General features: G+C 40.7%; 1 protein-coding gene across 1 annotated transcript; it reads right to left on the bottom strand.

Annotated features, from left to right (window-relative positions):
- Window positions 1–6,479: 6,479 nt before the first annotated feature.
- Window positions 6,480–47,249, bottom strand: LOC309857117 (inter-alpha-trypsin inhibitor heavy chain H5-like). The gene is made up of 7 exons (XM_082749983.1): window positions 47,115–47,249; window positions 38,211–38,255; window positions 26,264–26,427; window positions 25,214–25,315; window positions 21,613–21,863; window positions 7,311–7,480; window positions 6,480–6,683 (listed from the first exon to the last, which is right to left on the bottom strand). Exons 1-7 carry the CDS (start codon window positions 47,202–47,204, stop codon window positions 6,495–6,497), a joined length of 1,011 nt encoding a protein of 336 aa, XP_082606109.1. The 5' UTR covers window positions 47,205–47,249; the 3' UTR covers window positions 6,480–6,494.
- Window positions 47,250–72,089: the final 24,840 nt, after the last annotated feature.

Below are 72,089 nucleotides of genomic sequence, written 5' to 3' on the forward strand. Positions count from 1 at the left end.
AAGTCTGTAACGGCGCTGAATCCAGGCTGACCATTGTCCTGCTATTTGGGTTGTGCACGTGAACTTTCTCTTCACGGGTCAGTGTTTTCCTCCACCGTGTGCTAATGCTGGCTGACGAGCTGCTTAGCCAGGGACAGAGACAGACGTGCATGTGAGCAAGCTTGCGGTGAGGCTGTGAATTCTTTAAAAGGCCCCAATCCACGCTTAATGACCAATTCAAGAAGAGCTATGGGGCCTCCACATGCTTTATCTCGTCACACCTCTCATGACTTTCAGGGAGCAGCTGGGTTTTGTGGAACTTAGGACTGTCCTTCAAAGGACTGGTCTTTCAGATAAAAAAAAAAAAGTGAGTTGAATGGAGTCTTACAATATTAATTTACAATAAATTTTACAAAATTTTAAATTTTATTGTAAATTTATAATTTACAATAGAAATTGTCATTTTTATTTAAAAATTGAAAACTATCTCCCTTACCCTAATCATTGCCACCTGGATAGTGGGTTAGACATTTTTTAAAAGAAGTCTTAGAAAAGTATGATTGAAGCTCCCAGTAATTAAAGATGTGAGCGAGAGCACCTGGTTTCTCGGTGCAAGACCGATGTCTTCAAGGCTGAAGGCCGCCAAGTAAACAGCCGTTTGATTGAAGTTGGCATTTAACGTCTCGGACTCTCATTTTTTCTCTTATGAAATAAATAAGCCAAATCGGCTGGTATTTAAGACTTTCCTAGATTCTTGTCGTATTTCTAGAAAATAAACAATAACGTGGTCTGAATTTTTATGACCAGCTCATTCAGTCTGGGGTTGCTAATGTTTGAGTCACCTTAATAAGTGTGAAAGATGTGAATTTAAACCCCCTGCCCCTCCCCCGCCGAGCCAAATGATAGTCCTATTTTTCAACGTGAGTAGAAGCCTTTTGGAACTCATCATTTCCACATGTGACCGCATCTCCCCCTCTTTCCTGGGGGCCTGTGAAGGTGATGGTAAAGGCCAAGCAAAGCTCAAATTTCGTACGAGGACTGACAATGCGAGCTGTATGATTCGGCGGTTTGCTGCCGGAGGGGAGGTCCCCGCACCCACAGACTGTAGGGTAGGAGTATCAGAGCGAACAGAAGCACTTGACCAGTGCACCCCTGTCGTCCGGGGAGGTGTGTGCACTGGGTCACTGCAGATGGTGCCTGCGTGATGCGTGCTGGGACCTCCAGCCCCCTCCCCATGCCACCTCTGGACCTTAGTGGCCAAGTGGATATTCCTAGAGCAGGAGAGTACAGAAATTTGTCTCTGGACTGGAATCGGGAGGGACTGGGCAGCTTCGGGGAAACTCCAGGAGCTACTGAGTCCGCTCACATGCCTCGGCCCCACCGGGAAGCCCAGAGATCAGCAATCGGCATCCCACGTACTCAGAACTTTAATCAACCCTTGATAGCGAGCGGACAGCCAAGGAGAACCAGACACGAAAAGAGAGTTTGCGAACATGAGAGACTAAGATTAAGTGAAACCGGGAAAGAAACACCACAGGAAACAGAAAATGGAGAAGAGAACTCTGATTTTTATGTTTAGAGAAATGAGTTGAACAAGATGTTGTAAGATGAAGACAAGGTCAGAGCATAAGAAACATCTCTTGGAAATTTAAACTGTGATAGGGAAAATAAATCCCATATAAAAGTTGGAAGATCTAGACTGTGCATTTCTCACATGACACAGGAAAAAGAGAAAGAGCAGAAACTTTGTGAGAACCAGAGGGAGAGCTCGTGGTCTGAGACTTGACGGGTGGGGATTCCAGCAAGAGGACCCAAGGATAGGGACAGAGGGGAGACTACGGAGTGTGGGGTGAGATCTGAGAATCCGGAACTTGAGTTTCCAGCCTGAAAGGGCTCGTGGGGGCTCCATGTGGGGAAAGAAAAAGAAATCCAGTAATTGTCAATAATTGTACAATCTGAGAACGCCAACGTTGAGTTGACTATTCTTCTAGGGAGAGCATAGTATTGGAGAAATAGGAAGCACCACAGAACTGGTAGCTGAAAATTAATTCTCGATGGTATAACTGAGCCACGCAGCACTAAAAGTTTTTGCCCACTTAACTCCCACTGAATCATGAGAGAGGGAGATGGTATTTCAAGGTTGCAAAGACTTAACAATTTTCTTTCTATTCACTTTTAGTGCAGAAGAAAAGACTGCAGTCTTTCTTTCAGAAATAATAGTTATTAATCCAAGAAAAACTCGGAAAGGTGGCTCTCACCTTTCCGAGACGGTCGCATGAGCCATTCCCAGGAGGAGAGCAGAGTGGCAGGGCACGACTGCGGAGAAAATAGAGCATCTTGGTCAAACCAAGTAAGGTAAATACAGAGGGAATCGAGATAAAAGTAGTCTTTCCCCGTGACAGTATCTGCAGCGTGGGTGGCGGGGGAGAGAGTAGAGGGTTGGTGCTGGCAGTGATACGCCTTGTAGAAGTCAAGGAGGACTAACAGCTGAACCCTGAAATCTCAGCAATTCAGCACAGTTGAATTTACGTCTCGTTCGGATTCCTCCGCCCGTACGACACTTCTCTGGGGAAGCTCCCCTCAGGGTGGTGCATCTCTACCGATTCAATATGGCGCCCTGCCACCTTGATGGGGAAGGAAGAAAGAGCCGGAGAGGCACGGGGCTTTACCTCCTTAGACCAGAAGCTGCGGCATGGCTCCAATTAGCCGCAGGGCAGTGAGCCGTGTGAATTTTGCGTGCTCAAGAAGGCAGGCAAGACCCGGGCGGGTGGTGTTGCTAGTCTCTAGTCTTTTGACATCATGGAGTTTTAGCAACACAAATGGGCTGTTCTGATGAAAATAACAATAAAATAGACTCTAATAAAAACAAGCTCATGGATGGCAGATCCATGATAGACTGTTAAAGGAAATTAAGACACTGGAGTAGAGAGCAAGTCACAGTCATGCCATCCCCAGTCCCCCCCATGTCCCGGCCACGGCATGTCAGGGTGCCTGGAGCGCGGCCCGAGCCCAGTGTGTCAGTGCTGAGCCCTGAGCATGGCTTGGAGTCTCAGCAGATAGAAAAGCACATTCAGAGATCATGTGTCTTTCAGGGTGAGAAGTGAGCCTGAAAAGAAAATAAACCACCCGACCCCTTTCTTTGACTATCATGTTCCAAAATATTAGTGACGGTCATCGTCAAGCCTCCTCATGGTTGTCCCTACAGATGGCATGACCACAGCTCCCGCGGGACCGAGACCCCCCACCCTGTCACGCCAGGCAACCTCCGATCTGCAGGGACCAATGCTCCAAAGTCACCACCTTCGCTTCATGAAAGAGGGTGGCTCGCACGCCCCTTTCAGCCTCCTCTGACGTCCCGGGAGATACGTCTCTATGCACACTGAACTTTTCATCTGCGAAGTTTAGCTGGCGTTTCGGGGGCAGAGTATAACGTCAGTCTGGCCCGTCTTGTGCAGTTCTTCAAATCTGTTTACATTCTTCTTCCTTTCTCGTGCTGACTTACTATCTGCAGATCGGCCTGGTGAGCTCTTTTGGGGCAGGGGACGGGCGCCCTCTCTCCCCAGCACACTGCTCTCGGCTCCCCTGCAGGCTGGTCTGTGCCTGTCCCCTGAAACTCTCGTCAGGAGGAGATGCCCAAACTCAATGTTTTGGGGACAGAGGCATGCGGTCCACCAGCAGGCATGGGGATGGCAGCACTGCAGCTGGCCGACTGTCCCTCGCCCCTGCAAACGGTTCCTGCAGGTCCTAAGTGCCCCGAAGGCTCTGTTACCCCCATGGCTTATTCTTGCTTTACTCTGCTTGTCAGGATGTTTACACCTCCCTGAGCTGAAGAGAGCCAAGACAGGTCTTGATGTAATATTATTAAGTACTTTTAAGTACTTTGAGCAATATTGGTCAAGTGAGGCTTTCTTTCGAGGATGCTAGCTGTTGCGTGCTGAATTTTAAAGAGCACAAATGTTTCTTACGCAAAGATTGGCTGTGGCCATCAAGGTGTCCAACAAGGCAACGACGCGGGTGTGGCTGATTATCAGTTAGGGACTTAATTAGGAATTCGTCTTTAGGAAGTATCCTGACATCCAGTCATCAGCTCCCATGACGACATTCGCTATTACTACTATCAGCATTTTGGGGATCTGCTGTCACGTTTAAGATCGCCTATTATAAGAGAAGTTGATTTTACACTTGGAGACCTTGATAAATGGTGTGTAAACCAAGTTCCTGTCAATTCGCTCATTTTAAATACGCACGGGCACCGCCCTATTTGAAGCCCATGGTTTTCTGTAGAGAACGGCCGTACGACCTGACCTTAGTGACAGTTTTGTGTGGCTCAGAGACGTCCACGTGGGAAGACTGGACCAGCTACTGCTCTTTACCTCTGATTTATTTTGGCTGATTTAAATTAGCTGTGAAAAGATAATTTGTGAACTGTAAGATAGGTTTGGAATGAAGTACGGAAAGGCAAAATTTGGAATTAATAGAAGAGAGCAAGGGAAACAAGATACAGAGGAAGTTTTCCAACACTGGAATCTCATAAGGAAAAGTGAGCCAAAGTGATTTCAGAAATAATGGCTGAGGATTTTCCCATGAATCCATAAATTCATGAAGTCCTAGGAACCTCAGGCAGAAAAAAAAAAAAAATAAGACATCCACATCTGAGACCATCATATTAAAACTACAGAAAACTTAAGAAGAAAATCTTAAAAGCAGCCAACAATAAAAGATTACCTTTAGAGGAACAACAGTTAATATAATTACTGACTTATCAACGGCAACAATGGAAGCCCGGAGACAAAGGGATCTATCTTCAAAGGAAAGAAAAAATACTATCACTGCAAAATTCTATTCCCAGTAAAAATATCCTGCAAGAATGAGAAAGAAATAGGGGCGCCTGGGTGGCTCAGTGGGTTAAGCCACTGCCTTTGGCTCAGGTCATGATCTCAGGGTCCTGGGATCGAGTCCCGCATCAGGCTCTCTGCTCAGCAGGGAGCCTGCTTCCTCCTCTCTCTCTCTGCCTGCCTCTCTGCCTACTTGTGATCTCTCTCTGTCAAATAAATAAATAAATTCTTAAAAAAAAAAGAATGAGAAAGAAATAAAGCATCTTTAGACAAACAGAAACTAAAAGAATTCTTTACTAGCAGATCCACATCTAAGAAGATACCGAAGGGTATTCTTTAGGCAAAAGAAAAGTAATCCCAGATGGAAGGTCCGAGATGCAAGAAGAAAGGAAAGGAACCAAAGTGGAGAAGTCAGCAGGAAGGATTCTGTACAAGGACGTGCTGTGGAAGAGCTACATGGATTTGGCTGACAGGGCGAAGATATCTTGCCCCAATACAAGTCAGAAAACATATCTGGCAATCTTCTGAAAGAAAATAGTTAATTCTATTTTTGCACAGAATATATTTTTTACTATTTTGGGGAAGAGGAAAATAAGATGCCATGAAGAAAAAAATCAACAGATTCTACATGATCTTTTCAATGCAAATGGCCAAAGCTACTTACAAAGTAGTAGCTGAGAAAATATTTACAATAGTTTATAGCTAAGATCAGGTTTAACTACATGTGGAATGTGATGTAGGGGCGGAAAGACATAGGGTAGAGGGTTCTTTTGAGGTATGGGGTATTATTAAACCACATACTTATTAGTAATTGATAAAAATAGATAATTAAGAAAGAAAAGCAAGAGAACTAAGTGTTTGATGAATACAGAGTTATAATTTGGTCTGACAGTCAATAGCTTTTTCTGTTTTGTGTTATGTGAGATGAAACTATATTAAAAAAGCAAAGTTGTGATATTTATGATACCAGAGTAAGATAAGGAATAGCTCTTTCCAGTGGCTTGCTAAAAAAGTTTTAATAGGGGTACCTGGATGGCTCAGTCAGTTAAGTGTCTGCCTTCAGCTCAGGTCATGATCTTGGGGTCCCGGGATTGTGTCCCACATTGGACTCTGTTCAGCGGTGATTCTGTTTCTCCCTCTCCCTCTTACCTCTTAACCTCTCTCTTTCTCACTTGCTCTCTCACTCTCTTGAATATATAAATAAAATCTTTTTAAAATTTTTAATACTTGTATTTTCAGTATAGACTATATTTCAATATTTCAGCATAGACTATATATCCCCTAATGCTCCTCCTATCCCTAGAATTTTAACATTTATCCTAAATGCAGCAAGAATATCCTGAATTATTGAGATAGAAGTTCTCTGTCCTAAGGGTAGACCAACAGGGCTGTCAATGACTCTGTTCCATTGATCTGAAAGGTCATCATTACAGAACAGAATTATTCCATCAACAGTAGTGCTGCTGACTGTCCCTCTCAGTGTATTCCTGCCTCACATTATCTACTCTGCCAGCTCCCTTTATTTCCAAGCGCTCCTATAGCATTCCCCTCTGCTCTCGTAAAACCACCATCCTGAAATGATAGCTTATGTCAATGGCTGAACTGGATTATCCGCTCTGGAAGGTTCTGTGTAAGCAGAACAGCTGGGTGGTAAAGCGGACATTTGGCATCAACTGAATTTTATTCCCACGGTGCATCATGGTTCCAGACAAAAGTGAGAAAGCACAAAATTGATAGTTGGCCTTCACTCACCTGCCGGAGTTTGGTTCCTACCATAGAGGCACTGCTGTCGAGCACAAATACCACATTCTTGGGCAAAGGGGGTAGGTCTCTGGGGGCAAAGTAGTGCACAAAGTAGCCATTTAGAACCTGGTGGAGGGAAGAGAAAGTAAAAATGGTAGTGCCTGGAATAGGCAGAAAAACTACCCAAGATGGACAGTCTGTACAACTTCCACAATTCAGAGCACGAAGCACATGAAACAGATTTCATAAAGATAAAGTCATCCCTTTAAAATCTATCGCCTATGCTGACTAATTCGATTTTAATTATCCACCCGCTATGGCCCTTGTCACTTGGAATTCCTGCTTCCTTCAATATGTGGTTTTAACAAGTTGAGATGTCAAAGCCGTCTACATTCTGGGTGCATGCTAATGCATTTTAATATTCCCACCCTGTCTCTGGAGCAATAAAACCTAAAGGGAAATGAGCCATGGACCAGGCTTTCTTAATTAAAATTGAAGATGAACTAAAACTCTAACTTCCATCTAAAACACTGCAGGGAAAATTACATTACAGATTTCATTTGCTCTCCAGATTACTGAAGCAGGAAATAGGAAGGGAACACCCTAGTCCCCTTGGAGACATATTTTAAGTTAAAATAAATTTCTAGGAACCAGAATGTTCTCCCTCCCTCAGATAAGAACTGGAATCCCTCATTCTGAGTCTAACTAAAAGTATCAAGCAACTGACACAAAGTGGCAAAACAAGCCCATTACCTGGATGTCCCCAATGCTCTGCTCCCTGTTGACGTCGTATCTAATGATGAAATCTCCCAAAACGCCATTCTGAGCAATCCGGGCTTGCTGGACCACACTAGGCTTAAAAGTCACTTTGGCAAAGGTGTCATTTCGGTTGATAACAGTAGAAGGAGGTGGCCCAGAATCATCTGCAAGCAAGATATAAACAGAATTCATATCGATATTTTCTGGAAAAGAAGCAGGGATGTTTTGCATGGACATGGGGCTAGACTTGACTTTACTGCAGGTTTATACGCCGTATGAACTTCACAGACTTCACACTGATAGTACATCCCAGCACATGAGATGTTACAGATTTCACCTTTATACCTTCTTTTTCACCGTTCATGTAACCTTTTTAAACACACAGAAGTAGAGAGAATAGTAAAATGAACCCCCATGTGCATTTCACTCAACTGAACGATTATCAACCTCTTACAATCTTCTGTATCTTTTTTTTTTTAATCCCCTCATGGTATCTTGCTAGAGTGTTTGAGAACAAATCCCTGACCTCGTATTTCATCCGTAGATACTTCGGTAGGTATCTCCAACTGTAAGAACTTTTTTCCACATAAGCACAAAACCATCATCACAAGTTACAAAACCAAGGCTTGGTGCCATCTTATCCCCGAATATACTGAGTCTGCATTGAAATTCCCCCAGTTCTTTAGAATGTGTCTCAATATGACTGATTCCTTCAAATCCAGATCAAAAAAGACCACACAGCACAGCAGGTTTATGTTTCTTAAATCTCTTTTAATCTACAGGTGTTTCTTCTAATGTTACATAAACATGTTGTAAAACTGGTTATTTGTCCTATGGAATTTCTTACATGCTGTATTTTTTTTTACTGTTTTGTCTTATCTTTTAACTTGCTCCTCAATTCCCCTGGTTTCCATCCTTGGCTCAAACTGTAACATCTGGGGGAACTAGAAAAAAAATAGCGATATCCAGGCAAGAGCTCATTTAATTGGTCTGGGGGAGAACCTGGGCATCAAAGCTTTAAAAATCCCCCATGTGAGTCTAATGTGCAGTCGATGTTGGGAAACACATCTCCATCTTCTCTACTTCCCTGTGTTCTGGTAGGAAAGTTAGACACTTGCTTAGACACAGGTCCATACCACTGACAAGAACACTTCACAGGTGATGAATGATGCTGACTGCTTACCACTTTTCCACGTCAGAAGCACACAGTGTCTACTTGTCTTTTTTCAGCTATACTAAAAAAAAAGATGGCGGGCTCCCATGTTGCCAATCCGATCACCCGTTATAAAGCTCCTCATTGATCTTTCACTTCATTGTTTCACCAGACATTGATGATGTTTGTGTGGATCTACTAATTCATTAGAGTTGGGAAAGTACGGTGTCTAATTCTTGCCACCCATTTCCTGTGGGAATCTTCCAGAAGAAACACCTCCCATCACCAAGCATTTGGTTGCCCCAGCATCCTGTTTGTCCAGAAAGATTATGGCTCTTTAAACAAACAAACAAACAATTAAACTGCTCCCAAAGTTTCTCCCAGCATAAATCCTCAAATGCAAATTAGAATTACAGAAAGATAAATCCATAAATGGATTTTACATGACTTAAGAAAAACTAGTGGGATGAAAGATTCAGTGCAGCATAGCCCATGTTTTACTCCTGACCTTCATTTCCTGTTAGAATAGAGACTACTACTACATACCTCACAGACTACCCACCTTTACAAATCTAAATACCACCATGTCTACATACTCAACAACAGAAATTCAAATTCAAATTTAGCTCTGCATGCACCAAGAAGAATATAAAAATAGAATGGAGGATACATAAATATCAGTATATGTGGAAACTTTATCCAGATACTTAATCAAAGCCAGGCTTAAAACTGCTGCAAAGCATCTGATCATTTTTTTAAATCTCTTCAAGTTGACACCATACAAAGAGTGAGCTGACCAACAATCTTCCATACCTAATTAGCAAAATAAAATAGGAAACAAGGCATAATTTGCCTGTGGTAATTTGTACGTAAGAATAAACTTTATCTCGCTAAGGGTTTATTAGACATTAAAATCAAAGGAAGTTTAAACATTTCCTTCAACAGAACAGACAATTATTTTTCAAAGACAATTTAGGTGTAACCTTAACAGGAACCACAGGGCAGAGCTGATTCTATTATTTTCACCCATGGAGGGCAGAGGTTTCAGGAGTGAAGAGAAAGCCAGCAATTAGGAAATCTTATTTTTACTGAAGACAGTTGTATGAAGATAACATGCTTCCAACAGATCTGCCCATCTGAAGAAGGACCTGGAAAATCTCAATGGCACAATGACAAATGCCGCCCTCCAGCTCACCAGCATGGTCGACTGCGCCGAAGAACCACTACAGAGAGGAACGGTGAAAGGCTGAAAATGGAAAAGTCTTTGAAATAGAAGGACCATGTGTGCTCTTCAGGGTCAACCTCTCCTTGGTGATTACTGGTAAACATGGCTGAGAACTTGGAATCATGAATGAACAGAAGGACTTAAGTTCAATACTGTGTCAACCACTCGTTACCTGTGAGACTTTGGGCAAGTTATCAAGCTTTGGTTATCTCATCTGCAAAATGGGCTAATGGTCTACCAAACTCGTGCTATTGAAAAGACTAAGTGATGTCATGGACCAAAGTCCTTCCTTAGTCCCACACCTTTATCCCCACCTTTATCCCTAGATACACTGTGCCTTTTTTAATACATACACGTGTATTCAAAGCTTAAATATAAGTTAGACACAGGAAGTGATTAACAATCCTAATAATAAAATACAATGATCAGAACATACTGCAGTAGGAGTCACATGAATGTGGTCTCTCTCTCTCTCGAACCATCTTCCTGTGCGTCCTCACCCTTCTTGGGATAAATGGCTCCGTGCCAGATGAAGCAAGTTAAAGGAGTTAGGCACTAATGTGAAGCTACAACTGCCTTCAGAGCAGGCAACATCTGCTTCCAGGACTGTGGGTGACCGGGGATAATGGTGACTGAGGGACATGAGACCATATAGGTAAGGGGGAATGACTGTACTTAGGCCATTCTGATTCATGCCAGTGGATGTTCCTATAAACCTTGAAAATATACAAAATAGTAAAAGGGCCAGGAAATCAAATATAAGACAATACAACGGATTGAAATTGGGATACTACGTACAGTGAAAAGGAAAGAATTCCTCCTATTTATACGGCGTCTCGCAGTCCTTTTGAGCGGGCACAAAGATACAGAAGAGAATACTCTCTATGCTTCCATTTACATACAGCTCACGAGCAAGCACGACTGGTCCACGGGACGCAGAATAATGGTGAAGAATGGTAGCCACCGCTAGCAGGGTGAGTACCTACGGGGAAACAGTATGGGAGTCCTTTGGGTTTGTGAAAATACTCTTTATCTTGGCCTGGAATTAGTTGTCTGGGTGTACACACAGGTGAAAATTCATCAAGCTGTAAAAATGAGATTTATACACTTTATTCACATGTACCCCAATTTTTAAAAAAATCTAAACTTGCTGGGATCTGGATGGAGAACAGAGTGAGCAGGCATCCCCTAGCATGTAATGGACATTATTTGCCAGAGAGAGCCTATCTATTCTTTTCCTTAGGATTAGTCTCTTAGTGTGGGCATTTATATGGGGATTAGGTGTATTCAGAGTAATTCCAGCTGGCAGAATTAGGACCGGGGTAAGGTTACTGGGAAGCACTCTTTGTTCAGCCTCAGTAAGCTCTAGGAAAGATGTCCTATGGGCACAGGTGGCAGTCACAACCAATTTCACTGGTAGTGTTCACGCAAACCCTGGATGCTTCGATCACCTGTGGGAGTGGAGCAGAGCACCCTTGTGCCATGGTCTGGGACCTGCATCCCAGATGTCCTGTGGTCACATGCAACAGCAGCATCTGCAAACTTGATAGAAACACAAATTCTTGGGCCCACTCACAAACTCTGGAAGGGGGGACCCAGAAAGCTATATTTTAATAAGTCTTGCATAGCACTAGGTTATCTCCAACTTTCAAAGTCTACCTTAGATTGACCCTCTTCATACTGTCAGCATGTACCTACTCTTCCTTGTTCCAGATCTCTCTCATTGAAATGCTCTTTACGACGCCCCTGAATTAATACCATTCATGGTTGAGTGAAAGCACCGAGGATTAAAAAGTATAATTTCTCTCTTCATAATTCATTTGACTGGGCTCTTTGATATAAGCCATGAGAAAGATAGTGTATTATTATTTTGGTTTCCTGTTGACCTCTGATGTTTGCTAGTTCATGATGAAAATTCATGAGACTCCTCTAAATGGACTTATTTTCTAAGCCCAAAGAGTGGGTTGATTCCCACTTTGGTTAAACAGCAAGAAGCCTAACTCCTGGGCTCACTTCCACCCATTAAGTATCAGACTGTCAATGTGACCCAATGAATTTTCCACTGACTATTAAAAAAAAAAAAAAAGTTTGCTGGGAAAAATTCCAGAGCAATAACTCTAGAAAATAAAATCCTCTTTTTGCTAGAGAAGGGAAAAAAACCTTTTCGTCTACGAGGTTAATCTAGGCTGCCCCAGAGTTGCTGACCAACATCCCAAACCAGAATAATACTGTTTAGTTTTTCCTTATGTGAGTCGTGGCTCATACAGCTGACAGCCACAAAACAGCTCATGGGCACAATGGACTTGATTCGCAGGCCCTCCACTGTCCCGGCATGGGTTCTGAACACAATGAAGAGGGCAAGCAAAGAGGCTGGGAGCAGACCAAAGAGTGAGACTCTGACCTACTTTTCTAATGAGAGCACACATGTCTCTTCCTGCTCTTGGCTTTCTCTCGTCCCTGCCCGCTTGGTTAGGGAAAAAAGTGCAGTGCCGTGATTGCTCTGAATTGGAGGCGCGAATCTCATGTTATCTCCCCGTTTTGATGCAAACATCCACGCTCTTGTTCAAAATGACCTTCTGCGGTCCACCAGGGCCTCAAGTGCGTCCTTGGGAAGGTTCGCTAACCGCTCCTTCTCCACCCGCTCTTCCCTGCTCCTCAGGTCACCAGCATCCTCCGGATACACTCTCCCTGTCTAGAATCCGGTATTCTTGAACAAGAAGATACAAGCTATTTTAGAAGGTGCATAATACCAAAGAAAGTGGGCTCTAAGATTTGGCAGACTCAAAATGACTAACTTAGTATCTCTGAGCCTCAGTTCCACATCCATTCAAGTGGAGTAAATCCACGTCAGAGAATCACTGTCCGAGCGAAGTGAGATCACATACATAAGGCATTGAACATGGTACGGGCACGTGGAAAGTGCTCAAGACTTATAACCCCCCACCTCTGTTCCTTCTGAAGGAGCTTCTTACTCTCTTTGCCTTGGGTGAAGCGCAACTCATGAGGGAAAAAAACACTCTCTGATAACATACAGTTTACATTTTTGCCCTAACAGTTTTCTCCATACAACTGAGAGCTTAGTGAAAACAAAATAATCATTATTTGGAGGAAAAAAGGATAAATCATAATAAACATTCATAACAGGGAGTTCAAGAATATTTATAGCAAGAACAATCTTTTTTTTTTTTTTAAGTATCATGGAGTTGGTAGCTTCCCAAGAGGCCCCTGAAATTATACACAGAATTTCACATAAAAGTATACATGTGTGTATTTTTCCTGGACAGAGGGCCCATGCCTTTCCTTAGACTCTCCAAGGAGTCTACATAAGGTTACGAAGCATGCACACAAATGCTATTAAATATTCTTCCCACTGATTCTGTCTCGTAATGACAAAGTTCTTCATGTATTTTAGAGAACATGTAGGTCCTTAGTTTTGTCCCGGAACATGGGTGTTATTCGCAAATAAACATTCTTCTCCTAGACAACCACATGGGGATAAAAGGAAGTCAATTGCTATGCAATGTGTCTAAAGGTGAAAAGATTTAGAAGCAAAGAACCACAGTCAAGGGCATCATCTGGAAGCTATGCCCTTTGGGGTCAACCGACTCCTTCCTGTCTCCTTCCTGTGGACCCTGGGTTTGCCGACCGTCAGAGGAAGGAGGCCAACACCTGGTGCTTTTACAAAAGGGTTTCCAAACAAACTCTGCCTTCTCATTTCCCTTGGAAAATGGTCTAAACTGTCCACGTTTGTTTATGTAACCTGCTCGCCTGGACCCCAGTGGGGAGATTTCTTCAATATGGGACAGTCAAAAGTATTGTGAATAACGGGGCAACTACCCTTTGAGGGTAGCAATACGGACAAAATCCTGCTGCTCCCCCTGCTTATGTGCTCTCTCTCTCTCAAATAAATAAATAAAATCTTTAAAGAGAGAGAGAGAGAATAAATCTTAAAATTTCTCATCACAACAACAAAAAAATCTCCATAACTGTGTGGTGATGAATGTTAACTAGATTTAGTACAGTGATCATTCTATAGCATATTTAAATATAGAATCATCACTCTGTACAACTGAAACTAAGATAATGCTGTGCATGAATCACATGTCAATAAAAAATGTATACTGGCGAGGTCTCAGGGGAAAACGTGGTAAATTTGGGCAATAAAGATGAGAAGGAATTCGGTTAAATACCTTCATAAGCTCCCGGGTATCCTTTTCTTATGGGAAAGGTGTTTTATCCCCTAGATAATAGGTGTTTGAAATCTTTTTGGAAAAGAGCATCATATAGATAGGATGGCAACAACTTAGCAGAGAATACTAATGCAGATTGACCGCTGAAAGGGTTCCGATTCAACTCTGTCACTTTATAAAGTAGTACTTGTCCAAATTTCTTAGAAAGTTTGCCTTCTTCACTAGTTACTCACTGCTCTTTCTTACCAAAATACTACCTTCCTAAGCCTCAGCTTTCCCTGTGTGACTGACGTTCCAGAGAAACTACACACAAACCAAGTCAACTCTCACACATTCTACACACAGTTACGCCCTAAAAGCATGTGCTATATCCCTTCCTGGTATCATTTTGAGTCTACAGAAAACCTTAAATACTACCTCTTTAAGTATCTGAGACTGAACCAAAGGGAAACCTACCAAAAATGGTGCCAGAGAAGCAGAGGAGTCTAAAATCAAGAGATTTCTGTTACATGCCTCCACACTGGCCACCTACACAAAGTTGGAACATGGCTCAGTCACTGGGAAAATCTTCACAGCATTTCACAGATTCAACCAGACAGAGGATTTTCCTTTATCATTCAAAACTGCCAACTCTACATACCCACCAGGATGACTACTATCAATAAGAGAGAAAATAACTAGTGTTGGAGAGGATGTGGGAAAACTGGAGCTCTTGGGCCCTGTGAGTGGGATTGTAAAATGGCACAGCAGTATGGAAGACAGTATGGAGGTTCCTCCACAAATTAAAAACAGAACTAACAGATGATACAGTAATTCCACTTTGGGGTATATGCCCAATAAAATTGAAATCAGGATCTCAAAGATCATGTACACCAAGTTTATTATAAGCAGCACTATTCACAGTAGCAAAGAGTGGAAGAAACTCAAGTGTCCTTCAAGGAACGTGGTCTATGCATACAACAGACTATTTTTTAGCCATGGAAAGGAAGGAAGTTCAGCCACAATATGGCTGACCCTGGGAGGCATTACCCTAAGTGAAATAAGCCAGTCACAAAAAGACAAATACTGTGTGATTCCACTTACATGAGGTACCTAGAGTAGTCAAACTCACCGAGACAGGAAGGGAATTGGTAGTTATGAGGGGCTGAGGGGTGGGGTGGGGGTGAATGGTAACAGGGAGCTGTTGTTGAATGAATACAGAATTTCAGTTTAGAAAGTTGAAAAAGTTCTGGAGATTGGTTGCCCAACAATGAAAATAAATTCAGCACTATTCAGCTGTACTTAGAGCTGGTTAATTAAGATGGTTAAGTTAACGTTATGTGCTTTTTACCACAATTAGACTTCTTTAATTCTTAAGAATTGCTGACTAGAAGTTCTCCAAGGGAGTGACAATGTCTTAGACACTATTAGGTTCCAGGCATTTAGCACAGCTGCGAGGAATGTGGAGAGAACTCAAGACAAGTTTGTTGAACGGTTAGCATGGAGATGACTCAACACATTGGCCCAAAGTTGGGCATATGAAGGGGGGAGCCTTTCAAGAGAATCCATCTTGAGAGTGTTTTGGTGGCCATGGCAGGTGCTCTCAGTAACCAATGTCACGTGCCATGGGCACATCTCTGGCTTCAGCCACAGCTATGGTGGACAGTGCCACATGCCCGACAAAAATCCACCTCATACACCAAACAGGCAACAGGAAAAGGGAAGAGACAAAGTGCAGTCTCCCCAAGAAGAGTGGGTTGCTCACCAACGTCCAGTTAAAGAGAGAAGGCCACCCTCCTGGGTCTCTCGGAGCCATCCTGCTCACAGCTGGTCCTGACTGAACTACAACCCATGTCAGAACGAACAACATGGTTCTCATATCAGCATTAAAAACAAAACAAAACAAAACCAACTATGGAGCCAAATGATTCATACCTGAATAATTTCTGCACTGAACAATGCTGGAAACCCTCACATAACAACCAGATTATTATTTCCTGGCAAATGCACAGAGGCCAAACAGGGCCATTCCCTTCCAGCTACAGAGTGGAGACTGGATCTAGGGGAAGAATACAGAGCAGCAGGGAGCTGGGACCAGGGGTGAACCATCAGAAACAATGCAGTCCTTCAATAGAAGCTGCCAGATTCAGCAAATAAAAACACAGGATGCCCAGTTAAATCTGAATTTCAGATAAACAACAAAAGATTATTTTTAGTGTTAATACGTCCCAGAGATTGCACAGGATATAAATGTCTATCTGAAATTCAAGCTTAACTGAGCATCCTATATTTTATCTGGTAACTCAGGAAAAGGAGATCTATGTATTTGTACCCAGTCTTCTGGAAACAAATTCTGCCTCTTAATCCCCCCTTCACAACAAAATAAAAGCTATACCCAAGATCTGGCAAAATTAACCAACTTATACCAGAGAAGTGTTGAAAACCTAGTTGCATGCTTTTATTTTTTCAAGTCCTTTGCCCATGTCTTAATTGGACTGTTTATCTTTTCTTGGTTGAGTTGTAAGAATTCTTTATATATTCTGGACACCAGATGCTATGACATAGGATTTGCAAATATTTTCCCCATTCTGTAGGTTGTCTTTTTAGAATGTATTTTAAGAGCACAAACTGATTCTCTTTAGCTGTCTTCAGTGTTCTTTAGTATGGGACCCCCTCAAAGATGAACCAGATACTGGGAGAAAATGAAGACAGTTATGATGGTCTCCTAGCCCCTGAAAGTAAAATTTCCTTTTAATGTCAGATTAGGGTGATTTCACATGAGTCCATTGGTTTTGACAAAGATGAGGAGTTGAGATCATTTAGGAACTCCAGCTGGGAAACTTGGAAACAGAGTGAGCAGCCCAGGACTAGAGTTTTAGGGAATGAAGAGGTAGGAATGGAGTCAAGTAACACTTGAAAACAAGAAGACAATCCTCTGGTTTCCATCCCTGGGGACTCTAATTTAACTGGCATAGCTAATAGATCTCCAAAAGCTCCCCGGCTGATCGTAACATGCACTGATGATCAGGACCCTCTGAGCCAAAGGAGCTATATGCAACTGGCACGTAAAGGTGGACAGTAAGCCAGGCTCCGAAAGGTAGGAGCCTCTGCTCTCACTGTGGTCTGGGGAAAAGTGGGGAAGAGCAGAAGAGGTCCAGAAAGTCATGGTGGGAATCAAGGGAAACAGAGAAGCTTTTCTGACCCCAAAAATGCCCTGAATGATTGTATTTATCTTTTCCAAGAGAAGATGGGATACCTTATTTAAGGAGCTCAAGACTATACTAGAAAGACTGCGCCAACCCCACGGGGATGGCCTGTTGGCACTTTTCCATTTCACATTCCATCTATGTTGATGAACAGAAGAAGCTGCATACGGGAAGAGGTTATTTTCCACCAACTGTGTGAGTAATTCTATGTTGGCCTGTATCCAATAGTAAAAACATGTAGGTAGAAAAGAAGAACGATACACATTTAACAAGGATCGAAAGCATTCTGTAGGTTCAGATATTGACATAGTTTTGAATGCCCCTAAAGTCTGCTAGAGAGTTCAAAGTAAGGGTTCCTAACCTTTGTAGGGCATCAGAATCACCTGGAGTGCTTTAAAAAATACAGCTCTCTAAAGAGACACAGCACATGGATTAGTCGCTGCCTGGGGCTGGGGTGGGTACAGGGAGCAACTGCAGAGATACAAGGATCTTTTGGAGTGATAGAAACGTTCTAAAACTGGATTGTGGTGATGGTTGCACAACTCTGCAAATTGACTAAAAATCAACGAATTATACACTTAAAACGAACAAATTTTATCCTGTATAAACTAAACCTCAATAAAACTATTTTAAAAACTGAAGAATATAAAGGGGAAACTATGAAAGCCATAGAACCATACCTATTTAGTGGGAGAGAAATATGCAGCATTATTCTTTAGCTTTACAACTACATGAACATGTCAAAAGCACTCATATATTTTTTGGTTTCTCGTATAAATTTGTAAGAGTATCACACCCAAAAATATAGCTTCCTAGGCCTTACCTTGAGAAATTCCCATTCATGTGTTTGAGGTTGGACTCAGGTATCTGTATCTTTTCTTAAACCACTCCAGGTGACTAAAGGGTATAACCAGGTTTGAGTGTCACTGATGTAAAGCAAAAGGGGAAAAAACAGGCAAGGCACCTTATTTCTTTATCTCACTCGATTCTACTCTCAGCTGTCAGGTTTCTTATCATAAATAAACATTTTCTGCCAAAAACAAATTGGAATCATGGAGAGCGCAGTGATTTAGGTGCCCTGGAACAACAAGAAGTTCAAGATTTTGACACAGAATGTGAAACAACCAGCCTTGAACCAGCCGCATGCATGGAGTAGCTATCTTGGCACACACCTTCAGAAGCCCACACATCCCATGATGTTCCAGGAAAGTCTTGGTTTCAGAGACTCTGTCCCACTGAGCTCACAAATCACCAAAATATTTTAGGAAGGAGAGGAACTGAGAGTGGGCAGGCATAAGAGAGAAGAAGTCTTGTGTTTCACTAGACACCAATTTATAGTTTTTTAGATTTTGAACCATGTACCTGGGTTAAATGTTTTAATAATCCAGTAAGTATAAAACTTTGGCTTCCAAATTACATCTCACAGAAGTAGCTTGTACACTGAGTAGGAGCTCATGAATTTACAGCGTGATGGCTCTGGCCCTGATCCTGATATGCCAGATAACTAAACTGTTAAAGGCACGTTCTATTGCTTTGAGCATTTCTTTTCATTCTTACACAACTAGGGAGAGATGTAGAATGTGATCTCACACCCTTAGGATTTTATAATCTTCTATGTACTCAGTTCAGTGGGTGAGGGAATGAATTTAGAGTCAAACAGCTTTATGCTCAGATTCTGTTTCTAACAATAATTAAATATGAGTCCTTGTTCTTGTACTTAAACTCTGTAAACCTTAGCTTGTTCACAAATAAAATGGGGATAAAAAGTATAACCCAAGAGGGCTATTATAAAGACTGAATAAGATATAATACAGCAAGTACTGAGTCCAGTACCAAGCACACAGTAATCCTAATCCAGAAGTGCATCCCTAAGGATGCAACGGGTCCAGTGGTCAAAGATTTGCTTTGAGAAATTCCAGAAGTCTGATCGCTCAGTGGTAGCCAGATCTAGGAGAGGAATGTACTGGCATGGGTCCACATTCACACAATTACAGCTCATGTTCTGGTGCAAGCCCAATTCTAGTTTGATCTCTACCCTGGATTTCTTTTGGTAGCACGCAATACTGTCCAGACAGAAATCACAACAACCTGTGCCTCTCCGTCCTGGGGCTGCCATTTTGCAGGGACAGTTAAAAGCTGAGTGCTGAAGGACAAGAAGGAGCAGCCAACAGGGAACCAGTCCACTGCACCTGGCTTGGATACATACTTGTGAAATCTCCATGCTTTGGAAGGCAGTATATCCGCTTTGGTACAAAAAGCTAGGAAAACAACTTTCTTAAAAATAAACAGATTCCCAAGGGATCAATGGTCTGGAAAAATTCCTCTGAGATTCTCACAGGCCCAGGATATAAACAGTAAGCAACTTTTCGGCTAACAATCGCTAATTCACAGGGCCTCCAAATATAACACATGCCCATACACCACAACTCATACACATCCCTGAAGAGTTGCAGTGGTTCTGAAAATGAGGCAAAGCACACACATTTCATTACTACAGCAGGACCACCTGAGTAGTCTCCCACCGCTGAGTCCTCCACACGTGGCTGAGCCCCGGGCCCTGTCCCAGACACGTGGGCCACAGCAACCCTGCCCTCTCAGAGATCCCAAGAACTCACAGAGAATCTTCTTCCTCCTAAAAACAGCCCTCTTGCACATGGCTGAACATAGGAGAATTTCCCTATAGATTATGATTAGGAAGAAATGGAATTTTAAAACATCTTTCATTATTAGTTTGGGTGCATTTCTTTTTCTTCCCTGATGTGCAAGCATGAAATTAGCTATCTACTGTTTGAAAGGCATTGTGCAAAATACTGTAAGGAAACAAAGTAACCGGACAAAGAACTGCCTTCCCAACCCTTATGCTCTAATAGGGGAGATAAGATTGCACAGAAAAAGTCAATTCAAGGTGATAATGGTAATAATAATAATAATAATAATCATACTTCGTTATTAAGTCCTTACTCTGGGCCGGGCACTTTACATGCACACACACTTCCCAATAACCTTGTGAAAGAGTTGCTGTCCCTGCTTTACAGGGCAAACAGAGTCTTCCAAGACCTAGAAAATTTTTGTCAGGGTTCTAGTTAACAGCTGAACTAAAAGTCCATTAACCACACACATGGTGGCCTCTAGGACATAAGAATGGTGTATTATATTTCACACCGTTTCTCAAAGTCAGATACCTCGACAATATTTGTAATTTTTCAATGTAATCTAGATTAAGAGTATCCTACTCAGCCTTGGGAATGGACACATAACGAAAGACCTGAGTCCCCCACAGAACCAGGACACTCTCCAGTGTCTGAGACAAAACTCGCTGTCCCACAGACAGTCACGAAGGGAACTTAGCAGAGGCAAGAGTAAAGCGCATCATCTGCACAGTCCATTCTTCCGCACACCAGCCCTGGGTCTTGACTATTTTCACATTATATGAAATAACAACATTCTCCCCCTCCCCCTTCAAGCCGTGTTCTACTCTCCTCTCAATCTCATTCCGAAATATTCTTGGCCAAGCAGCTTTCTTTCTCCTTGTGCCCACGGGGGCTGAGTTCAGATTCTGCCTATTCACTTACTGCTCAGCCGTTCCCAGACCTCAATGTCACAGATACCCGTAATCAAGAGATTCTTATCCTGGTGCAACTTTCTGACGCATCGGTCTCGTTATTGGATTTGACATGAAGCCTGACTGGTTTACTTATACTTAGGATAAGGCCCAACACCCATGAACATTTCATATAAACCATCAGTTGAAATTAATATAGTAATTAAGATTACATTGTATGGAATTTATCATTATCATTTCAACAAATGGAGTACAATTTTAAAAACCAGAATTTGGGAAGAACCTAAATGGTGGTCCTGGTAACGAACCAAAACGTTCCTGCACTCAAACAAATGTAGAATACACAGTTGTCACTGTTTAATTTAAGAATGAGTCTCATACATCATTGAAATGTGTATGTTAGTGTTTTAAAAATTCTTCTAGTTAACAACTGAAATAAATTCTTAGAAATTAGAAATTAGATTCTTAGAAAAATAACCCTGTAATCCCTCACTCCCTAGTATAAAAGTATTATTTTATAGAACTTTCTAGACATCTGTCAACTTCACATTTAACGAACTTAACATACTTAACATTACAGAGTGTGTACAAGTGTTCTCTTTCCCCCCATCCCATGTTGCGTTGTTTCCAGAACCATATTTTACTAACCATGTTTGTTTCCCTGCATATTTAGGATGACAGCAAGTTTTTGCTAGTGCAAATGTTACCAAACTGGGTTGCACGTATAACATTCCCAATATTTTAGATGCCTCACCTGGATTAGATGCTCAGAAAAGAGATTACTCTGTCAGATGATTTAAACACCTTTAAATCTCCAGATGGGACCAGCTTATAAAGGCATTGCCTTTGTTGTGTTGCTATCTTTCAGATTCTCGCAAATTCTCAGAGGCTTTGTTGCAGGGCGGCCATCTGTTTTATAGATTCCTCTAAAGCCAGCGCCCTGCTCTGAGTCAGCACAGGAGATCCGGCCATCGCACTCACCTTCCCCTCTCCCGCTGCCCTTTTGCCTGCTGTGCTGTAAGGGCAGCACCTCTAGTGACTCGATGCCGGACCTCTCCAGAATGTTCACTTCCACCGTCAGCCTCCCCACCAGTTGCTGGGGACGCACGCTGATGACGTGCTCGTACTTCCCCAGCCGCCGCTGCAAGAGCTCTTCGTAACTGAGGAGGAAGGCCGCTTTGTCTTTGCTGGGAATCACGACAGAGGCTCTGAACATATCAGTCCCCTTCTCCCTATAAGGAAAATAAAAGGGAACACAGGGTCGGTCAGAGAAAGCCAGGTTCCCTCAAATGCCCTCAGGGTCTTGGCCATTCTCTCAAGAGAATCCCTAGAAGAAAAACTAGTGTCGGGAAGAGAACCAAAGGCCTGCACTAAAGGAAGGTTACAAAGTTTCAAAGAATACTGAAGAGTACAGAATTCACCTGTTCTTTCCTACCTCTCCTGTAGTCAGGCTTGAGGGAGCCAAGGGGGAAAGGGAATACTGAAATAGGTGAACATCTGGAAAAGAGATTTTGGGGACTGGGGGTCTGGGTGGCTCAGTGGGTTAAAGCCTCTGCCTTCGGCTCAGGTCATGATCCCAGGGTCCTGGGATCGAGCCCCACATCGGGCTCTCCACTCCTTGGAGAGCCTTCTTTCTCCTCTCTCTCTTTGCCTGCCTCTCTGCCTACTTGTGATCTCTCTGTCAAATAAATAAATAAAATCTTTAAAAAAAGAGAGAGAGAGAGTTTTGGGGTCAAGATATGAATTGCATTCTTCTTTTTACAAGAATGGTCAAGTGAGCCTGACATCTGATGTCATTTTAAAATAGCTAAAACCTTAGGTTTTTATAGGTGGTAAAGTTTGGTAGATATGGCTAGGGATAAGGACGAAGAATAAAGGATTGCAAAGCATATACAAATATAAGCCATTCCAAACATTTTCAGGGCTTGGAATGAAGGTTCTCTGATTCAAGATGGCAGACTGACCATAAAAGGAAAGGGATAGTAAAGGATTAAACCCAGGCAATGAGTGGTAGGGGCAACCATCAGTGCATACAGCACTTCAAAACATTTTTGGAAGATGGGGAATAGAGCAAGAACTCTACAGCTCAGACTATGGATCAAGATACAGAACATCAGAGAGATGGAAATCTCGGGCTCAGCATAAGATGTGAGTGGGAAGGGCACCAAACACAGGAAGGAGACCTCCAACTCCATATATGAATGAGTGACTAAGATGACAGACTTCCTACACTCCTCTTTCCCAGTGCTAAAAAGAGACACAACTATTAAGATGGAAAAGCTTCACTGATGGAAAAGCTTCATTCGCTGGGAAGAATGACTGAAGAAAGACTGACACTTGAACCCATTATTGTAAATTCTCAAAACATCAGATAGAGGACACACAGAAAAAGAGTGGTATTAGAAGACATTAGATGTACCACTAGCAACACTGGATATTATGACACTAGGGGCAATGTCTTCAAAGTTGAGATGAAAAATTATTCTCAATCTTAAACTCGATGTGCTGTCAAAATATTAATCAAGGTCTCAGAAAATTTGCCTCTCATACATCCATTCTGGGGAAGTTACTTCAGAATATACTCCAGCAAAGTTAAAGTGAAAAAAGAAAGAGGAAGATATGGAATATAAGGAATAGTAAAAGCAACCCAGAAGAAAATGAAAAGAAGTCCCAGGGTAAACATTGATGACAAGGCTGCAAAGTAATGACAGTAATCTACGGACCTGGAGACACCATTCTTCCATAACTGACAGCTCCGAAATCAGGATGTGCCTCCCAATCAATGATGCCTTCTAACTGCTGTTGGCAATAACATGGATGTCGCTGCTTATAGATCTGTCATAGTAATTCATTTAGTCACCATTTCAAAAGAGTTATGTGTCTTGCTAGATGTTAATAGTGACAAATTAAGGTTTTTTTTTAAAGATTTTATTTATTTATTTGACAGACAGAGATCACAAGTAGGCAGAGAGGCAGGCAGAGAGAGAGGAGGAAGCAGGCTCCCCGCTGAGCAGAGAGCCCGATGTGGGGCTCGATCGCAGGACCCTGAGATCATGACCTGAGCTGAAGGCAAAGACTTAACCCACTGAGCCACCCAGGAGCCCTGACAAATTAAGGTTCACCTCATTAGAAAAAAGAAAGATAACTAAAAAGTCCAGAAAAAACAAATGCATATGTTGTGATCCAACTAAACTAAACTGTGGCATAATTATGAATGACTTATGAATTGTAATGAAACATAATCCTCATAAGATTCATCTAATAAAGACCACTTAGGACCCACCTGCCGTCCAGCAAAGCTGGGTTTCAATAAACTGCTGCAGTAAGGGAATTTACACACCAAAGGCATCATGGAGAGAGAATCTGGCCAAACAAAGGTGTATAGGATTGGGAGAAAAATGGAGTGCAGATAAAGTTAAATGAAGCAATGATTGGAGGCTCGAAACAAAGCAGGGCTGTGTATAAAATGGTTAGTATCACCCTGGACTGAGAAACAAAGTCAAGGTTCTGTCCTTAGGAACTACAAAGTTAAGATAAATGTCAACTTTTTTGGCCAACAATGCCTTATCTGAAGCTGTAGACCTTGGCTGCTTTTTGTATCAAAGTAAACCTATGACTCACATCTTCCAGGCAAGAATGAGATATTCCGTTCTTGTGAATAAGATTTCCAACAGCAAAGTTTTTGACAGTCTATGATTTTAAATAACAAACTTTCTCAAAACTACATCCTTTTATTAACGAACAAAAACAGGTTCACATGTTCACACCAACTTATCTGGATAACAGAATCATTTTTCTTCAAAGGAAACATCACTTTACTTCAAATGGGCTGACAGAGAGGGAAATAGAATCTTAGTATACCAAGTGGCTCTGCAGTTAATGACTTTCATGTAATCATTAAAACTCAAATACTAGTCATTGGTTTTCAATGTTTAGATTCAAGTTATAGACAAAACAAAGAAAATATACACCATTAGAGACTAAAATTTAAATGTTGGTAATTCTGACAGTGCAAAAGTAAATGATCATGTAGAAAAAGATGGGTACTGGAAATGGAAAAGGAAACGTAGGGTTTCAGTGAAGGAGTGGAAATTTAAGATAGGTCTAGTCTAAGATGGTGTAACACGGCTTACACGGATGAAAGAAGAGAAAAGAATGTGAAAATGTGGAACGCGGAGGGAAGGTGGGAGTGTCCTACGTATGCTAAATCCTCTTCCTTCCTGGCAGAAAATCAACAGATAATGTCTGATGTTTATTAAGAATTTTTTTAAAAAACTAGACTACCTTAAGCTTTAGAGTTAGGGAAGTTGCTACAAAAAGAAATTACAAAAAATATTAGAAGTGGATATTTCTAGGAAGTGAGATCTGGGGATTCAGAGTGATAAAATGTTCCTTTTCACGATAAACCTTTTCCTGCTATATTGTTAACTGTATATATTTAATTATCGACTCTATGGTAATAATAAGAAGCAGATAAATCCTTGAAGGAAGGGAAGAAAAGAAAAAAAAAAGTTGGCAAAGGAGTAAGAAATGAGGCCCTTTGCTCAAGTGGATTTTAATTCCTTAACTCAGTGGCACTTACCCATTATCTTCTGATGTTTTATTCCTTTTCTCTTTCACCTTATCACCATTTTTCTTTTCTCTCCCTGTGATTTCTCCCTGATACACCTTGTCTCCTATGAGCCTGAAACACAAGAGACAGCTATGTTACCAACTTGCAGTTCCAAGACAAATTCAAATGTGGATCTCATAACCATGACAACCCTAGAAAATATTTTTATGTGACTCTTGGAGGTCCAGAAAGAAGGCATTCCAGACCAAGGCACTACCCTTGAATCATTCATTTCATTCTAGGGCAATTTTAAAACAGGTCCAAATAGTCGGGCTTGACCTCCTGTGGAGGACATCAGATCTGTTCGAATCTCCATGAAGATTCACCAGCTTGAATCTTGCCCAGACCCCAAATGAAACCCCCAAATCCACCCTTCTTTGCACGTCTTTGCCTCCTAGTTCAGAAGAAAAGGAGAAATAGTTTATTTTGTATATCATATGGATCATGCTATCTCATCATTCAGACCTCAACTTAAACACTGCCCCTTCTGAACTACCTCCCTGATTTCTCCCCGTCTAGACAAGCTCCTCTCGGTGCTACTTGCCATCTTTAAGCATTCGCTACCGTCTGAAATTATCTCATCTATTGATTTGTTTACTTACTTATCATTTTTCCCCACTGCAATTTCTGTAGCTGAGCAACACTGTCTTTTTCACAGAAATACACTGATCACTTGGAAGAGCTCCTGGCTCAGAGCGGGCACTCATTTGTCGGAGGGAAGAAGAGAAAGCGGAAAAGAAGAGGAATGGGAGATGGGAAGAGGACAGAAACAGAACCAAGGAAGAGACTGTGGAAAGGAAGGAAGAAGGAAGAAGGGATGACGGGGAGAGAGAAAGGGAAGAAGGTAGGTAGAGAAGGAAGGAGAAAGGGAACGAGGGAGTCGACCCTCTGAGCCCCACGCCATCTGCTGGGAGAAATTCTCACGCCCCCAGGCCCTGGAGCTCACGTCCTCTCGGGCTCACCCTGGCTACCCCACACGGACTTCGCCATTCCAGGGTCTCTGACCAGAGTGTCGCTTACATAGTGAAGTTGGTGATGAAAGCTGCGGCTGGAATCTGCAACTGAAATTCAATTTCCTGGTCCTCGGAAGCTCTATTCAGCATTCTACAGGACACGGTAGTGAAGGCATAACGAGAAATAATGGTAGACTTCACTGAGAATTCCGTCATCAGGGGTTTGGTTTTCTGTTGGAATTAAAGCACGCGGTATTTTCAGTGACATGGGAACGTGCAAATCAATCATTCTGGGGTAGGGGTGAAGCTCTGTTTTCATCAGAGAAATCATCTTCAACTTGGCAGCCTTTGGCATATGATTCTTTTCTTCTTTGTCTTGCCCTCGCTTTCTGCCTCACCACTCTCCCCACTCATAAAACAACTATGGTTGGACAACCAGCTCATGAGAGAGAAGCATATCTTCTAACTTAACTTAAACAAAGGGACACGGTGAAGATTTCCTATTTAACAGAGAATACACACTGTTGAAGTAGTTTAATGAAGTATTGGAATTTTAGAAGTCAAGTATGTGAAGTATGTAATGCTTTTCTGTTATAAAATTTTAGATCACATTTACAGGATCATAAAATTGATGAACACATCAGGGCACACCTATTTCCAAATCAAATTCAATACCCACTTAGAGAAGCTAGATTCCAGAGCTTTCCCACGGAGACCACAATCACATTATTGGAAAGTGGGAATCGATACTGAGCTCAAGACAGTATTGGGGGTATTAGAAGCCAGAAAAAGGAAAGTGTATGCTAATTAAATTTATCCCAAAGCCTCTGACAAGAGCAGTCGCTACATGGAGCAGATTAAAAGCAGGTTAAAAGTTTTCAGTGTATTTCTAGCCTTCACAACAGCACTCCATCCGAGGGCACTGAAAGCAGATGCTGAAGAAGGAAGGAAGCATTAATGAGTAAAGCAACCACAGCAGTTCTCTAACTCCAAGAACTGGCTGAACAAGTTACAGGCACAGACTGAACATTTGTGACCCTCATCCTCTCCCCCCCCAACACCACCAACAAATTCATGTGGTAAAGTCCTAACCGCCCCCCACCATGTGACGGTACTTGGGGATGGGCCTTTGGCGGTTGAGTAGGGTTTGATGAGGTCACGAGGGTCTTCCTGATGGGGTGAGTGTCCCACCAGAGGAGACACGAAAGAGCTTGCTCTCGTTCTCCACGAGGACATGGAGAAAAGGTCACACAAGTGAGAATGTGGCCTTCTATAAAAGCTAGGAAGAGTCTGCACCAGAAAATGAACCCTGCCAGATACTGATCTTGGACTTTGCAGTTTCCAGAACAGTGAGAAAATAAATTTCTGCTGTTTATGTCTATGTTATTTTATTATGGCAGCCCGAGCAGATTAAGACGAGGCATTATCTCTTTATGGACACCGACACACATTCAGGGTACATGTTCTTTATTCCCATTTCAAACATGAGAAGAAGTCAAGCTTGTAAGTTTACATCTTGGCCCATTAACAGTGATGGAGAAGAGATTGAACTCGATCCCACCTGTCCCAGAGCCCACACTCACCACCATGGGGCTAGTTGTCTCGGCGGATCCGTCTTTCTATCTCTGGGTCCTCAAACCCCCGCACAGTCTTCAGCACTCTACAGGCTCTCAATAAATTCTGAAAAGAGCCACGTTACTCCAATAGGATTCTACTGTCCCTATGGGACGTGCCCTACCTAGTCAACATTTCTCTTGACTTGCGTCTGCTCTCTGAATTTCTTTCCAGCCCTAAGCTAGTTTTCAAAATAAATATAAGATGATGCCCTGCTGGTATCAAGGCATATTGCTTCTGTGACACCCAGAGGGACTCTAACACCCCATTCTAAAAGTTTCATAGTGTGTCATTCTATTTAAACGTATTTAAATGTTGGAGTCAAACCATACCACCTTTCACAGCAAACCACTGAAACTGGACAGATACTTTATACAACATGTTAGAGAGGTAGGGTTGAGTCCCCTACAGTACAAAGCACATCTGAGAACACACGTGAACAGACTCAAGATGGGAAACTGCACAGAGCAAGACCAGAATGGGCCAGCACTGGACACAGAGGTCAAGGGATTATTCATCTTTGTGGCTGAACTTTTGGTCTTGGTGACTCGAAAGGATAAAAACAAAAGGCAACAGGCTCAGGAAAAATGTTAAGAGAATGTGTATCTTTCTTGGAAAGTTGGAGAAAGACAAGCACAAAGTTTCCGTAAAGTGGTGATCAAGTAGGACAAAAAAAATCTAAACATATTTGAAAGATTTCTTCACCCGCGAGAGGAAAAGAGGTTCTCCAATTTGGTCTGAGAAGGAATTACATCAAAGCAGCGGTTCTCAGGAGTGGTCCCAAGACTGGCAACATGAGCATCACCTGGAAATCTGTTAAAAATGCAGAATTTCAAACTCCCTCCCAGACTTGCAGAATGAGAAACGCAGGGAGTGGGGCCAGAAATCTGTATTTTAATAAGAGATCCTGATGCTCAAGTCTGAGAACCACTGTTTTAAAGTAACACAAGGAGGTGGACCTCTTCATATTTCTCCATCTCTAAGTTAAGAGGGCTTGAATCAATCAATAAAATTATGTCTGCCTTTAGATCCAAGAATCTAAGGTAAAGCCTAAAGTAAGGAATGAAATGGGCTTTTAGGAAACTATTCTGGAATTTAGAAATTGATTGTAAATAGTCTCCACACAAATCTAGTCTCCTTGGGACAATATCTGTCTCTCCAGAAGTGACTCAGATTAAAAAGAGATTCTAGACGTGGATTAACCAAAGCCTTCTGTTAAATGATCTCATTAAAAATATATATATAACATTTCAGGGTGCCTGGGTAGCTCAGTTGGTTAAGCGTCTGACTCTTGATTTCAGCTCGGGTCATGACCTAAGTCCAATTTGTGGGATCGAGCCCCTCATCAGGCTCTGTGTTGAGCTTGGAGCCTATTTAAGATTCTCTCTCTCTCCCTCTGCCACACCCCCTACTTGGGCACATGCTCAAGCTTTCTCTAACATAAATAAATAAACCTTTAATATATATAGATTTTTTAAACACACACACATTCCAGTAAAGACCATGAAGATAAGGTTGGGGAAGGTGGTAATGATAATGACCTTAAGAGCACAATAACCCACTGGGGATTTTTAAATTAAAATTTGTGTCTCCTCATCTTTCCCAAATGGAACCTTGAGATAAATTAAAGCATAAATTGAGATGCAGTGTTTTACTTTTACTCATGTTTCCCTGGAAGCAGGTTTTCTTCCTAAATTATCCATGTTTCAACATATTCTCTTATCTCCAATATCCTTATATTCTTAAATATGTGAATTTGTGAAGGGTTTCAATACCACAGCACACAACTCTAATTTCTATAGATGCACTGGGTAAAAAGGAGCCAATGCTAAAAAAGAAAGAAAGAAAGATCTCTTGAACTGAGAAAATTGTGAATTACCACCCACCACTTTATTTAAAATGTAAGCCAATTTTTAAAAAATATCAAGTAACATATGCACATGGTAAAAACTTCAAATTACACGAAAACCAAAGGAAACACAATGGTCTCCCTCCTGCCCTAGATCAACAGCTCTGTTTCCCAGAGGCAATACTTAAACTAACAGGTTTTGGTATTATCCTCCCATAAATACGTGCTGTGTTGATTTGCTCTAATTTCATCTAATGATACAGTGCGTCATCCTTTTGTATCTGTGCACATCCCAATCACCTCATGCTGCATAACCACTCTAAAACTGAGTGCTTTAACAACAGCAATCATGGTGTTTTTCTCTTGTGGCTTCTGTGGTCAGGAATTCTAGAAAGACTTGACTTGGGAGGGGGTGTGCAGTCAGAAGGTGGCTGAGCTGGAAGACTGAGCTGCTGAGGCATCTCAACGCTGGCTGACATTTCTCTATCTCTTGTTGTCCCAGGACCCCTCTACATGGTCCTTCCACATGGTCAAGGTCAGGTGAACTCACAGCATGGACTACCTCACACATTAGTCCGACTGATGACTGGAGGCTAGAGGCTCCATGTGTGCACATTTCCCAAAACATCGAGGCGGAAGCTCTATCCCCTTTCATGCCCTAACCTTGAAAGTCACATGGCATCATTTCCACCATACTCTCCTGGGCAGGAGAGTCACAAAAGTACATTCGATTTCAAAGGCAGAGGGTCCAAACCCTACCTCAATGGAAGGAGTGTTATATCAAAGTGCCACTATCTTCGAAAAATGCAATCTGCCACTGTACAAACAAATCCCTCTCATTCTTCTTTTAATAGATGCACAGTACTTTCTTTTTATAGATGCTCTATATTTTAATTAACCAGTCCCCTATCATCCATCAAAGTTTATAATTATTTTTCCTGATTGTTTGCCCCTGCCCTCTGATTCAGCTACACCAGGGATTGACAAACTAGCCACAGGATTTTGTAAATAAAGTTTTACTAGAACATAATTCATTTACACCCATTCATCTGCATATTGTCTGTGACGACTTCCATGCTGCAAAATAGAGCAGTTGTATAGTTTTGTAATTGTGACAAGCTATACAGCCTTGCAAAGCTTGAAGTACTTACTATCTACCCCTTTAAGTAAAAGTTTGCTGATCCCTTCACAATTTAAACAGATAAAACCCTGGTATCATTTACGTTGCTTTACTGATTGGTATATTTTAGGAGGAAATCTCAAATTATAGAGACCGCAGACATTTTTATTTGACTTGCACAATCTTTTAAAATTTTTCATCTAGGGGACAACATTTAAAAGTTGGAAAATTCACATGAAAGTCCATAATGCCCATTTGTCTTGGAACGGATAGTGGGGGCAACTCTGGCTGCCCATTCCCTCGTGACCATGAGCTGCTGGCACTAATTAATGATGGCTGCCACTCTAGACCAGGCACTAATTAATGATGGCTGCCACTCTAGACCAGACCCATGTCCTATGCCCCCAGCCCCTCACACCTGCCAATCCCAACTACCTCATGACATGAGGGCTGAGAGTGAGCAGCCATTTTCACTGTTTTTACTAGACTTTTTTCCTTATTCCAATCCTATTCTGCTCATCGATGTCCTCTGTTCTACTAGATTAAAAGTGGTCTCAATCTATACACCTATGGTCAGAGCAGTATTATTCACAGTAGCCAAAATATAGAAGCAACCTGTGTCCATTGATAGATGGAGGGATAAACAAAATGTGGCTTATATGTATAATGGAATATTGCTCAAAAACAGGAAAGAACTTCTGACACACGCTACAACATAGATGAATTTTTTAAAAGATTTATTTATTTTAGAGAGAGCTGTCACAAGTAGGGGGAGGGCAGAGAGAGAGGGAGAGAGAGAGAATCTCAAGCACACTCTGCACTGACTACAGAGCCCAGCGCAGGGCTTGATCCCACAACCAGTAGATCATGACCTGAGCTGAGACCAAGAGTCAGATGCTTAACTGACTGAGCCACTCAGGTGCCCCAACATGGATGAATTTTGAAGACATTAAGCTAAGGGAAATAAATCAGTCACCAAAGGACAAATACTATTTGGCTCCATTTTTATGAAATAGCTATCAGGTAATGAAATTCATTGACACAGAAAGGAGAATGGTCGTTGACAGGGGCTGGGAGTAGGAGGAATGGGCGTTTAGTGTTTAATGGGTACAGAGTTTCAGTTTTGCAAAATAAAGACAGTTCTGGAGATGGATGGTGGTGATGTTTGTATTTGGTGTGAATGTACTTAATACCGCTACACAGGACACTTTACAGTGGTTTTAAAAGGTAACTTTTATGTTGTGTGTATTTTAATATAATCATGAAAAAATTGAACAAAAAATTTTTTGATGACCACAGATTCTTTGCTTTTCTTGCCGCTGAGAGGTGGAGTTGAATTCACTGAATCTTTGACTCTGGGCCACAGTGACCTACTGCTTTCTTCCTTTACATAAAGGTAGAGGGACAGTTGGGAAAAGAACTTAGCAAGTCCCCAGCTCAGAGGAGCACAGGGCACAACTCCACCTGCCTGCCACTCCAAATGAAATCTAGCTCCATCAGTAGATGATCCTTGCCCAACCCTGTTCTGACAATAATTTGGAATTTTCTTCACTTAGTGAAGAATCAAGAGTGGTGAAGAGTCATCACTTTGTGACATCATGCTGACTTGTCCTTCCTCATGACATAACTGTCAATTATCATTTCATTAAACTTAAAATTAAAATGCGAAATTAGAAGACACCTGACAAAAACACTAAGATGAACCATTACGGTAATTTTTTTGGCCTCAAATTAAGATTATGGATATGGTTGAAATTTTCCACAGTATTACATCAAAAATAGGACACATAGTTTATGGGCCCAAGAGACAGACTGAGAAAAGTTTCAAGAAACTATTTGGGTTTTATTGCTTCTGCCCAGTTACTGTTTTCCCATAGGAGTCCCCACTGTTCCTTAAGCCTTGTAGCCCTTGCCCTACTGGATAGCGCTCTCAGCCTAGAAGCTACTAAAGCCACTTATGTGCACAGCTACCCCACACCCAAGCTGCTCATCCCTTCCCCTGCCCCTCTGAGACCATACACAAGAGCAGGAGCCATGAATTATACCTTTTATTTATTTATTTTTTGCCCATGGCTGTCAGCATAGAGTAAAACTCGAAACCATTTATGGAATTGAATTTTAAAATCTTGAACAATGAAAGAAAAATACACATTCTCCCAACAGAAATAGTAATTAACTCGAATGTATTAACCACTACTCTAGATTAAATCCCATGAAGGACTGGGAATACTACCTGTGGATCCTTCTCTCAAGGCACTTAGGATCACCATGGGAAGAAAGGGCAAAAAATAGAAAGCAACATGGGAAGATACAGAAAGATGTACATATTCACTCACTGCCTGGAAGACCTTCCAGAATTCAGAAGAAAGAGAAATCAGTGAGGTCTGTAAAAGTAAGAAAAGGTTTTAAAATAGACATAGAATTTGTTTGTGGAGAAGGAGTGCAAAAGAACATTCTAAAAACACAAAAGGCATAGAAGCAGGAAGGAGTCTTACTTAGCACATTCCTGGAACAAAGAATTGAACAGTTTAATTAGAAAGACGGGTGCCTTGTGAGAACACTGGACAGGTACACAAGACTGTCAGGAAACCGACATGCCCAAGCCAGGGACAGAACCTGGAAAGGCAGAGATTCGTGAAAATGTCATAAAAACAAGGATATAAAACAGTTGCTTCAGTTTTTCCCAATGCACAGTTCTTAAAAATCCAACATGCTTTCCATATTTATAGTTAACTCATTATTTCATTTGGGGATGTCAACTGGAAAATCGGAGGCAAAATCAAGTCTTCCTGTGACAAAACAGTTTCTCCATTATTTTTCCTACAAAGGCTCAACAGATGGAAAAGCAGTTTGAGGCAGGGAGTGTTTTAATTAGCTGCTCAAGGGACCAAAGCCTTCTGTGTGACTCATGCGAGTCACTTAACATCAAGCCACCCAGAGGATGTCCTGAATTACCCAAGATGCCATCTGGAAATTAACTGAGCAATGTTTGGTCAGAACCAGGACTCTTCCCAGAAGATTAACCCTTTGTTGTCTTATTCTGGTCTAACGGTTCTCTAGTGACCATTAGAAGAAATCACTTTGGAGATGGCAGAGACCCTTAAAAACCTCATAACTCAGCATCCCCGCACTTTATAGCAGAGAAGGCTGGCACTGGGCTGTTGGTGGACCCTGGGTCCAGAGACCTTCACTGTACCTGTTTGTCTCTCATTTTTGAGAAAAGCAACCCAGCCCATGTTGTTGCTACATGAAGCAGAACACTTTCAGACAAGGCACCTCCCTAGGGACTGTGTTTGCCACCCGGGTGACACAATTTCACTTCCTCGTAGACAGAGGGTGGCATTAGCTCTGAATTGCCATTTGTGCTAATACATTCTACTGAGCAACCTTTCACTATGATCAGAGGAAAGGAAAAAAAATGCAATTATCACCTTTACATAGAGAAAGAAACCCTACTCTATATACCTCGTATATAATTTTTATAATTTATATATTTATATATATTTATATAAATAAATAAATAAATGTATATATTTTTATATATATTTTATACTTATATAAATATATAATTATACATAAATTACAAGAGAGAAACAAGAGAGAAACCACAATGGCTGGAGTCGCAACCAAAGCGACAGACACATACGTAGCCCCCAGTGAGATGACAACACCCAGCACCGTGCAGGCTGACTCTATTTTCTATCTACTTGTCGCTCTGGCGTTTGGAGCCTTGCTCTTCAAGAGACTGTCCTTCCCAGGGCAAGCTAATCCCTAAAGACAGCAAACTCCTCCTGTGTGAGCCCACCTGTCCAGAGCCCACACTCCCAGCCGCCTCCTTGGTGAACCTCCCAGACACCAAGGCAAGGTTCCCCTTTCCCCAAGTCACCCCAGAGCTAGATCCCGGACAACCAGAAACCAGCACGGTGCTTCCTGTTCCTAGGGACCTAGGAGTGTAAAGTTCCTCCTTTGTGATGAGCAGTTCCAGGTCTCCATGTCTTACCATAACTGCTTAAAACATACTCCAAGTACAGATTTTAGAACACCTCCTATGAAGAAGATGCCAAGACCTGCTCCTGCCCCTGAGAGGTTAAGCGATGACAGTGAAAACCGGGTCACTCTCTGTCAAGGACCACGCTACTCAGATACAAAGATACCGCCTGCTTCTTCAAATACAAATTTTCTTGGTGTCTGTGTTGCCAAAGAGTGTCATAAAAAGGGTATCCAGTTAATTCAAAAGAAAATCAAGCAATCCCTGTGGTTCATGAGTTGGCAGTGATAGGAGAGGAACAGCTGTTGCCGTCCACATTCTATTCATTAGTTAGAGAACATCTGGAGACCTTCAAATTAGTGTGGACAGCTAGAACATAAAACATAAGGAGATTCCCAGGATAAACTAAAGCTACAGAGGCTGACCACAGTCAGATCACACAAGGCCTTACATGTCCTTGGAATCTATCCTATATGTAACGTGGAGGCACCAAAGACATGTGCAAAAGGGAAGGAAGCATCAGGTCTACTGCTGGGAAGCTCATGCTTGTACCAGCTGGATGTATACACAAGGTTCATGGTAAAAAAAAAAAAAAAGAAGCATAATGTATGTGAAAGTAAGACTTTTAAAATTCTTAGAGATGTCTGAGAAAATCTAAGTGATTATATAAATAATATAATTTTATATTTATATAAATATACAATTATACATAAATTACATATAAATTATACTATACGTTCTATATAATACATACCATATAAATTATAATAAAATTATAATTTAAATTAAATTATGCATAAATCATAATAAAATCTATAAATTATAAAAATTATATAAATATTCTTCTCCTACCCACTTAAGCCCCCATGTTGCATCACCACTTCCTTAAGGGTCAAGAAAATCTTTGAAACCAAAAACAAAAACTCAAAGGCTAGAAAGAAAAGATGAACTCATTTATTACTAAGGAACTTAAAACTTCTACATGAAAACATACTGTAAACAAAGTTCATCAACAAATGAGACATTGGGGTGGGGGGGATTCTTCCAATTCAGAAGACAGTAGCTCTCCATACAAAGATCTCTAACATACTGACCACTGGGGGATTAAAGACATAATAGAAAGATGGGTACAGGACACACACACACACACACACACAAATAATTCCCAGAAGAACCACTGTAAATGGCCAATAAATGTATAGGAAGAAAAAGTCTAAATTCCTAAGTAGTCAGGCAAATGTCAGTTAAAGGAACAATGAGACAACACTTTCTATCTAAGAGACTGACAAGCCAAAATGAGTGATTATATGTTTGGTGGCAGAAATGTGCATATTTATCATGGCTCATAGAAATGAAATTAATAAAGACAGAATTAAGAGCAGTAGTACTCAAAGGCAGTCTGACAGCTATCAAAATGTAAAATGCCCATGCACCTCTGATCCAGCAATCTTTCTATTGAAAATCTAGGTCATAGACTAAAAAGCACCCACATAACAGAATAAACAAAAAAAACCCTCCTGCAGCATTTTTTACAGGGGTCAGAAAACTGAAGACAAATCGAAAGCTCGTCCACAGCCAAATGCTTAACAAATGATGGTGCGCCAACTACGGAGAATGTTTTTCACCACCTAAAAGAATGGATACAGTTAGGCCAAGTGACATAAGATTGATTGAAAATAATAAGAAATGGACCAAAAGATCTGTCCTTGACGAGGCAGTATGTGTGTTACGAGCACACACAGAAGCCGGAGGAGTGACTCAAATCCTGGTTCTGCCACCTCTTCCCAAACGTGTAGTCTTGGGTGAGTTAGTCAATCCCTCTGAGCCTCTGCCTTCTCATGTCTAACACCTCAAAGAATGGTACAGAAGTGACTGAGTATGACATGGGCGCACTTAGAACAATGCCAGGCACACAGCAAACCCTCGGCCAGCCTCAGCTGTCATTGTATGATCCCACTGATTGGCAGCGATGATCAGAAATCTCATATATGCGAATGTCTCTATTTCGACCATCTTCTGGCATGTTCTTTCTTTCAATGGCACCGTCACCTTCTCTGTTACTGAGACGCTTATGATTTATTTATTCACTTTGTCTTTTTCGTCTATTTCTGCCCCACTTCAGAATTCAAGGTCTATGAAAGACAGGGTCTTTGGTCTGTCTTGTTCATTACCGCCTTCCCAGTGCCTACAGTGGTGCAAGGGACATAGTAAGCATTCAAAAAAGTACCAGCTGGGTTGAAGGCAGGCATGAACAAAAGAAAACTTGTACAGGTCTTTCTGGGCCACTATTCTCCAGGAGTCCCTGGTATTTCTGCACGCTTTTTTGAGCAGAGGCTCTAACTACCTTTGTTCTGAATTGTCTTTTCAAGGATGTTTGAATACTGAACAGCTCTGGAAGAGGTGGGATCTCCCTCCAGAGCAAAGGGGAAGCTGGTTTAATATCTAGAATGATGAAGAGAACGTGCCCATCAGATCCCAGGAATGATACAAACACTGGCTCTCCCGTATGGCTATTCTGCGCGCAGTGATCGCCCTCTGTCTCTGACCCAGGAGTCTCCTGTGCTCGGCTGGCATCCAGGCAATGGCAACAAACCCTCTCCTTGGCTTGCAAGTTGGGGGAAGTCCAGATTCTTTGCAATTCTTGACATGTTTATGTTTGTCTATGGCTGTCTGTGATGATGTGAACGTGGAGACAAACACCGAAGAATGATTATGAGATTAACAAACCTGGGAGAAGAGAGGAGGAGGGAGAACCAAGCAGGGACTAACAAGAATACAACTTCGCAGCCCGACAAAGATGGTACTGATCGTGACATGGGTCGTGGTAAAGCTAGAACCGACTCAGACACTGCCCAGGTGTAGAGAGGCCCCGGAGGGATGCCTAGCCCCTGAGAACTGCTGCCAAATTCACATCCCAGGCCCGAAGGCATGTTCCCACATTCTGATCCATCTCTGCATACACAGGGATAAGGAAGAACAGAGACGGGATCAAATAAGCTCTTCAACTTCCTGAACGCACGCCCAAATTCCAATCTGATAGCCTCCAACACACACCGAGAGCCTTGCCCAACTCCATTCCATGGAGCTGTAGATGACCAACGTGAATTCTTTGCTTACTTCAGTTGTTTACTTCACTACAAAGCCTTTATTTCTTGTGTAAGAATGCCATAAAAAGTACAGGTTATTTAAGCTTTTTCATTTTTTGGAAAGGCTCTGAAACTCCATCCTTTGTCCTTAGAGCCCTACTGAAACAATCAGGTCTCTTTCCAGAAAGAAAATCCAGTTCAAGCAAGCCTTATAAAAGCTATGCTGTTTAATGTCAGCATTCTTCTGTGAGCAGCTTTGCAAGCTTTGGAGGAGCCGCAAGCGACGGTAGGGCCTGGTTCAAAATATACAGAGTAGTGAGGGCGCAGACACGGAAGCTGTCCCCGGAATATACATACCAGCCTTTGCAACAGTCGGACTTGCCTTGGCACCCTGGGTCCAACCTACAAGGAGAAAAGAGTCATGAAATAGGATTGGGAGGTCATTGTGAAATGCATTACACGAGGGGGCTAAAATCAATTCAAATTCACAGAAGAGACAGTCCACCCTGAAAAGCAGATTGGACCTTTGATGAAGGAGCAGTGGGCCTGGCAGTGGAACCCACCCCCCTCCACCCTGGTTAACTGCTTCGACCATGACGGCGCTACCTCGTCACTTGCATGTTCTTCCACCTGTCGGAGGAGCACGAAATGACGAGAGCAAAGAATTCATCTAATATCTGTACTTCATTTTATTCTATTTCTGCCTTGAAGCTCTTTGCTATTGTGTCTCTTACAGTGAGTAAATGTATTCAGTTCTACTCTGAGGGGCTCGGTTATTCAACTCAAAACTTTTGGAAACTCTGCAAGCAAAATTGAACTTACCTTGAATTTTCTCACTGTGTTTTTTCTGGTTATTTAAACTGTACTTTCCCACATGGGGAGGAGGGCTATGGGAAGGTGATAAAATCCTTATTTTAAAAAACTTGTATTAAGGGATCAGCCACTCTGGACTAATGTAAAAGTCCTAGCTGGTGGTTGAACATTAGTCATAGAAAATCACTGTTCAAATATTGCTGAGTAATAAACCATCCTTTCTGGAGGCCAATTTGATAATGCTGATCAAAAACTTGAAAAATATGGTCTTTATGCAGATCTTTTCTTTTTTAACAGCTCAAGGCTGTGTAACTTACAGACAATATAATCATTCACTTAAAGTGCACAACAATGTTGTCTAGTATAGTCAGAGTTGTGTACCCATCACCACCTTCAATTTAGAACATTTTTACTAGATCAGAATGAAACCCCATACCCTTTACCTGTCACCTGTCAAACACTAACCTACTTTGTCCCTGTGGATATGCCCATTCTGGACATTTCAAGAATGGAATCACATGATAAATAGTCTTCTATAACTGGCTTTTTTCACTTAACATAACCTTTTCAAGTTTGTCCCTGTTGTAGCATTTATCGGTATTTCGTTCCTTTTCGTGTCTAAATAATACTTCATTGTACAGATATAACATATTGTGTTTATCCATTCGCCAGGTGATGTTCAGGATTTTTCCAGTTTTTGGCTATTATGAATAATGTGAAACTTATATAAACATTCACATGCAAGTCTCTGTGTTGGACATAGATATCCAGGAGTAGATTATCTGGGTCATATGGTAAATTTAAGTTTCACTTTCTAAGAAATTGCCAAACTGATTTCCAAAGTGGCTGCAACATTTTTCCATTCCCATCGGTACGCATGCCTTTTAATTGAGAAATTCTACTTACAGAAGAGTACTGTAAGAGGGAAAAAGTAAGAAAATTTTTTGAACTTTTAAAACAATTGTTAATGATTAGAAATAGCCTAAAATATCTTTAAAAAGAGGTTTGGTTCAGTATATTATTCAGTATAATCAGTATATTATGATACATGGACTAATTACATGGCTATAGAAAATAATGATGTGTGGGGCACCACCTGGGTGGCACAGTTAGTTAAGCATAAGGCTCTTGATTTTGGCTCAGGTCATTATCCCATGGTTGTAGGATCGAGCCCCCACCAGGCTCCCCACTCAGTCGGGAGTCTGCTTGGGATTCTCTCTCCCTCTCCCTCTGCCCCTCTGGCTCGTGCTCTCTCTCTCTCTCTCCCTCAAATAAATAAATAAATCTTTAAAAAGAAAAGAAAAGAATGGTGTTATCTCTATTTACTGGCATCAACAAACATTCACTTTACTGGACTTCAGTGCTGTCCACCAAATATTTCTCTAGCTGTCTGCCAGAAGTATTGCATTATCTGGGCCCGTTGTGAGAAGGCAGATGGCCATGCACCTAGCTCCGCCAGTAAGTTAGGAATGTAAGTGGCATTCGTCACTCCTGGATCAAGTGATTTCACTACGGATGTATGATCCTACAGAATTGTTTTAGCTTTCTGGTACAGTAATTAGCAACGTGTGAAATGGCAGCTGCTTCTGAAGCCAAACTTCCTAAGTGACAGCCATCATCCCAAGATGGACGGTTGTATAAGCAAGAAGTCAGTGTGTGGTATTTAAGAAACTGAGATTTTTAAGACCTTGTCACCACAGAATAACCTAGCCTATCCTGATTAATATATCCATGACACATTTCAAGTGACTATATCTGGTAACAAAACCTTACAGTTAATATGATCTAATTTTTGTAAGCGTAAGTGTTTGTATGTGTAGAATGTACACCACAGTGTAAATGGCTGCCACCTTTGGGTGGCTGAATTATTTTTCTTGAAACTTTCCCGTGTTATCTGAGTTATTCAGTAATTAACACATTTTACTTCCACAACAGAAAAGGAAACAATAAAGATATCTCCAGTTGGTAAACTAAAGTCATAACAGTAACTGTTTTAATCTCTATCCTCCCTTGATCTACCCTGGGCAGGAGGGTGGAATGCACACACACATACACACACACACACACACACACACACTATGGTATATATACTATTGTAAACTATCATTATAAGCCATTACAGAGCCTCCTATTCTATAGAACATGGAACAGGAGAGAGAGTACAAGATTTAAAATCCGCCACCCTGAGTCCAAATGAGAACCAATTAGTGGGATGATACTAGTTTCTCTCTCTCAGACGAGGTGTTCTGCCTGAGATACTGTCCACAGAAAGCCAGAATAAGCATTCTGGGCAAGGTCTTTGCCAGCTCTGCCGGTTCACGCCGGGCCTTTCCCTTCCTCAAATTGTGGAATAGGCTGGGGACCACTTAACAGCTAAAGTCAGAAAGAAAGCCCAACCTCTCTCAGGTATTAAGATCTGCGATTGATCTCAAGTATTTTCTTTGAAGTTTCCTCCTCTGTAAAATAGCTTTTCCAAGAAAATAAACAAGCTTTAAGGAGAACAAGAGAAGTTGGTTTTTCATTTTTGAGATGACTATCTGATGTCTCAGGGGATCGCTATGGCAACGCTTCAGTCCAAGTTTAAAAGAGACGGAACCAGAATCAAAGCTTCCCAGTACAGAGAGTCTCCCGGTGCCAGCTAGGACTGGAACTGGAAATGACACCAATGTCGTCATCTTTGGTTTTAGTTAGGAATTCCTGATCCTTTTTATTGTTCGAATGTTTCCCAAAGCCTCACAAGAATTTGGGAGTAGAGTTTCAGGACAGATATGGAACTGACTCCCGTCCATTGTCAAGGGTGCCGTGAGTAGTAATGTCGAGAGCTTGAGGCTCCAAATCACAGACTTCAGAGAGGGCCTAAATAAAGTTCTTTTCTACTACTGAACCGAGCTTGTTTCTTCAGCATTGGAACAGAAGATGTCCAGGCCACAATTTTAACTGAGAAATGTAAGCCATGATCCTTGCTGTCAAGGACCATAGTATATGACTTGAAAGAAAGAAACGTACTCATGAAAACTTAATAGAAAAGATAGTTTTCATAAGTTACAAAGGAAATGGAAAAAAGGAGAGTTCTCTATGCCCCGGAGTAACCGTGGGAGGCTCTACATTGGAGGTACGGTTAAACCAGTGGCACAGGCATTACTGGAGTGGGATGAAAGGGCAGGAGAGGGGCGCCTGGGTGGCTCAGTGGGTTAAAGCCTCTGCCTTTGGTTCAGGTTGTGGTCCCGGGGCCCTGGGACTGAGCCCTGAGTCGGGCTCTCTGCGAGGCAGGGAGCCTGCTTCCCCTTTCTCTCTACCTGCCTCTCTGCCTACTTGAGATCTCTCTGTCAAATAAATAAAATAAATCTTTAAAAAAGGGGAGGGGCCGGGAGAAACTGACAAAGCATCAGGTTCAATACAGGAACTACGCTGAGAAATAGCCTCAGAGGTCTACCACCGCCTCTCCAACTTGTATGGACTAAGCAGCATTCACTACCAGGAGGGAGAGGGTTGGGCAAGATTTCCTTCGCACAGAAAATGTAGCAATACCACTGTTGGGGATGTGGAGTCTAGAATCTCCCATCTACATTATCAGTTAGCCAAGCTCTGGGCGAAAGATGGTGTAGGCATTGCTTATATATTCATAATTTGAATAACAGGGACTGTATTCCCCCCCCCCCAGATTTATCACAGTGTTGGATCACGATTAAAGGAGAAGGGAAATACTCTTAGAACATTCCCAAAAGTCCATAAATGGGAAAGAGCATGGGAAAGAGGAAAAGAGTGAAACCTAATTCTAACCCGGGTGAAAGAAACTCAGAAGATGCAGAACACAGACATTCCCTCCTGGCATGGGTGCCGTAATGACCCAGGCTGACTGTACAGAGATGTCTGGGTCCCATAACAGATCCAAGGGATGCTGCGTTTGGGCCAGCCTTAGCCACACCCTCATCTGGGGACAGAAGTGATGAGCTCCTAAAGGGCTCTGTACTGGGAACCTACCCACCAGTTGGCCCCCATCCCCCTGGGGGTGTTCTGATCTCAAAACCAAGAGCCAGGAACTCAGGAGCCAGGGCCTCCGAAATCTGCTAGAGGGCCTAACACGGAATCTAGGGCCACGGGTTGGAACATCACTGCAGTCACTGCCTGTCACCTGGGCTGAGAACAAGTCCTCTGGGAAGATTCCTGTTTGGGTAACTCGACATGCCTCGTACAAAAGTTTTATTCCTTCGGAGTAATGCTGATGCAGGATGTTTAGCTAATGACCATTTGCAATTCGGGGCGCCCATAACCTCAGCCATGGAAGAAGAAACTTCACTTTTGGGCTACAATTCCCAACAATTTCCAGGCAGGTTTATAAGGAAAAAAAAAAAAAGAAGAAGAAGAAGGCAACTGGACTTAGACAAGTCACTTTCTTCACCTGCGAAAAACAAGGGAATTGGACTTTGCCTCTAGGAAAATAAGGAGGAGATTTAGGAACCCTGCCCCCCCCAAAAAAAGCTTAGGTCTCCCTCCCATGATCCCATCTTCCTAAATGGAACCAGCCAGCCAGTCGTTAGCTACAGAGAGCCAGTTGGGGTCTCTGACAGGAACCCGCACAGCAAGAAGGCAAGAATGCTTTCAACAGAGCATCCAAGGTGTGGGGAAGACTGCTGGGTAGGAAAATGAAGTCACATACAGATCACAGACCCGGTTCTCAATACGCCCTCTCCTTCCTCCTCCTTCTACTCAGTGAAATAGGAGATGGCTGGTTAGAGAGTGAGTAAATCTCTGGACTGTCTCCCACAATATCCTCCTTCCCATTCATCGGATGGCTCCTTTGTAACAATCACAGCCAGGCCCATAAAAGGAGACAGTCCTGAGTGGTCTGGAGCTCACAAAATCTTTTAGTAACTTCACTTTTTAAAGAGTTAAGAACAAAAACAAAAACAAAAACAAAAATTGTTTTCTTGATTCTTGATTTGTGTTTCCAGATGCAGAGGTCTGGTTCTGAGGGGCGGATTCTAAAATAACTAAAATTCCAGAAATTCTCAATTCAGGTTATCAGAAACGTATCCCCACCATCAATGCGGTATCCCAGGCATATATTGAACACTACCCGTATGCCAGGAGCCGCAAATAAAAAGCACATTGAAACAAATTCTATTAGGTTATAAATACAAAAGTGGCTTGGTCTTTGGAGGAGTCTGTAAAGCCCAGCCTTGGCATCCAGCACACCTGGGTTCTAATCCAGGTTCTGCACCTGTCACTCTGGTGTCACTCTCCCTGGGAGAGCTTCCTTGCTTCTCCTGGGAAGGAAGCAAACAGAGACTCTCCTTGCAGTGGTCATCAGAGATTTAAGCAAGCGCTCCATAAACAATGAAAATAGCGAATATCACTTTAGTGCTTACTGAATACATGTATTTCACGTGAATTAATCCACTAAATCTTCACAGCAACTGTGAGAGCAAGAGTGGATTTATTATTTTATTATTATTTAGAAGCTAATAAAATGTAAGCGTCAGGATCCCTCCCTCGCACAGTCCCTCAACAACGGCTGATGTCTGTGGTGTCTGTCAGACTGTAAACAGGTGGCCTGTGTTGTGATCTCTTTATCATCCTAAATACATGTTCATTTTAGCACCTAAATTTTGTAGTCCTAATTGGATATTCTTTTTCTTCAAAGAGGGCCTTACCAATGATGTAAACTTTACTTGCCTCTAAAAACCTAGATCCACCCCTGCCAATCTCAGTAATAATTCTGTCTTGTAGACAATGAAACGGAGACCCAGAGAGGTTAAGTTACTTGCCCAGGTACACACAGTCAGTGCTGGAACGCAGATTTGAACCCCGGGCAGTCTGGCTCCCCCTGGCTCACACCATAGTCTCCATTGCTTCTCACTATTTTTACACAGAGCCGCTAGCGAACTCTCCAGAACATTAGGAACACTCAGTCTATTAGTGGTTATCGCTATTCTGTAAATTAAAAACTGTTTTTGTAGTAATAGGTATACAGCCCTATCCCAATTTAAGGACACAATATCAATCTGAAATTAGGAAAGAGATAAATCTGCGTCAGGCTGATTTTATACAAGAGACTTCCTTTTTAATATTAGTTTCCTGAAAGATTCTTTTAAAGCAGTATTATTCTATGTGTGGTCACTGGGTCATCTAATTCAGAATCACCCAGCCACCCCCCCCCAAACCTAATGGATCTAATCTGATGGGGGTCTGTGTATTTTTTTAAGATTTTATTCACTTGACAGAGAGAGGGAAAGAGAACACAAGGAAGATGGGGTGCAGGGGGAGAGCAGCAGGGAGAGGGAGAGGGAGAAGCAAGCTCCCCACTGAGCAGCACTCGATATGGGGCTCAATCCCAGAACCCTGGGATCATGACCTGAGCCTAAGGCAGATGCTTAACTTACTGAGCCACCCAGGGTATTTGATGAGCTCCCTGAGTACCATTTTGCATACCAAAGTTCGAAGACCACTGCTGAGAGCAGTCTCTTGCTATGGGTAATATTGTCTACAAATGGGGTGAAGGGTCAGAGAGGAGAAAGGAACTTGAATTTAAGGTGTTATCAGTAATACTGCCAATTGAAGGTAAGCAACAAGTGACAATGCAAGCTAACAGGCATGTTCTTGGGCATTAAAATTTACATGAAATTGACATACTCGTTTACATTTACAAATTAAGTTTACGTGTAATTCTGAAGACCATAATTATGGAGAGTCAGCACTAAGGCCATCACCACATACTGTTCAAAGCTTCAATCTTCAAGATTCTTTTAACTGAGTTATTTCACCATCCCATTCTACAGATGAGTGAACAGAGACTCACAGAGAGTAAGTAACTCTCTGGAGAGTGTAGGACCAGGGTTTGGACCCAGGAGGGCTTGTTCTCGACAAGAACACTCTGGAACCTGTGTTCTTAAATCCTACATTATTCATTCTCTCTCCCTCTCTCTCTCTCTCTCTCTCACACACACACACACACACACACGCACGTTGTTGCTTTTTGTTTCTTTTTTTAATAGAGATAAAAAGGTAAAATTTGCAAACTTTCATAGAACTTCCTATCTTGGGAATTTTTGTCTGAGTCATTTTCAAGACGCATAAATCGCGCTATGGTTTGAAGGCAGCATGAAATCGCTAAAATGGGCCAAGGCCATGTTATTCTATGCAGGAAAAGTTTAGTGTGAAGCTTACTCGCACTGCCAGATGCTGGAGCTTTCATCCCTCCTCCTAGCTCATAAACAGAATCCTTGTTTCGGTTCCTCCCACACTTTCCTCCCTCTGCCCCCCCCAAAACTTTCAAGCTCTTTACCCCAAATCCTTCCCGCTGTGCTTCAGCAGCCCAAGCCTGATGGCAAGAGTGAACTTAAGTGCTGCCACTGTACCAAGCGCTTTAGGAGTGTTAACTCTTCAATCCTTAAAACCCTATTATTTCCCACAGTTTCTGGACCCAAAGCTGGCCCTTTCCCCCCTCTACTTTTCACCCTCCTCGAATCTGTCCTGGTTACTCCTCCTGACGACGCTATGTGAGAAGGACCCTTTCGTTCATTGTGCAGAAAACACATCCCTGTGCAGAGTCAACAAGAGAGGAACCGTCTTCCAGATGTGCTCTTCAAAGCGAGCTGCTGGAGAACGGGGAGGAAAAGTATGCCTACTTCTCTCTTGTTCCCATCATCTGAAATATGCTTTAAGCTAAACGATTCTGTGATGCGTGTGGAAACAGTACGAGGAGATGCCTACTTTAACTGGGATACAGCCGCCCCCTGCCCATTGATATTTTGGTCAGTTCCTTTTATATTTTTCAAAAAGCTTTTCCGTTTCTCGGGCATGGCAGTGAGATCTCATACTTGCGCGTTTATCCACCTGTGAGCTGAGCCCTTCAGAACACAAACTCCGGCAGATGCACAAGTTGCTAACTCCGGTAAGTGCACACTGGGTTTTTGGTCCTCCCGGACCATCAAGCCACCTTTGAACTGCTAACCCACTGTTAAGAGCCTGATGGGAAAGTCAAGTCCCCCTGGTTTTCAGATGGGGAAAGTGGAGGAGAGTCTGCAACTTCTAGATGGTGTTTTTCTCTGAACTGCTAGGAACAACAGCAACACCACCCCACCCCATGCGTGCATCTTAAAGGAGAAACTGTAGCTAGCTTGGGCTCGCTCTCAAAACTGACACCATCCACAACAGGAACCAAGATTTGGTTCTGCGGGGCTTTCAAACCCCAGGAACAATTCTGCGGAAAGTTCATCCAAACTCTCTCCAAGAGTGACCAACAGATGGGGACGCTTGCGAGCAGAAGGTTGGGGAATGCAGAGAAGGGGTGACGATATGACGGGAGGTGGGGGTGATCTCTCCCTTCCCTGCGTCCTGCAGCCATTCAAGGGAGTCTGTCCAACAGCCACGCGCCCGAAGAACGCGGCGGGAAGGGGTGGCAGCCCGCGCCCGGGGCCGCCTCTAGGTCCTCCCACTTCTACTTACTCGGTCCGAAGTGTCATCCCGGGTCCGCGCGTCTTCCAGAGACCCCGCGCAGAGCGGCAGCCCCAGGCACAGCCCCAGCAGCAGGAGCATGGCGGGGGCGAGAGCGCGGCGGTGCACTGGGACCGGGCGGGACGCGCGCGGAGGACAGCTCCGCGGCTCGGCGGCTGCAGACGTGCCCCGCCCCGCCGCCCTCCGGGCCCCGCCCCCCGCGCGCCCCGCCCCCGGCCCGCCCCGCGTCCACCCAGGTCCCAGTCCGGTCCCAGCTGAGGCCCTACAGCCCCAGAGAGAGGCTGCCCCCCGCTCGCCACGGGCTCTCCTCCGCGGCCCGCCCTTCAGCTCTGCCTTGTGCAGCCACCTTCAGGGCTTGGGACACCTGCCACCGGACCCCAAATCCTTCTCTCCTGCAAGGTGTGAAATGATTTCTACAGGGCTGGCTTAAATTCCTGCGGCAGGAGGATACGGGAGAAGCTGGCCTGACCCTCAGTACACAGCCCACCCCCCCACCTGCTCTATATACCGCCCCCCCAACACACCTGCTGTGTATACCTCCATATTCCCCTCACCTGCTATAAATACTACCCCTTCGCTGCCATATATAACAATAACCCCCATCCGTTCTACATACAACCCCGACCCACTCTATATTCCACCTGCCCTCACCTGCTAGCATAAAGCCAACAGGAGACCTGCTTACTTCTGCCCAGAGAGCAGCACATGCCTCCTGGCATCCTGCCTTCATGCTTAGAAGCCAAATCAAGGGACGCAAATTACTAGTCTACTGCAGAAAGTGTCAGCAATGTTGTCCCCTTTTATGCGGTTCTGGCCAAAGGGGGCAGAAAAGGAGAGGCTAGAACGGCACCGTGTAGCAGTGTTTCTAAGGCTTTGGTTATTAATCATGGAAATGAATATCACTGGGTATGTTAGTTACAAACCATTGGTGATATTTTGTCCAGCCATAAGAATTATTGCCTGCCAACCATCCACACGCCGCTTTTACACCCTGCACTGTCTTTTTCTCTGCTGGACACACAGTGTTGCTAGAGCCACTTGTTTATTTCAAGTTTCAAAGGCCAATCGCTTCAAAGACATATTCTGTCTCTCTAGAAACAGCATCTAAATCCATGAGCTGAATGAGAGTGAGAAACTGACCAAAACCGGGATGGCCAAGAACAGAAAAATGGCTAACTCAAATAATGGCACATCCGTCCTCTGGAATATTATGCAGCCATTAGATAAGAATCACAAGGTCTGTAGAACATGAAAAATGTCTACGGTGTAATCTAGAGCAAAAAACCAGATTACATAACCCTATCAACAATATGATTATAATCAGATAAAAATACAGATGCACAAAAATGTGGACATAGAACTAGGGAAAGAAAACATGAAAAACAAAAAGAATTGGTGTTTATGGTGACAGCTCTTCTTAAAATATTTTGTTTACTCTTATTGAAATGCTGTTTGTTCAACAAAGACATTAGAAGATTAGGGAGAAACAGGTTGCCATTGTAAAAGAAAGAAAAGAAAACCCTTGTCTTTAGCAGTTAATCATTTCCACCCCTAACCACTAAGTGAAACACACTCAACCAGTAGGAAGCAACAGCAGCCCGTCCAGCAAGATTTTACAACCAAATCCCTAGTAAGGGAGAACTCTGAAGCAGGTTAAAGGATTATTTTTAGTTCTTCGACATAAATTCATCATGAGGTTGCCAATGTACCCCGCACCGAGGCTGACGCAGGAATGTGGCAGCACAGGAATCATGTGCACACACACCCCCCCTTTCTAACTAAGGAGGACAGTCCTCAGTCTTCTGGAATCAGAGCCTGCCATGTCCCCACCCCCCTGAAGGAAATACCTACTTGTGAACGGAAAGTTGAATTGGAACAAAGCCCAGTTCTTTGAAAGGCGACAATAGCAACTATGATCCCAATCCTCCAAGAGAGCTGGGACCGCATCTTTGTCTTCCCCTTCCTACTGCTTCCCTCAGTGTCTCAACTCTCTTTTTTGGCCTTCTATCTGCTCTTTTCCCAAATCTGTCCCAACTGGCTTCTGCAGAGGTCCAGCGTCAAGGAACAGTTTTCCTTTCATCTTGTAGGACTCTCCAGTTCTACTGTATGCCATGGGGCTGGGGCTTATGATGTGCAGTTGAAGGCCAGCTTTACCAGTGGGATCAGAAATTCCTTGCAGAAGAGCATCTCCCACAAGTTCTAGTGCTGTACTAAATGTATGGTTAGCACCTAATGAACATTTGATGAAGGAAATTAGGACACGCGAGGCCCGGCGGTAGGAGCCTGCGCTGGCTGTGCCAGGGATGAGGAAGGCTGGGCTATAGTCCCAACTTGGCCGCTATCTAGCTACAGGACTTAGGAGAGTTTCCAAAATTCCCAGTATTTGCAAATGATAATAGCCTAGGTTTCTTTGTGACTTGTGAGCATCTGCAGGACTGAATAGGGACAGTCTTTAAAAGCTAGGTAGGTGTAATAAAATTAAGACCCAGTGAAAGTCTTCCAAAACTGTTCCCAAACATAGGCCATGATTTATATTGACCTCATAAATAAGGATAAAAAATTAACTGTCCCCCAAAAAAGGGGTGGAAAATTAATATAACAAAATTACTTTTTAAATTTAAAAATAAATAATTAACTGTCCCCACAAACATTTGTCTTTTGAAGTGATGTTTCTCACTTCACCTCGAGGGGAGCTGGTTTTCTACTTTGAGGCTACCAAGCTTTTAGAACCTCAGAGCTCAAAGCTCAAACCTCAAGACTGCAAAGGACATCTAGCGCACTTGGGATTTTTCCACCGAGACACCTCACAGTCTTGCCCAGGACCTCACTCCGTTAGAGACAAGTCTCTGGCCAGGCCCCAGGTGTTCGCGGACGGAATCTAGCGTGGAGCTCAGCAGCAAGGGCTTCAGGGAGGGGGACAAAGAAGAGCTGCCTCGCCCAGGTCAGAGAGGGCCTCTGTGCCAGCTCTTGCTAGGAAATGGCTCCCTGAGTGACTGAGGGTGAGCTGAGGGTCCCCAAATTTTAGCATCAGACTCATTAGAATTAGGAGCTTTCTCCTGCTCTTCCACTTGAGATGGCCCACTGATGGCTAAGCCTGCCAGGGCAGAGGCTGAAGAGGAAAGGGGGTATTGTTGTCCATTTGTTCGCTTTTCCTCTCCCTTGAATGTGTACCCTGAAGCCCCAAGTGCCTCTGTCTAGCTGTTCGGAGATTCAAGCCCTCCCCAGGTCCTCTGCGCTCCCCCTTCGGTCCCTCCTTTGCCCCATGCTCCTTTTTGAGTGTCTATGAGGCCATTGTTCTAATCTGGGTCAGCTATTTTCTCCCCCCCACCACCCCCGCCCCAGGCTCACCTTTTTATCTACTTATATGGCCTTGTGGTTCTCTTGGACCCCTGACAACTTTGCATAGTTGCTACAGTTCCTTACAACCTTGGCTTTTTTTGTTTTTTCCTTAATCAAAAAGCCTAGGGAGGAAATGGATTCCCTTCAAAGTTGGCTCCATATTTCTCGGGATATCTTGGGAGTCTAGTTACATCCACTTTTTTACCCATTTTACCCATTTTACCAACGGAGTTTTACCCAAGGAGAAGATCTGGGGAAACAGAAACAGAGAATACAGTTTTCTAATTTCTTCTGATGACGACTTGCGGAATTAATCAACTAATCACAAAGTGTAACACATCACATTTGATTTTAATATGGTTTCCTAAACAGCCTCTAGCCCTCTCTTGACCTTTGCCCTTCATGGATTCTTCTCCTTTCCGGAATGCCTCTCAGTGGCCCCCCACCCAATCCTGCAAATGTCACTTCCTCCACAGTCCTGGTCAAGTAGACAGGGGCTAGTCATACTGCTGATGGAGCCCCCATCTCTGTGTTTACGTGTCTTTCTCACTCAACCAAGACCCAGGAAAGGGCAGGCTCCACGTTTTATTCATCTTTATATGCTTTAATGAATGAGTAAAGAAGACTCAGTTAGAATGGTCTGCTTTCCATATTGTGCATTTCACAGAGAATTTGTGTAACACCAGCCTGCATGGCCAGTGACCAGACACAAGACCAGAGACAGAGTATTGACCTCTCTGGAGGTATATATCTTCAAAGAAAACATAATATTGACTCCTCAACTTCCAAAAACATTTTAGCCCACAATTATCCCACTTTATTATTTACCTGTCTTTCTAAGAGTCATCATTACAAGAACTGGGGGGAACAAGTGAACTTTAGACCCTCAATACAATACCCTATGGGATGAAGAAATGAAATCTTGCCATTTGCAACAATATAGATGGAACTAGAGCGTATCATGCTTAGCGAGATAAGTCAAGCAGAGAAAGACAACTATCATATGATCTCCCTGATATGAGGAAGTGGTGATGCAACATGGGGGCTTAAGTGGGTAGAAGAAGAATCAATGAAACAAGATGGAATTGGGAGGGAGACAAATCATAAGTGACTCTTAATTTCACAAAACAAACTGAGGGTTGCTCGGGGGAGGGGGGTTGGGAGAAGGGGGTGAGATTATGGACATTGGGGAGGGTATGTGCTTTGGTGAGTGCTGTGAAGTGTGTAAACCTGGTGATTCACAGACCTGTACCCCTGGGGATAAAATATATGTTTATAAAAAGTAAAAAATTAAATAAAAAACTAAAAAAAAAAAGATATTGCCTTGCAAGTGAAAACAAAATCCCAATTGCTGACTAGACGTTTATAAATCTAGGTAAGGAAAATTCCATGCTGTTTAATCTAGACCTTTCAGGTCCATGTCACTGCAGTATTTTCCTATAAATCAACAGTTGTATAAGTGGAACACAGGAGGCTTAAATATGGGCAATACACAAAATGTACTTCATTTTTCTCATGACCCCAACTCTCATCTTCTGGTATACGAGATTCACAGTATACCAAATACAGGATGTAACAAGGACCAACAAAGATTATAGATAGCTTTCAGTTAATTGGTAATAGAAGGTCTGGCCTTTGATCTGCATCAAGGATCTGTTTTTATCTTTGTCAGTCTTAATAGTCCATGAAATCTAAACTCCTGCGATTGTTGCTGATTTGTCTCTAATGTAGATTTCATTTCTGTTTTCTTGATATAGAAGTACTAAGTAGGGGAAGGGGAGAGGGATGGATTCTTAGGGACTGATTCAGGGTTTTCATTGCCCACAGTGCCTTTGTGTGAATATTTATGTACTGTACATCTACTCTGAGCAGAAGAAATACATCCTGGAATGTTTCACATCCCTCTTGCTCAAAATGCACTTACTTTAAAGTGATATCATGGGGATAATTTGCTGCCAAATACCTCCTTACTTTAGAATAAAAATGTACATGTCAAACAAAAACATATAAGCACATGGTGAAACTATCTCTTGGCAGTTTCTAAACAATATGCTTGCACTCTTATTCACATGCATTGAGTAGGAATGGGAACAAAATATTTACCCATTAATATAAATGGTAAACATGCTGATATTTAAAAGACCTGGTATATTACAAAAAATAAACATGACATAATATTTTAACTTTTTGGAACTTCAGCTTCATATGTCTGTTGTTCATACTTGGGCAGCATTTATCTTGCAGACTAAGATACAGAATCTAGAGAAGGGATGGTACATTTCTTAGGATTAGGTTTGTAAGATTCATTTGAAAATCTCAGAAAATGAAATTTAAAAATGTCTCAAGACAGAGTTTCTATGTCACATAAATGAATTATAGAGGCTACTGGCTCTGGGCCAGTGATTTCAAATTATTGAGAGAGAATTTCTTGGGTTGCCCTTCCATCTTACTAGTGATAATTTAGTACATGGTCAGATACAGTGCTGAGGGAACCTAGGAAATACAGTATTGATTCTGTGCAGCAAAACAAAGACTTATGAAAGATGTACTTAAGATACTTTACAGAACAGAAAGATACAATCAAATCTACCGGGGGTCAGCTTTGAGAGAAGTGAACAACTAAAACACAGTAAATTAAATAAACTAAAAGAAAAAAAACACTTTGTTGATTTAAAGAAATTTATTTGGATACCATTAGACAATAACATGTTCTAAGCACTGTGGTTCCTAAGTACACACACACACACAGACTGACTTCACAGACTTACATGTTAGCAGATAAAGACAGTCTTTTGTTTTGTTTTGGTATATTGGAGTGGGTAGACTGATTTGTTATAATTGAGGAATCATACTTTCTTCCTAAGAAGCTTGAGATTCAAGTTTTAAGTAATATGTCCTTCCTATCCTATATCTTCTACCCTATATCCTATACCCTGGGCCGTATCCAACTCCACATTTCCGTTCTGTTACTAGTGTTATCTTCTCTCTGTTTCTCACATCTATGTATTTATGTCTCTAATTTGTAGAGAAACAAAATGCCAGTTATTTTCTCTGCAAGTTGATTTATACCTTCCTTCATTTCTAAAAAAAAAACAAAAACAAAAAACAAATTTAAAAAACCTCCAGGAAACCTGGGATTTTAATGTCCTAATTCTCCTCTTTCCTTTTACCAATGGATAGGATATGTGCACCATGTTATCTGCCCCCATCCCTGAAATCTAATCCCACACTTAATGCTGGGGTTTGTTGGATTTATTCAACTAACTGCAGTCAGTATTTTCTCTTCTGTGTGTTTATTCAATTTCAAGAATATTAAGCACCAATATTACATTATTTTTCACTAATTTTGAAACTTTGGGGAGTCCACTGTTATCTTTCACTTTAATTACACTTAAAAATAGAGATAGCTCAGAAAAGCAGCTTTATGACAACATAACGACAAAATACAAGGGTGCTTCAAAGAGTCAAATAGTTTAAAGTATTTAAGATGTTGTACCTCTTTACCCCATCACTTGTTTAACTAACACACATGATGTAAAACATGTTCTGCCTGATATTCTGATAGGAAATACCTGTGTCAAAATAATTGGTGAGGATGTCATTAGCAAAAAAAGAGAAAAAAGGATTTTCTGTCTAGAAAGTACTATAGCTTCCCAAGATCTAGTAATAGGATTATTACACATGTATGGGCATGTGTGTGTTTATACCCATAGTCTCATACTCAATACAAAATTTGTGAATATACTCATGACAAAAGTAAGTATAAGAGAAGATAGAATTAAATTTCTATCAATTAACTGTAGGCAGATCCATTATATATTAAGTTTTTGTTGATGCATTGTTAATAAAGTTGTAGATTTGTTTATAAAGTATGATTATATTTGTATGAAAAAAAAAATGAAATCGATGTGTGTACATATTAGTATACATATGTGTAAACAATGAGAATTTGGTAAAAGTATGAAAGAATAAAAATGAATTTCTTTAACATTTATTAATCATTAAGAGTACCCCTTGAGAGGCACCTGGGTAGCTCAGGGGATTGCTCAGGGGATTAAGCTGCTGCCTTCGGCTCAGGTCATGATCTCAGGGTCCTGAGATAGAGTCCTGCAATGGGCTCTCTGCTCAGCGGGGAGCCTGCTTCCCTCTCTCTCTCTCTGCCTGCCTCTCTGCCTACTTTTGATCTCTATCTGTCAAATAAATAAATAAAATCTTTAAAAAAAAAAAGAGTACCCCTTGAAAAATTTTAGAGTGTTGTTATTTATGAATTACATTCTTTGCTATTTGATGCCCTGTGAGAAAAACAAGTAAAAATGTAGTATATTCAATTAGTATTCAACTTCTTTTTGTTTGCAAAAATGAAAAGATTCAGAGGCATAAATATTTGGACTCTGGTTTATATTGGGATTAAAGATGTTTAAACATATTTTTCAGATTTCCAATTTCACAAAATATTTTGTACTCGGGTTGTTCCTTCTTGTTTTCGAATTTAGCTTTCTCAACTTGGCAATATTTTTAGAGGAGTATTAATTTGTATAAAATTTAGATTTTATAAAATAAGTCACCCATTCACCACAAGTAATATTATGCCATGCATTTTAAATTCTAGAATTTCAGTTGGCTGAAATCTTATTATGCCACGATCATACTACAATCAAGCTTATTTCTGAGTCTGTAATGTGGCCCTTTAATTATAACATGCAACATGAAGATACTGATCCCTAAAATTCTTTGAGATATATTACCAAGTTTTAAATTGCTACTTCAATTAGAGCAGAAAGAGCTTACTTTCTGCCAGTTATGTTAATATGTGCCTATAAGAAAGTCTATTAACTGGCCTAGCATTTTAAACATATTCCAGTGATGACTTAGCATTCTGTTAGACTGGTGCAGGCATCTGCCCAGATGGCCTACTCCTTCATGAAGGACTACTTTCAACAGCGGCAGGCAATAAGTAGACAGCTCAGTGTTGTGACCTTATACACACACCTCCAAGATGTTCCCTCTCTGTAATGCAGCTTCTGCAGGACGCCTCAATGTATAGCTTTGCCTTTGATCTTCCCATCTTATTGGTGAGTCTCCCCATATATGTATAAATAATCACATTTCAACCAAATTCAGCTTAAGGATCTGCATATCTTCAAACAAGGAAGATCTACATGAAAACGGCTTTGAGGCATTTCTGTTTACATTACTCACTTCATTAATGACTTCATTCACCCACAACCTACCTTCACAGGATTCACCAAGATTTTTTTCAGCAATGCCACTGAAGTATCATCAGCATAAACATTATCAACATATATCTTATATATATATCTTATATATCATACATATATCTTATATATCATACATATATATTTAATACTTATGTTACCAATATCACCATATGATGAGAACTTTTTAGATTAACTCAACAACTGTCAAGTATACAATTCAGTGTTAACTATGGCCAGCACCCTGTATATTAGAGCCTGGAAACTTACTCATAATGGTTAAGTTTGAACCCTTGGGCCACCTTCACTTCTTTTTTTCCATCCCTTCCCCTCCCCCCACTTCACCCCAAACACCACCCACCAATCTTCTGTTTCTGAGTTTTCTTCAGATTCCACATACATGTGAGATCAAACAGTATTTATTAAACAAGATTTGTTTTTCTGTCTGAAAATATTGTTTTTAATTTGTATGTTTTAGATTTTTATACTGAAATAGTCATAGAATTTTGTGCCACTCCCTGCCTCTGAATAATCAATAATCCTCAAGGAATGCCTGAGGGCACTCACAGGGGCTGAGGTAAAGCCCACACAAGCATTTCCCATCTGGGAGTCAGGCCTGTGGCCAGACCGCTCTTGTGTTTCTTTTTTCTTTCTTTCTTTCTTTCTTTTTTCTATTTTTTTTTTTTTTATATTTTGTTTATTTAACAAAGAGTGGGCAGCCAGAGAGATGGGAGAAGCCGGCTCTCAGCTGAGCAGGGACCTTGAGGAGGGGCTCAATCCCAGGATGCTGAGATCACGACCTCAGCCGAAGGCAAACCCTTCACCGACTGATCCACCCAGACGCCCCACGCTATTGTGTTTCTTATTATGACTGCAAGACCCAGCTCAGCGACAAGGGTCAGGACACTTTCAGAAAAAACAAGGTTTATTACTCACAGGTTCGGAAGGATTCTCGGCACTCCGCGAGGTCGCAGGTAGGGCCGAAGAGCGCGCGACTCGGTTCCGCTTCTGTGGGGGTGGGGGATGGGCGCCTGCGGTGTCCGTTTCCCGGGCTTGCAGTTTATTGGTGACCTTCAAACAGGGGCGGGAAAGTCGAAGCGCGGGAATTCATGCTCCGGAAGCGGAAGGGGAGGGAAAAACAAGCCGTCGAACCAGAGATCCCTGAACAAAAGGAACTTCAGAGGTGGGGCCGTCCAGTGCCTGGCAAGGTGTTTATTCCAGATAGTTGTCTCTGAAAAGCTGAATGTGAGTCGCCGCCGTACAGCCCGACAGGCCCGCTGTCCAGGTGCTGGCACGTCACAGAGTCCCAGGATGTTAGGAAGGTCATACCAAGGGGACCCACGTACCCTTCGCGCTTTCCTCTAAGATCGCGTCTTACAGAATTATAGTACGACATCTGAACCAGGAAGTTGGCGTTGGAACAAAGTGTGTGGTTCTGTGCCATTTGACTGGAGTAAATGTGTGTAACCACCAGTTCAAGTCAGGATCCAGAGCCGTGTGGACACGGTACAGATCTCCTTCAGGCTACACTTTCTAGTTCCTGCACTGCCCTCCCGCCCCAGTCCTTAACCCATGGCAATCGCTAAGCTGTTTTCCATTTCTAGAATTTTCTCATTTCAAAAAATGCTATGCGTCTTGAAACAAAGTACACAATAGTTTCGGTTTTGTTGTTTTTGTTTTTCTCGGCATAATGCGCTGGAGACCTATCCAAATGGTGTTTATCAGTCGTTTATTCCCTTTTATTACTGAGTAGTATTTCATGATATGGAGATATTATTGTTTGTTCAACCATTCACCTATGAAGGGATATTTTAGTTTTCCAGGTATTGGTTATTTGCTGCTATGAACATTCATATACATGTTTATGTGTAGATAAAAGTGTTTATTTCTCTGGAATAATGTCCAGAAGTAAAACCTCTGGGTCATAGAGTAAATATTTATTTGGCTGTGTTTGTTTTCTTAATACATTGCCAAATTATTTCCAGCAATTGATACTGTCGCAGTAACAAAATGTTTTAGCTGTTCTAATAGGTATATAGTGATTTCATATTATATTTGTATTTTATTTCTTTATAACTACAAAAGATGTTCCTGGGATTATTGATAGGAATTGGTGGAAATGAAAGCCCAGTCTCTTATGGTGTCTACTTGTACTACTTGAGGTTGGGAAGGGGATATTACTGCTCAGTAGATATAAAAGCCCCCTCCCCGGGCTTCCTCTCTGATATCTCTGTGTGTAGAGTGGGGAATTGGGTCACCTCATGGCAAGGGTGGATAACTAGGATCTCTACTTGGTTTTTGCTGACAAAATTAGGGGGAGGGCAGTTTTTCTGTGGTGTCTGGCTGGAATAGAGCAGTTATTGTCTAAAAGGTTTCTGTTTTGTTAATCTCCTTTCCTGGTCCTTTGACTAGACAGAACGGATTTAGAGAACACAAAAGGTTTTTTAGGGTGCTTTTATTTTTTATCTGTTTAGGGTACTTTTGATTGGTGTTTTGGGGTTGCCAGTTTACTCCACCCCAAGTCTGAGATATATAAGGTAAAGTAAGCCCCCCCCCCCAAAAAAGATGCTCACCACTGTAGCAATCCTTGTATCATTATCCCATCAGCCTTCTCTCCAACTTTCAGAGTCTTTTTATAGTAGTTTCATATATGGTGTTCTTATCTTTTACTTGTACATAGTAAGATGAATAAGGAAGATACATCTATTCCATCTTCCTGGAAGCCACTGTCACAGTTAGTAATTTAATATTACCCTGCACTGTGCCCTGTACTATGCAAGGCAAGGAAAGTTTAGACTTTAAAGAAATTATCTTCCACTAGTGAAGGAACAATCCTAGACAGATTATTTCTAAATGGCATAAATTAGAAGATATAGATATAAATCCTTGCCAAGGAGAACTCAAAGGAAGCCTCCACCACTAAAACAAGAAATTTAGAGAAATGTCTTATAGGATACAATGCCTGAATTGAGTCTTAAAATATAAGCAAAAGTCACCAGATAAAGTAGAAAAAACAATACAGCCAAAAGAGTACTTACATGAAAAACCATGATCTGCCATAATATATTTAAATCTATTTCAGGATATGAGTATAAAGAAATACATAGAGACTAGACTTTGGAAGTCCTTGAATTCTGTCATAAAGATCATATATATATATATATATACGTTTTTTGAAAAGCAAAGCTGAATCATTGAAATATTTCATAAAAATTTAGAATGGGCCAAATTGCTTTCAAATGGAATTATCTAGTTAGATAAAGCCAGGTAAAGAATAAATTGAAAGGGGACAATATTAAAAGCAAGGTGAACAAGTATAAAATTACATATCTCAAGATACAGATAATAAGGGTCTTAAATATAGAAATGAATTAGGGGTTTTAAAGGGAGAATAAAAATATTCTGTAGGTAAACTTTTTCATATTATTAATCATTTCCCCTCCACTGCCATAAGGAAGTGTCAAAAATGTGAAGCTCAGAAGAGAGGTTATGATTTTGAAGTCCTCAGTAATCTCAAAAAAATACAGTGAAGCACACACAGGGGGAATAGAACCCAGTAATCTTAGAGTGAAAGGGAGAGCTAGCTAGAACAGAGAATTATGAGAGTATAATAATATATCTGTCTTATGGGGGTAGGGACATTTCACAAGGCAATGCCTGTTACAGTTACAAAAGTGGTTTAGATGTTCAGTAGGAAATCTTAAATAGCATGCTTGTCTATTTTGGCAATAAGATAATTATTGGTATTCTTCAAAAGCAGTGCCTTTCTGTGTTGTGTGTGCGTTGTAGTGGGAACTACTTTGAAACGTAGAGTAGACAATGATTTTGACTTTATGAAAATTGATAAGGGAAACGTAGATTCTTATAGTTTAGGGATAACGATTAAAATCCACTTATTTTAAATTTTAGATCAAAGAAAATATTCTTACTCACAGGCTGATATGAATAAATTAACTAAAACTGAGAAAAATAATGCTGAAGACGACTATGGGAAGAAGGCAGTGATGGACATTGGGAAGGGTATGTGCTATGGTGAATACTGTGAATTGTGTAAGACTGATGATTCACAGACCTGTACCCTTGAAACAAACAATACATTATATGTTAATAAATAAAATACAAAAAATAAAATGAGTATATCATGATAGCATGGCTTCAAACACTGCTCCTCAAACACTGCTCCTCATAAGGCTTGTCACAGAGCAAACACATTTTAATTCCTTATTGACTAAATGGAAAGAGGTTTCAGCCCATGAAACTATAGGATAGAAACTGTTTTAGATCATAAGTATGTATGCGTGAGAGTTATGACCAGGGAGATAAGTGGTTCATACCTAGTTGCTTCAATTTCTAAGATTTCAGTGAAAATCCTATTTAACTGGTAGGAGTAGGAGGCTTGGTCTTGACGACAGTCTTGAGGAAAGGGCTTACATTTTATAAAAAGTGAGAGAGACTACGAGAAAAAAAAATATTAAGCAGGGGAGAAAATAATCTAAAAAACAGAAGGATGACTGTGTGGCTCAGTTGGGTAAGTGGGTGCCTTCGGCTAGGGTCATGATCCCAGGGTCTTGCGATTGAGTCCTGCATTTGGCTCCTTGCTCTGCAGAGAGCCTGCTTCTCCCTCTGCCTCTCCCTGCTGATCCCTTTGCTTGTGCTCTCTCTCTAGCAAATAAATGAATAAAATCTTTAAAAAATTTTAAAAAGGAAAGATACATGACTCCGTGATTAAAAAAAAAAGTGTTATTTAGCTATGATACAGAATCAGTTGAAACTGAGAAAGTATCAATTTGTAAATAAAGCATCCACAATATAGATTTGTCTTTCCTTTGTCTTATGCTTTAACTGACCAAGACAAAGTTCTTTGAATAAATTAGAACTGGGAATATTGGTTTTTGGAAAAAAAAAAAAAAACAGAAACTCTAGTTACTGGTTTTTTTTTTTTTTAAATTCCCAATTTTCTCCTATGAAAAGGCATTTTAAAAAAATTGTTAGCACCTAACAATTATCAAAGTGTATTAATTATAGCCACTTAATATTTGGTATGTAACGCATCATTGAATGAATGGGTGGGTTTCTGACCTTAATGAAATGGGCACAAATATCTGTCTGGTACTAAAATGCAGGCCTTTCATCATGTTAATAGTCTCAAGTACAGAGTAAGCCTCCATTCCATCTATGTCATCCCTTCCTATTATTCTTCACTTTCCAATGTTCAGTTATTTTCTTCAGGATGGCAACTTGCTACTGTAATATTAAATTTATCAGAAGAGGCAAATCTAAGAAGTAAACTCATGCATCATTCTGTCTTCTGATGAGATTACATCTAAAATAATTGTATTTATAAACACCTGCAGAAGAGAAGATTTCACAACTTCTAACAACAATTTAACCTTCTTTGCTGTCAGAAAATGTCTTCCTTAGGGGTGCCTGAGTGGGTCAGTTTGTCAAGGGGCTACCTTTTGCTCAGGTCATGACCCAGAGATCCTGAGATCAGCCCTGCTCAGCAGGGGGTCTGCTTTTCCCTCTCCCTCTGCATCTCCCCATCTCTTGTTCTCCTGTTCCTCTCTCACTCACTCACTCTCCTCTCAAATAAATAAATTAAATCTTAAAAAAAAATTTATTCCTTAGATTTTCTTAAATACTGCATGTTCAAAAGGGCGCCAGGTTTCTCTTGTTCCCTATTGATTTTAAGAGATCTGGCCACAATCGTCATATAAAAATCTTGAGCTTAGTATCAGTTACTCTTAATAACTGAATCATAAGTAGTATGTGAGCAATCCCTGACTAACACAGTAACCAAATGAATACATTTATGACATGATTTATGACTGTTGATGTGTAACCCAGATGAACCACAAGAACATAACTGTCTTTAGCCCTAATAGTTTCCCTTGTTCTGAAGTTTGGCTTTATCTGAAATTAATATAGTTATTTTTGTTTTCTTCTGATTAGATTAGCATGGTGTATGTTTCTCCTTCTCTCAACCTGTATTTATATTTGGGTGAATTTCTCATAAACAACATATATATTTGGGTCTTGTTTTATGCACTCTGATAAATTCTTTCATTTGATTACATTTAAAGCAGTTATTCACACAGTCATTAGCCTCTGAGATTCCTCAGTTTTACCCCACCCCAGTATTAATATGCATGATCATCTGGATGAGCAGATTCAGAGGTCAAAGTTAGCTCTTTACAATCCTAGGGCTCACCCCCACCATGCATCCAGTCATTTTGCTTTTTAGCCCCTCAAACCCTAAGAAAGGGCTCAAACGTTTAAATCATTCTTTCCCTGTAGAAAATCTCCTCTCTTTCCCAAGTGTAAAGGTCACCTATACCTTGAAAATGTAAAGGCCTGTTAACTCTCTTATACATTGGGTTTGGCTGGGACTTGGAGACCCAGCCAGACCTAATGTATGAGCATCGCATTCCAAGTCAGACGGGAGCCTTTTAAATAAAACAGTGAGAATAAGTCTTCAAAGTGTTTTTCCTCTGATTGAGGATTTGTGCCATTATCATATTACATTGTAAACATTGAAACATTGAACACTGCCAACTACACTGGGATCTACTGAGCATAACTTCATTGATGTGGCTACCCACCTCACATTGTATGCTTGTTTCTCAAGCTATTTCGTTGAAATAGGAAACTTAAAATTTCCCCTGCCTGGCCCCAAGCACAGACATACCCTGCAACTGTGAATGACCTAACATACTTTTCAGTGGTTAGTTCTTTCTTCTGCTGTCTCTGAGTTAAACCTGACTACCATACTTGAACTTTTCAGCCAGTTTCTCTGCAGATATGGGTACACACACAATGTAATTTGGCAGTAAGTATGAACTTCTGCTTGCTTCATATATAGCTCCTAAATTATCTAACAAGCCAGGCAGCATACTTATAGTGCTGTATTAGTATTCCCCTTCCATGCCCTTTGTGAAAAATCATGTGCTTAGTTTCTAGAGCAGAAAAAAAAAATGCTGTCCTTCACAAATGCAGTATACTGATATGAAAGGACAAGGAAATACCAGCAAGAAAACAGGATATTTTGAAAATCAAAGGGATGTTTACTGCTGAGGGATATGGGAAGCTAAATGAAAGTCAGGTATGTACATACTGAAGAATGCTCTTAAATTTATCAACAAGGAGCAGTTGGTAACCCCAGAAGGGGCAGGTTCAATGTAGTAATAGAGGCAGTGTAGACTGCAGTAGGCAGAGGAATAAATTTGCAATGAAGCAGTGCAGATATTAAGTTTAAGATTACATTCCATCTAAAAGTTTGATTTTTTTTTTAAGATTTTATTTGACAGGGAGAGACACAGAGAGAGGGAACACAAACAGGGGGAGAGGGAGGGAGAGAGAGAAGCAGGCTTCCTGCCGAGCAGGGAGCCAGATGCAGGGCTGGATCCCAGGACCCTGAGATCATGACCCAAGCCAAAGGCAGATATCTAATGACTGAGCCACCGAGGTGCCCCTAAAAGTTTGAATTTTATAAGGATCTTTTAAGGCACAGTATAAATAGCTTATCTATCTTTTTTTTGTGTTTTCCTTTATTGTTGCTAGCCTTTAAAACTCTACTTTTTTATATTTGAATGAAACTTGGCTCAGACTCTTTTTCACGATAAGCCCAACACAAAATAGGAAAAAAAATAAATGAGTTGAAAAATGCCCTTTCATATGAATTGTAGTTACTGTGAAGTTTCAGGTATTCTTAAAAATCTCTTGTCCATCCTCTTTTCCTTTGGAACTCAATTCTTTTATCTACCTTCTTTGAGATCATTGGATTTTTTTTTTTTTAAAGTAGTCTTCACATGCAGTGTGCAGCCCAATGCGGGATTCGAACTCATGAACCTGAGATTAGACCTGAGCTGAGATCAAGAGTCAGATGCTTAACCAGCTGAGCCCCCCGGCGCCCCAAGAGAATCAGACATTCTTAATATCTTGACATAATAACAATTTTATGGTTATATATACATAGAAGATTTCTCCCAAAGTGTCTAAATGACTACTTTCTCTCTTTAGGTCTGATTAGTACCATTGGAAATGTGAAACAGATCTCATTACATTAAGGCTAAAAAAAAACACATTCATATCAGCTAGTTATAGAAGCATAAATAAGGGGTTTTGTTAAAATATTCAAAACTACATTCATTAATAAACTATCTTTGGATGATGAATATATTACTCATTTATTCATGGTGCAATCAGTGTCTGAAAGTTTGAATCATCACTTGTAGGGTCATCTGGACTTATTTCCTCTAAAAAGAGTCTGTTGGTATGGGATATAGATCATATCTCAATTATTATTCAAGTTGATTGACTAGCATTATTATTCAAATTGCTTTTACTAACAAAGGAGAAAGAAAAGAGAAAATGAAGAAAATGAAGAGTAAATTTCTAATTCCTACTGACTTATATTAAATAAGCTATATATATACATGATATATATATATTTATATAGTGTGTGTGTGTATGTATATATATATACCACACATATACACAGATGTAACAGTGTAATGTTAGTCATTAAACTGAAATTGCCAGTTACAAAATATATTTAGCAGAACTAAAAACAAGAATTAGATGAGCAGGATAACTGACTATCATAAGGATAAGGTTCATTAATTAAATAACAGATTTTTAGTTCTTTCTGCAGATTGAGGAATAGAGGCAATCAACCTCTATTCCATGAAATTTGCATGATTTTGAAGTAAAATCCAATCCTTAGAACAATTAAAATCTAATTTGTTTGGAGGCCGATTCTAAAGGCTATACAATAAAAGTTATCAAGTATAATGATGCAATTTTTTTTAAGACAGATAGACAGCACATGAATGGAGGTGGGAGGAGAGAGGCAGAGGCAAAGAGGGAGAAGCAGAAGCAGGCTCCCCACCCAACAAGGAGCCCAAGGCTAGGCTGATCTCTGGAACCCAGTAATCATGACCTGAGCAGAAGGCAGCTGCTTAACTAACTGAGCTACCCAGGCTTGCGTGCATAGTCTTTCTGAGGTACATTATGGGGGTCTTAATATTATCAGGAATTCATTTATGATCACCCATTTACATGATCATTAAGGTAATTAATTTATTTAAATGGTTGAGACCATGAAATTCTCCAGTTACCTCATTATGTCTTCATTTCCTGCCCAGAGTTTCATCTTTATTCTTTGCCAAATGAGGTGCTCGTTTTGTAAACATAGAACTAATTGTCCTTGTTGTTTTACTTACTGCCTTACACTAATTCTGCAAATGGCACAAGAGGGAATTTTTTGGACTGAAGTCATGTACTTCAAACATAAGCTTTAATAACATGCAAATAATATATATTTATTCCACTGTACTCTTTATTCAGAATCTTTTCAAGCAAAGCAAAGGGAGTAAGAATCAACATTTGCAATTTAAGAGGGTGAAATGCTTTAATTTAACATAAGAAATATAATAGACCAAATGTTGATTAGATTTTTAATTAACAGATCAAAATAAAATATTGATATCTATATGATTATGAAGTTTAGGTTTGTTTAGTTGGTTTTCCCTTTCTTTTGTTTCAGTGATTTTCAGCCACATAAAAGTGTGCTTTTTCTACAGTGCTCAGAACTGAACTTCACAATTATTTAAGGAGTTTGCTGGCTGATTTTTTTTTCTTTCTTTCTTTCTTTTTTTTTAATTAAAAGCCTGCAGCTCTATCAGTGATTGGACCAAAGGAAATTCTGTTTGTGGTTTGTTGTTGTCTTTTTTTTCATTTTCCATGAGTTACCCGAGTATCTACAGTGCTCACCTTTCTACTTTCTGAGGATTCCGTAACGTGAAAGAGTCATGGGAATCATTTGTGATGCCTGAACTAAAAAACCATATATGCACATGTATAAAATATCCATATGTTCAAGGATTCTGGTAGGTGACTAAAGAATTCAGAGGCAAATAATATGTATGTATTGCCATTGAGCTAAAACAAACAAACAAACAGAAAAAAAAAACAAACAGCAATAGTCTAAAGCTTTTTTTTTTTTTTTTTTTTAATAATTGCACTGTATACTGAGAAGCTGCAACCAGGGTCCCTACTAACTTGAGAATTCTCCAAATTGACTGTTCCTAACTAGGTGGTATGGTCAGCGTTGCCATCCTATCTAGTCTTGCCTTCTTTATGTAAGTCAAAACCTGGTGTTTCTAGTATAATTAAGAAAATATATATATTTTAACAAGTACAATTGAATTTTGAAAAGAAAAGATTATTTCTAATAGGAAGAAATGAAAAGGAATTGTACAGGTCATATTTGATCCAAATGCTGAAGAATTTACTAGATTTTGGTGAGTGAGGTTAGAGAAGGAACATTCCTCTTAAATGAGAGAATATTGGTTAAGAAATAGTGCAGCAAAATCTGGACCATCACCAGGAAATAACAGATAGGGCTTACAAAATTATGTATATGGCCCGGGAAAGTGTATAGATGTAAAATAGATATTAATTGGCCTTAGATATTTTGCAAAGATTTGGATTTTATGTTGTAAGTAGTAGGAAGCCATGTTTTAGAAAAATAAACCTTCTCTAAGGCAGTAGTGACAGACATACAGACACTGAATTTTTTGCTAAGGTTGGATTCTACTTTGTATTCAAAGGAGATAAATATGACATATATATGAGAAATACTAGTCTGAAATTCTTTAACAAAATTCAATCAAATCATTCCATAACTCCTTTTCTTACTGTTAAGATGTTACATACTTTGTATTGTATTCTTTTTTTTTTTAACGATTTTATTTATTTATTTGTCAGAGAGAGAGAGCGAGAGCAAGGACAGGCAGACAGTGGCAGGCAGAGGCAGAGGGAGAAGCAGGTTCCCTACGGAGCAAGGAGCCCGATGTGGGACTCGATCCCAGGATGCCAGGATCATGACCTGAGCTGAAGGCACCTGCTTAACCAACTGAGCCACCCAGGTGTCCCTGTATTGTATTCTTATAAGTATTTTTTCCTGAATTCAAAATTTAAGACAGTGATCATTCTTTTGATTATATATATATATACATATATATATATAGTTATGCCCTAATAATGGGTCCATGATTAAAGGAGCGAAACTGATACAAAGCGAAGATCAAGCAAAGCTTTATTCCGTGCCAAGCATCAAAAATCTAACCGAACGTTCGGGACGCACCTCTTACAAGAGGGCAACACTTCTCTGTTTCACAGACTAGTTTCTAAGGGCAAAGGCCATGCGGTCAGGCTTGGCCACGCACAGGTGGCCAATGAGATTGTAACACACACAGGAAACTCCACAATGATGCTAGGTGACCAACTGAGTTACAATTTACCCTAGTAGACATTTGAACCAGCCTATTACACCTTGATTGAGACTAGCACCAAAAAGGCTCCCAAAGGGCAGGGCCCATACTCCTTGGTAACCAGGGAGACAATATGCATTCCCCCACCCCCCACTGATCTATGTCTCCACCTGACCCACCTTTGTATCTGGGCTTTGTTACCTGAAGCTGGTTTCTGGGACTAGTCTCCAAGTAAATCCCCTAGGGAAAGGGGAGCAGGGAGAGTTTCTAAATAGGTCCTTACATATATATATATATATTTCTTCTTTGGCTCAAGTTGTTCCTAACAAACTTCCTTTTATAAGAAGAAAAAAATGACTTCTTCAATAATTGGGAAGAATTGTTCCAGTTTATACTAAGATCTAAACGTGCAGAGCTCTGATTAAAAGTACAACTACTGGGGTACCTAGGTGGCTCAGTGGGTTAAAGCCTCTGCCTTCGACTCCGTTCATGATTCCAGGGTCCTGGGATTGAGTCTTGCATTGGGCGTTCTGCTCAGCAGGGAGCCTGCTTCCTCCTCTCTCTCTCTCTCTCTGCCTGCCTCTCTGCCTACTTGTGATCTCTATCTGTCAAATAAATAAATAAAATCTTTAAAAAAAGTACGACTACTAAAACAATGCTTTACAAACAGTGTATAGTCAATAAGTACCTACCTATAAGCTAAATAAAGGCTTGAGGGCTGTATTTAGTGTTCTTTATTTTTTCTCTAGAGGGACTAGAAATGAGAGGGAAAGAAGAAAGCCAGACAAACTGATTATAGAAGGCAATCCAAATATATAACTTAAAAAAAAAACTTTTTTGATGTAGAATCAGAGTAGAGAAAATTAGGTCCTTTGCTTATAATAACATGTGAGTTAGAAAAAGGAAAAATATATATATTCTTAGCCCTCCAGAAACTTTGTTCTGGCTTATGTTAGCACACATTAAATTATATAGTCCCTCATCTACAAAGAGAAAGATTTCCCAAATTAAATCGCACATTGATATTTTAGCTTTCAATATAGCTACATGGATTATTCTCATTTGTGATTAAGAAGACAACCTTAATATCCTCTGATCATTAGCGGTACACTCAGCTCTGTGCCATGCCCTGTATTGTAACAACACATGTACAGTGTTTGAGTTCTTCAAGCAACCAATCAGATACGTATCGTGAAGACTTTAGCTTTTCCTTGTTCTCAGTTCTGTCCTCAACTGCATCAGGCCCAGGAAAAATAACATGCCATAAAGAAACTAAATAGGATGCTCTGCCAAAAGAATTATATCTCTTATGTTGTTGTAATTCATGTGGCCACTGGAGGACATCAAATGGTATTTTACAGACTTGTTTAACTCATCTCTCATTCCATAGGTTAGAATAATATTACACTATCTTACAGCATCAGGCACATTATGAGTATTGTCATATAATAATATTTGCTAGACCACCAAAAATGAAAATACTTTTGACAATTTTAGCTATTGGAAGAAATCTATTTATATTCAAACAGCAATTTGTTGGCCTCATGCCAGAAATTGATGCCATAAAACAGGAGGGATTCTACTTCAAAAGAATACTGTGTTTTTATTATAAATTTTAAATACTTGGCAACAGTTATAAACAGGATCATTAGGGAAGGTTATTTAAATCCAAATATATAAGCCTAAGAAATGCTTATGAACAGTTATCTCCCAAATCTTTTTATAGACCAACCTTGAGCTATCAATCAAAGCATATTTCTTTTAAATTAAAAAAGTACATCTCTAGTAAACTCATAAATGCGAGGCTTTGCATCTATTGCTTCTGCCAAATCAAATGTTTTGGTTGGAGCAACAATAGATTCTGCTGATGAGGACCTAATAAATTACCTGGTAAGGTGATCAGTCTCACAGCACATGACAGCCAAGTCACCCAGCTAGCTTCTCCCTTTTATGTAAAGGAAATATAAGGACAAAACTATTAAGTTCCATTTTCATTTCTATTTTTGTTGAAGCTGAACTATAATTAGTCTGTCTATTTCCTCTAGAGAATATTTACATGTAATAAAGTATTTCTGTTGAGTGTAGGATAAATATTTTAAGAGTTCGGTGATAAATTGTAGAAGTACATTCATTCAAGTAATAAAAACTGTGCTCTTTAATCTGATCATAAAATAATTAGTAATGTTTAAATGCTTATGCAGCACTGTAGTGTATAAATGATGATTTCAAAATCATTATGAAGCCAGTAAATTAATAATTTTATAGTGAGGAATGTTGTCACTTCAGGAGAGCAATGCATTTATTATTGAGGAGTATATTAATTTTTTTTTAGTTCATCAAGTCAATAAAACATCTTAAGATAGAATAATTATTTTCTTGGACTGCCTGCCTTCAGACTATCTGTGCATATCATTTATTGTTATGATATATAAAAGTGAATTCATGTTCAAAATATACAATCATAATAAACAGTGCTCAGCACAATTTAATAAAAAGCTATTACTCATTAAATAATCTCTATCGTGCTGCTAGCAAATATTAGGCAATGTTTCTGTGTGTGTGTGTGTGTGTGTGTGTGTGTGTGTGACATAGACACAGAGGATATATTAGAAATAGGAAATACACTTTTTCCCAATGGGTAGGAGAGATATCATATGTATATGTTATAAAAAGAAGTATTTTTGCTTTCAACCATGTTGAAGCTGGAATAGTATACTATAGGGTCTTTAGTACAGCACAGTAGAGTTGAATATGGTATAGAATAAGATGAGATAGGAAAGGATAAGATGGGATTTAACAGTATAGTATAATATGCCAGAGCAGAATATAAAGCAGAGCATTAAATTTAATTTCACAACTGCTGTATAAGCATGAAATCCAGAATACCATGGTTGTGTAATCCTGAGGAGATCACTTAACCATACTGAGCTTCAGTTTCCTCACCTGTAGAGTGAAGATTCAAATAGTTCCTATGTCATAGATAGATGTTTGTAAAGAACAGAATAAATAATGTACATGACATGTTTAGCACACATATCACAGGCATACAATTGATTATGCTTTTTCCTATCATTTTTATTTTCATGTACTTGATTACATTCAGCTCATATGTTATAAAAAGAGATCCTTTGGGTGCCATATATGTTGAGGTATTTCCATTCTTTCAACTTTGGGGTGTTTATTGCTGTACAGATGTTTTTAGTCTGTACATATACAGTTCTGCCCAGGTTTTCCCATGTGGCTTCTGGGTTTATGTCACAATTAGAAAGGTTTGATTTACCTAATTTTATAAAAATTATCTTTTATATTCTCCAGTAGCTATAAAATTTAAACCTTTAATATTTCATACATCTGAGATATATAAGTAATGTCAGATGGGTGTATAATTTATTTTTCCAAATCATGAGTCAATTGTTCCAATCCACTGAGGTTAATTTCTGCATCTTGGATCTGAATTATCATCTTTATAATTTACCAAATTTCTCTAAATAACAGATTATCTTCCTGAATTTCCTATTCTGATTTGTTGATACCTTCTCTATAACCAAGTCACCGAAAATTCCTACCAATTCTGTTTCTACATATAGCTGGCATTCACCTTGATCTCCACTGCCCCTTCTAGTCTAAATTACTGTCTCCTTTTAAACTGGCTAAAAACTAGCTTCCTTTTTAAAAAAAAAAAAAAAAAACTAGCTTCCTAAATAGACTCCACTGTTGCCCTTCCTCATGTCTGTTTTCCACAAATCAGATCCTTTCCTTTTTCCTTCAGTGATGTACCATTAGTCGTAAGAAGATTCAAATTCTTACGGGACCTGCAAGTTCCTAGAGTCTAACCCCAGGCTTCCTCTTTGATTTCCTCTACCAATATTGCTCTCACCCACCAAAGTGGCCTTTTTTTTTTTTAATGGGTTTTCAGGCAGGCCAATAACTTTTCATTTTCAGCCTCTTTTCCTTGACTGTTCTTTCACTGGTCGTTTTTTGTGCTATTTCCCAGTTCTATTTCTGTTTTCATTTCAGATGCCCTTCCCTACCTCATTCCTTGAAATCTAAATTAACATATGCCTCGTAGACAAACCCTACTAACAGTTTTCTCCATAAATGTCAAAGACATTGGTTAATTTAAAAATGCAATTTTTCTGTCTTTGTAGCTGAATACTCCTGTCTTACAAATACTTTGTGTTCTCACTTAAGATACTAATTAAATATTTCTTATATATTATATACATTATATATATTTATATAACTAGGTATATAATATGTATTATATATTTAAGCATATATTTATACTATATAATATAAATATATGAATACATAATATAACTATATACTTACAGTATTTTCAAAGTACTAGCTTATTTCCAGACTTATTTCTGCTTCAGTGAGAACCAATTTCCTTGATAGATTACACTCCTTTTTCTGAAAATTAATTTTCCTTAATTGTTATTTTCTCATAGTCAAAAAGTTGGCTTAGATTAAGGAATATTATATACAGAAAAGGGCTTCATCAATATTGATTAAGGTTACTTTTTAAATTTCCACAGCAGAGCTCCCCAAAGCACTGTAGTTGACCTTAGAGGGGAACAGAAGGTATCTGCCCTGAATGAAGTGAGTGGGTAGGTACAGGTATCATCTAAGCTTTTTCAAGTATTAAGCTTAATCCTGGGGATGGTTAATTCTATATGTCAACTTGACTGGGCTAAAGGATACCCAAATAGCCCATGAAATGCTTTTCTGAGTGTGTCTCTGAAGGTGTTTCTGGAAGAGATTAGCAGTTGATTTGGTGGACTGAGTTAAGAGAACCAGTCTCACCAATGTGGATGGCATTATCCAACCCACTGAGAGCTTGAATGAAATAAAAAGACAAAGGAAGGGCAAGTTTTCTCTCTCTCTTTGCCTGAGCTGGGGCATCCATCTTCTTCTGACAACGGAGCCCCTGGCCTAGTCTTTGGACTCCAACACTAGTTCCCCTGTTTCTCAGAACTTCAGTTGCAACTGAAGTATGCTACCAACTTTCCTGGATTTCCAGAACACACATCACACATTATGGGACTCCTCAGCCTCCATAACCATGTGAGCCAATTTTTGTATCTCTCCATAAATTTGCATTATCGGTTCTGTTTCTCTGGAGAACCCTA

The sequence above is a fragment of the Mustela nivalis genome (genome assembly GCF_964662115.1).
Source record: "Mustela nivalis genome assembly, contig: HAP1_SCAFFOLD_392, whole genome shotgun sequence".
Classification (NCBI taxonomy): domain Eukaryota; kingdom Metazoa; phylum Chordata; class Mammalia; order Carnivora; family Mustelidae; genus Mustela; species Mustela nivalis.

Coding starts and splice junctions, on each gene's coding strand:
- LOC309857117 (XM_082749983.1), bottom strand. CDS start 47,204: ATGCTCCTGCTGCTGGGGCTGTGCCTGGGGCTGCCGCTCTGCGCGGGG. Junction 38,256..47,114: donor GGGATGACACTTCGGACCGA/GTAAGTAGAAGT, acceptor TTCTCCTTGTAG/GTTGGACCCAGGGTGCCAAG. Junction 7,481..21,612: donor GGGCAGCGGGAGAGGGGAAG/GTGAGTGCGATG, acceptor TCTTGCTTGCAG/ATGATTCTGGGCCACCTCCT.